Source organism: Arachis hypogaea, chromosome 6 (genome assembly GCF_003086295.3).
Source record: "Arachis hypogaea cultivar Tifrunner chromosome 6, arahy.Tifrunner.gnm2.J5K5, whole genome shotgun sequence".
NCBI classification, from domain to species: Eukaryota; Viridiplantae; Streptophyta; class Magnoliopsida; order Fabales; family Fabaceae; genus Arachis; species Arachis hypogaea.
The window spans coordinates 104,493,231-104,559,425 of NC_092041.1; the positions used below are offsets into that span (position 1 = coordinate 104,493,231).

The window sequence follows — 66,195 nt, forward strand, 5'->3', positions numbered from 1 at the left end:
TCATTGCTCTCACTTTGGATTTATGTCAATGATAGGCTCATATGGATCTATTCTGCGGTACAAGAGCATTGAATGTTTGAGGCTTATTGGAAAGCATTCACTTCTTGCTGCCAGTGGGAAAATAAGTGATTTTCAGGAGATTCTAAGCTACCTTGATGAACTTATGTAAGCATTTCTTTCCCCCAAAGTAAAAATTGTTATCGAGTATGCATTGGAGTTTCAAATTAGGAAGGGTATGCTTGATTAAATGATTTAGCTTTACTGACATAGACCTCTCTGCAATTCAGGCACCACCTGTGATAGTGTTCTCTTCTGCCTGTGCAGGACTCGCATGTAATTTACTTGATGGTTGTTTAGCATGATTTATATATTCTTACAGAGTCGTTTGGTATCGGTTCAAGGTTGATCCACGTTTGAGTTTTTAAGAAAAGTTTCAGATGAACACAAGAATATCTGTTCAAAAGTGAAGAAAGATCTCATTGTTGGTGATTTGAGTAATAATTTTTAACTAAAATACTTTTCATTGTTGTCTATAGATTTCATTCGAATCATTAAAAAGTAAGTATTACTTTTTTTTCAAACTATAATTATGGTGAATATTAGTTGGTTCTAATTTTCTTTTTGTTGATTAAATTTTCATAAAAATGTGTTAATCTTATTCTACTACAAGATTATATAAGAAAAATATTTAATTAGAAAGAGAGGAGAAGTTGAGAATAGAAAATGTCAGTTTTTTATTACTTGAACTCAAGATCATTAATTAAGTCCTATTAAAAAGACTTTTAATACTAAAATTATTAATAATAATCAATTTTTTTACATGTATCATATTTAAGAAGAAAGACCAAATATTTTATAAAAAATATATATTCGTAATTATTTTCTTATCTAATTTTCATAATTTGTATGTTAATGATTTTTATGTCACGTAAAATTTTGATCAATTATTTAGTTATTTATTTTTTTTAGCTTTTTGTGATTTTTTGTCATTTTTATGCTCGTTAACAATAGAAAAAAAATTAAAAAATGTGAACATTACTTAAACTTTAGGATAGATAAAATTTATTAATATAAAAAACTCAAAAATAAATAAAAAAAATAATTCATGATATATTTCTTTAAGATTTAGTTCTTCTTTTTAATTGTCATAAATACTAAAAAAAATAAATGCTTCTTAACAATTCGAATATTAAAAGTCTTTTTAATCATTAGTAATTAATTCTTCATAATGGTCCAGTGTAATTTAAAAAAATATGCAAATGTCTTTTATTTTTATGTTTCTTTAATTTTTACCTATATCTTTAAGAAGATCAGAAGTAAATAAGCAATCATCAACAAAAATAAAAAGCCAAACGTCACCACCCACTTTCTCCACCTTTCCCCCACAAAAAAAAAAAAGAAAGAAACATGACAAGAGAAAACCTACTGAACGTCCTTTGTCTCTCTCTGTGTCGTCTCACATCGCTCAACCCGCAAACCCGACCATCGAATTTTTCCAGATTCAAAACCCCATTTCCTCTTACAGCATACGAAGCTGTCGTCATCCGCGGTAGCTCCCAGCGATTCGAATTCGTCTGACAGACCAATCTTCCACAGTGACTCGGCGGATAGTTCTTTTTCTTGAGCTCTTGACAGATCGAGACAATATACTTCACCCAAGTAACAAATAACGTGTTGTTAAGGTAAATCCTCTGAAAACTGAAAACCCAAGAATCAATTTCAGCTTTTGTCCTAATGGTTGCACTGGTAACTAAGTTTTTTGTTTAGTATTTTTTCTTTTACTCTTCTTTTCAGTTTTGTTAGCTTTCTTTGCCTTTAAACTTTTTTTTTCGACATGCATGTATCATTCCATGAAAGCTTAGCTGCCAATTTAAAGGCAAAGAAAGAAACAGTTGATTTTCAGAATAAGACATGTCTCATACTTCCTTGAGCAAAACATCTCATTCTTATTAAGTTGTTTTTGTTTATGCTTTCTCTTACCATGATTTTAATTTTACATTTAAACTTTTTTTTCTTCTTTACAAGGATCAGTTATTTTGCAAAGTACTCCAACTATTAATCCCAATTTCATATTCTCAGATACGACTTTATTCTTTTAAGTTTTGTAATCTCTTCCTGAACTTAAAAAATATAGTCATTGTTTACATTATTTTATGGATTATTTTAAAGTATAAAAAAGTTTTTTTGAAATCAGTTTTATCATATTTATAATTTTTTAATATTCATTTTGGTCTTTTATATTTTATTATTGATTTAATTTTTGTATATTTTCTTTTTTTTTCATATCGTTTGTTATGCATATTCTAATTAACAAATTCATAATTCTTGATTGTTTGTTTAAATAATTATTAGTAGTAGTAGTTAGCTTTCTGAAACTTTTAAACATTTAGGATCAGTAGATATTCAATTTACTAGAATAAATAACGATATTTTTGTTCATCTATTTCTTCTTTTGTTTATCAACGGTTGCTGTTCTTTCTTTATGTTTCTTTTTTATGTTTCTGGATTCAATTTTATCAGTTGTTTTTCTTGAATTTGTTGAAATGTCCTATTAGGGTTTACTTTATTATAGTACTCTCTTTTGTAGTAAGAGACAAGATCTTTCGTTTGTTCTCGAATCTTTATACGAGGTCTCCCTATCTGATAAGGATGAATGGCGATGGATGCCAATAGAAAAGACCCAAACAGGTATGGTGCTGAGTATTGGAGATGTTTTCTTTGCTGCATTTTCAGTTTTATTGAAGTCTCATCTACTTTTCCATTCAATATATTTCAGATTAACTTGTGAAAATTTTAATGTCAATTAAATATCGATGTTATGCCATCTATAGTTTTTTTCAAATTCTTTCTCATATATTTTTCATGTTGTAATTTAATTTTATTGGTTTTCATTTATATGTATGCCACATTTCATAACTTGTTGTAATCTCTAAAATATGTTGTATAGTAGTTTTTCAAAGTGGTTTCTTGGGTATTTTTCATAAATATGCTTTTAATTTGTTACTTTTTTTTAGTATACTTAGTTAGTTGGTTTATTGGTTAAAAGTCTCAGTCTTAACCTCTAATGATACCGTTATGTGCTAATAGGAGATTTTTAGCAACCCAACGATATTGGCCCAACAGAAAAGAACGCATTTTCAGATTTTGCCTTTTCAGTAACCAGGTAAGCAAATATATTATGGAATATTATATCATGCATGTTAACCGATTAAAGAGGTGGGTTAAATCTTTAACTTCGAATGGTTTATTTTTAATTTATATTCAGTTAGTGGTCTTTTCTACTTTTCTCCTTTTGATAGTTTTTTTTGCCTATTAGACGAGTTTGTTTAGCTAACTCTGAGTTCCTGATCTTTCTAATCTGAAATGAGTATAGACTACAACAACTCTAAAAATATTAGTTTTGGTAAATTATCAATGTCCATTCAAAATAAATAATATAATGTTTACTAATCATACATATATTGATACTGACTTTAAAAATTCAGCATTTATTAATACGTAAAAAGATTATTCGAATTTTATGTACATGATTTGGTTTCAGAATCCATCAAGATAACATCAATTTCTTTTTCATTGTTTCTTTCAAAACTTCAGTATTTTTTCTGTACATTCAAAAATACCTGATATGTGTTGGTTACTTAGTTACCTATTTTTGTGATGCTCATTATAATGTCAATTCATTTACGTGATTATTGTTCTCTTGTGTTGCTCAGTTGGTAATAATAGTAGATTTAAAGGTATATATACCTCTCTTTGCTAAATAATTACGTAAAATTATGTGAAGCATTTTCAGCATGTTTTGTTAAACATGAATTAACTTTAGGAAGAAATTTGAATATAGGGTGAGAGAGCTCTTCCCCCAACTTTTGTTTCAACTCATGGCGAAGGATTAGGGCCAATATTCTATGTCATTGACGAGCTAGATAATTGTTTAGTGTTTGAGCTGATAAAAAAGAATGATCAGTTGCTCATAACTGACTACTCATTTGAACATATTAGAACTTTCTATTTTATCGATAGAGGGGCATCTGTTCAATTTAAGTATGTTGGTTTCGGAATTTTTTTTATTTCATTGTGGAATCACGACAACCAACCCATCCAAGTTCACCTTGATCCTGACTCATATGTGCCTGAGCTAATGGACTTAGAGACACTTAATAATGTATCAAGAGTGTTCTACATAAAGTATACCAGGATTAATGAGGACTCATCACCTGATGTGATGGTTCTATCTGGGTCTGAACCATCTAATGATCAGTTTTCATCAGATGGTGATGAAAACAATGATCAAGAGGGACACTGGTAGGGGATAATCCACATAATCCGATAGACTTGTCTAGTGGAAGCACTTTATCAATGGATGTCAACAAACAAAGTAACGAGACGAACAAATTGTCTGATCATAGGTAATGCTAAATGTAACTTTTTTTCCCTTGTGTTTTGGATTTTAATTTCATGGGATAGCTTGTTATTTTTTAGTGTGGTGACTAACATATTTAAATTATCCTGAATTAGATATATTCCAAAAGTTTATTATGAAAAGACCATCACAGCTTCGGATTTGGGTCAATCTAGACTGATAAGTTGATCTCAAAAGAGTCTTTTCTTTTATTTTTTTTTCTTGCAAGCTTATTGAATATTCTTCCTAAATCTGTTATTCATTGTGTATGAAAATACTATGTTTATCTTAACTATGAATTATTCATTGCAGTATCTGGTTTCGAAATTTGCTGCATATCTTAAACTATTCGGAGATGGTTCGATTTGGACGATCACTAGTCCATGTTCCAATGTAGAGAAGAATGTGTTCTTTTTTCACTTACTGAAAAGTGGAGGAAGAGGTGGAGAATAGAAGTTTGGGGTCGGGTGGAATGAATGTTGTCGAGTATACAATTTAAAGGAGGGGGACAAGATTACCTTGAAACTCGACTCGCTACCTAACCGTCAGATAGAGTTGTCGATTCAACGATGTTAGGCCTCCTATGTATAACTCTGTTTGATAGATATTTTGAACTATATGTTAAATTGTTTTGGACATATTTTGTTTTTTGATTAATGAACAAATTTATATATGTTGTAAATATTTTGTTTTGGTATCAATAGATATATTGACATTCTGTGTTTTTAAGATTATACATAATAGTAAACTACATCTCTGTTGGACTTCTTTTTTCTATTTTTTTAGTGTTTAACAATTGTTATTATATTTTATTATCTTTTATTATCTTAGAGAACATGTTATACCATTTATTGACATATTGAATAATTGTTGTATTCTATTGTTTTATTTAATGTAGTGATAATTTTGTAATTATCCAAATTTAATACGATATATCTATTTTTATAGAATATATTTTAGTTATATTCTTAGTATTTTTCTTTTAAAAAACTTTAAATTACGTGAATTTCGTATATTGCACGGATTATCACGCTAGTATATATATTGTCAATAGCGTAATTATTCAAAAAAAACTCCTAATAAAAAGGGTAAATTACTGATTTTTTAATAAAAAAATTGACAAACTGATTTTTTATTCTTTAGAATATTAGATGAATTAATTTCTAACTTTAAAACCTTAGACAATTTAATCTCACCAATCATATTAAGTTTTATGAAAATTAGGGATTAATTTGTCTATTTTTTAAAAAATCTAAAGACTAATTGATTATTATTATTTTTTTTTGGTGACTAACTAATTGATTATTTTATTTTATCAAAAATTAATTGAGATAATATTCTAAAAATCAGGGAATAATTTGTCGAGAGATTTTATTAGAGACTAATTTCTTGGATACGATAATGATGAAGATTTTAACTATTTTTTTTATATCATATCTTCAATTAATTTTTTTTTTCAGCAATCTTCAATTTTGATAATTCGCCGTGGCCCTAGTCTTGGTCTTAACAAACCCTCCCCGTTCCTACAGCAATCGCCGCCGTTCCTCAAGCTTCGCCGTCTGTCGTGGAGCTTCACCGCCGTCCGCAAGTTCATTGTCTCGCCCTCCCGGTACTGTTTAATTACATTATTGTTGCTGCTGTTGTTGTTTAATTTCGTTAGTTCTTTAGGCGCAAATTAATTACCAATTTCTGATTGTTGTATTGTTTACCTAGAAGCTTCGAAAGAGGGATATGGCGACAGCTGAAGAGAGTGGAAAAGAGGAAGGGGCGAACCTTCTCGGGTCCCCGAGCTTCAGCGAGCTGGGAAATGGCCGTTTCAAGTGCGTAGAGACTGGTCACGAGGTCCTCTCCAAGGACATAGACTTTTACTCTCGCAGCAAAAAGTGCCGTTTGGGTCTCATCGATTTTGCATTGTCCAATCATAAACCACCTCTCAATATGTTCAACCAAGACCCTCTTTGCCGGTAATTAACCCCTTATATTTCTTACTTTTTTCGATCAACAGAATAAATAAACAATAATGCTATGTCTACACCAAATATTACTCGCTAAATCAACCACATGTACAGAGTATATGTTGAAATATAAAATACAAATTGAAAATAAATTAAACAACACATATATTTATACACAAATACATACTGACTTATTTTTGGTGTGCATATAGTATTTTTGATAAACAAATAAATAAATAAAACATGAACTGAATATGTAAGGCATAATTTACTATGGAATTTGGGGTTTCTCTTGCCTATGATTGTGTAACTAAAAAAAAATTGATAAATGTTCCTATTTTATATTGTGGTAGCTGTTTGACTCTGTTGATTGTTGACAATTTAACGGTAAATGATAACATAATGGCATAGCTTTTGCCTTTTTTTGTTCCAGTTCAAAGGTGATATGTAAGCTAACTGGAGACAAGGTGAATAAGTCAGAGAAACATATCTGGAAGCATATGACTGGGAAGAGGTTCCTCAATAAGTTGGGTTAGTTGTTGTGTCTTTTATCTCACTCGGTTTTTGGTTTGGATGATATGGAATGAGATCTAGTGTTTGTGCTAGTGTTTGCGGAATATACGATTTGGGAATGCATATTGGTTTTATAATATGCTATGTTAATTGATGCATTATTAGCTTATATGTAAACAGAACAAGAGGAAGAGCAGAAGTTGGCAGGTCATGGAATGGAAGGCGTGGAATGCTCGGAGGAGCCCCAAAGTGCAGATAGTGGGAAAAAAGATAAGAAGAATAAGAAGAAGAAAAAGAAGAAGAGTAAGGAGAAGGGGGTTGAAGAGATTATATCTGAAGTTAGGGATCCTTCTAATGAGGGCAGCTCCTGCGAAGAGGAAGATTTCTGGATGCCTCCTGTTGGTGAACGTTGGGACAATGACGATGGTGGAGATCGATGGGGCACAGATTCAGAGTCGGAGCAGGAAATTGAAGAGGGAGAAAGAGATATAACTGGTACGTGTACCCTTCAAATGATATTTAGTAACAAAAGAACTTCAACTTTGTTATTCAGTTTGAGGCCTGATGTTGAATTACTACTCATATTGATTAATGATAAATAATTCACTTTGGTCAAGAGCACACCCAAAATGCATAAAAAGAAGAAAGTAGAAATTGCATGAAAATCTTGATTAGAAACATTGACGATCTGTTGCAAGATATTACAAGGTCCTATTAGAACACTTGTTAAGGATATTCATAGTAGAATTTCTAAAGCTTTCTATAAAACATATGTGTTGCAAAATATAGCATTTTAGATTTTTCAGGAACTTTCTACGTTAGACAACTTAAGAAGTGCCCTTAGGGCAAGTGTTAGTTAAACATTATCTACTGTTAGGAATTATTATTATGACAAAACTAGAAGGATGATACTAAATCCTAAAATCTTTTTCCCCTGCTAAAGAGGAATATCATTCCAATCTCTCATGGCCTTTATAGGAGATAGAGGTTTAGCATCTAATTGTAGCCCATTAAACTTCTTGACCTGAAAATCTTATCGTTAAGGGTGCATACATTGCTCTTGAACCAATTATTCCAGTCATGGTGTATGATGCACAATGCCACAAATTTGCCTCTTTACTGGTCCCCAAAACAAACAAACCTAGTCAGCAAAAACTGATCTAAGGATACAGGCATACCCAACACTCAGTTAATTGTTATTGTATTAATCATTCCTTACTATAAATTATAATGAGTGTTGGCATCTCTTAAGTTACTAATTGCGTTGACGAATTTTTTAATAGATGGTTTTCCTGATGATGAGGGTTGCAGAGAGTCAGAAGAGTTATCATCAAGGTATTTTGCTTCCCTATGAATTTAAACAAAATAAGATCATTTCTGGTGTTTAGGACAAGTCAGTAACAAACAATAGTTCCAACTTTTCATCTTGTCCTAAGTATGTTGTTGATTTCTGCTTCCCTACCTGTAGGACAAAAAGAATGTCCATAGAAGTTGGACCAAGCAGCTTTGCTTCAAGAAAGAAGAAAAGTAAGAAAAGCCATGAAACATAATATATTTTGTTAAGTTTAGTTTAGTTGGAGAGAAACTAGAGCAAGATAGAACTTAAACAGCCAAAACCATCTTGTATCAAGATATTTACTTCAGCAGATGCGTGTGGCATTTTCTGAATTTTATGATTTTGATTTCAAGTAAGCAAGCATTTGTTTTATGAGGTTGCCATTCTTGTTATGTTATTCCTTTAAATCAGTTATATCAGCTGCAACTATGTTGAGGAGGCTGAATTCTTAATATACTCCTAGTTAATAAACCGTACATTTTATTTAATTTAATTATAATTAGCCTTTTCTATTACACTATTGTAGCTATAATCTCTGATGAGATGAAGGGAGATTTTGTTTGATTTTCAAACAAATAAGCTTACAACTTGTTTTTCATAAATATTTGAAGGGAAAAAAAACTGAAAATTTATAATGTTCTGAAATTTTGATTATTTTATAAAATTTGTACAAATATATGAGAATTTTTGTTAAGCTACTAGAAGTTTAGTAGTGACTAGTTTGGGTAGTATGCTTAAAGTCTTTAAATTTTCAAACCTCATTGAAGGCACCCTATTTTGTACATTCATCAAGATTGTACTATATGTAGGGGCAAAGTGATTCTCTCTGGTCTTGTTACAGCAAATGGTGTCTGAATTGTTGTGGTGAATTACAGATTGTCGTGTTACACGCAATATTCTTAAAGTATACTTGATATTTAAGTTTATGATATTCGGTAGTTTTATAAACTATGACATTGATTTCTCATAAACGTAATACTTGTTTTTTGTGTATAATAATGACATTGTTCAATGTTGTTGTTTTAGCTTGTTTCCACGTTTGACCAGTTGATTGAACAATAACCAAACAACGCAGATGAAAGAACCATAGTTTGGTGGCGATTACATCAAAGCCTAACAATATGTAAAGCCAACAGAATCACTTTATTGATGATCTTTCGTGTGGCTATTAATTTTGTCATCTTCTAGCATGTTATTAAAAATTGCAACATGCAAGTCACAGAAAACTTGCTTGCCATCCACTTTTATTACTCCACGTATCGTAAAACTTACACTGCTAAATTGCTAATCTTAAACGAGAAGCAAGAGTTGCCTATGATCGTAATTCGTACTATGGTTTTGTGTTTGCCTATTTGGGAATTTATTTCCCCAATCTAATTTTAGTTAACAACCTAAAGTCTAACCTCTTAACATAAATTCCTAAGTTGGACCATCATAAAACAAATTATATGGTGAGTATAATAAGAAGCTAAGCAAAGTATTCCATGAGATTCAATTCTCAACGAGGTGGGACTTGTACAGCTCTTTGTGCCCACAACTGGACAGAGACTTCCAGCATCTTGTGTAGGATGGTCTAGTAACAAGTCTTAATCGGGATGTCATATAAAAATTAAATTGGCCAAACTGGTCTAAAAGCTACCTTAAGATATTAGAGTAGTCTCACACGTGTAAAAGTTATCAAGTTTTAAAAACTATTTTTTTTTTATTTTTAGACATTAATAAATTAATAATGAATAATTACAATTGACCATGTGAATTGGACAATAAAATTGAAATGAAGGAAGTAATCATGTGAATCTAATTAAATCAGTGCTGCTATATGTAAAAGTGAACCCCAAAATTGCGCACCCTCTTTGCTTTTTTTTTTCTTTTTTAAATTATTATTTTACTTCTCAATTTATTCATCTTTTTCGCTTCCTTTTCTTTAATTGAAGTAAAATATGTAAATTTGAGTGAATTGAAATAAATAAACTAAAACAATTTATTAAATTTGTTATACGACCACACAAGAAATTTCTCTATAATTAATTATTTAAAAGTCTTGCGAACACATATTTTAAAGATATTAGTTAAAGTGTTCAAATGAAAAAGCTTTATTGAAAAAAACCAAATAATTAGAATTCTTGATGTATTTATAATATTTTTATTAAAAAAAATTGTATTAGTAGTAATCTTATACACTAACTTTAAGACACGTATTAAAAAAATTAAAAACCTTAATTTAATTCAATGACTACTCTAACAAAATTCTCTCAATAGCAGCAGTAGTGCTTGATTGAAAGCTTCGTTTAGATTCATTGGATAAGTACAAACATGAACAAATTTGGAAGTGGGAAAATTCATTACTTAACGAAAAATATGAATAGCCTCAACAACTTTCACTCCTTCATTTATTTCACTCCAACAACTTGTACAATCTCAATTCATCTAAACCCTTTTCTTTCGAAGATAGAAGCCATCGACCCTTCCCTTTCCCCCTCTGTCCTGTCACCTTTTAATTACATTGTTAGAAAGCCAACCACTCAGAAAACAATATATTCTCTCAATCTCAACAAGTTCCGATTGAAAAAATAAAATAAAATAAAATAAAGTGAAGCCTAGCATGTCTTCCATCCAAATGGTTTCTACGAGCAAATTCCGTTACAAAAGGCTGAAACCTGAAACTGGGTTAGTTGAGGAGGAAAGAGAGAGAGTGAATCTGAGGCCAGCAAGGAGCAGCTGGTTCAGATTCAGAAGGAGACATTTTAGAAGAAGGTTTAGGGTGAAAGTTCCAAGCTTGAGAAGACTATGGAGGAAGAAAGCAAGGGTTGTTTCTGTTGGGAATAAGACACAATTCCCCCTTGAGAAAACACCTTTGACAGAGAAATAAAATAGACACAATCACAACACAAGAATTTAACGTGGAAACTCCAATTACCGGAGAAAAAAACCACGGCCGTTGTCAAATGACAACCAGAGAATATCACTATGTGAAAATTGTTACAACACATAGACTTCTTTCTCTCACCGGCACCCCAGTACACCCACACTCTTTCAAAGCAAATATCTAACTACACCTCACAACACTCTCTAATCAAAGAGTACAGAGGAAAAGAAAAATCAGATACAAGCTTAAAGTGTTTCTGACTGGTGCAAAAACAAATGGAGAACTTAGCCTCATATTTATAGCCTAGGCCACCCACTCCATTTGCTATCCTAAGCAATGTGGGACTAATTCAACCAAATCCTAACAATCTCCACCTTGATTGAAATAGTCACACATCTTCAGCTTCCATTGTCAACACCGACAATTCTTTGCTGCCATTGTCTATACCGACAATCATAGTTCAGAGAACTATCATACTCCACCATGAAAGTATACTCACTTGGAATTAGACCACTCCAAGCATTTCGCCTTGGTACAGATCGAAACCTTGCTGAAAATTCATGGTGCAACTTCCAAATTGGCTTTTCCTGGAAGTTCTTCAGCCATCGACCTAACTCCGCCACACACCTTGCATCTCAACGCCAACCAATGCCCGTGTGCAATTGTGGACCTGATTGCCACAACTCATCCTTATCCATGGCAGTGCGGTAATACCATGAGGATACTTCTTGTCTTCTAGAGAACATCATCTTCTCTCATAGAGAGAGCAACCAGAGATCTTCTCCTTCAACGCCTTGTGCAAACCTGATTGTATCAACACATCCTTGACTTGTATTTGCCACAAGCCAAAATTGATTCTTCCATCAAAATTTTCTATTTCAAGCTTCACAGCACTTGAATATCCTGACATTGTTGCAACCGTATACTGGAATAGTATAACTCAACTGTAGACCGTGCACTAGGAAGGGTCCCCAGGAAAGAGAGGTGGGTCACAATGGACACACTTAAATACCAAGTCTTTCCTTAGCCAGAACCTTTTCCAAACTGCACTCTCACAGAGTCACACTGCCTTCCAGCAACAACAACAGCAACCAAAGATCAACCTCAAGCCACAGGACAAAATTCTTTTCTGATGTGGAAGGTCAGACTAGGCTGCAACCACAGAGCATACTAAGAATAAATCCCACCGAACCGAAGCTCTGATACCACTTGTTGGGAATAAGACACAATTCCCCCTTGAGAAAACACCTTTGACAGAGAAATAAAATAGACACAATCACAACACAAGAATTTAACGTGGAAACTCCAATTACCGGAGAAAAAAACCACGGCCGTTGTCAAATGACAACCAGAGAATATCACTATGTGAAAATTGTTACAACACATAGACTTCTTTCTCTCACCGGCACCCCAGTACACCCACACTCTTTCAAAGCAAATATCTAACTACACCTCACAACACTCTCTAATCAAAGAGTACAGAGGAAAAGAAAAATCAGATACAAGCTTAAAGTGTTTCTGACTGGTGCAAAAACAAATGGAGAACTTAGCCTCATATTTATAGCCTAGGCCACCCACTCCATTTGCTATCCTAAGCAATGTGGGACTAATTCAACCAAATCCTAACAGTTTCAGCCATGAAAGTTTCATATGCTAAGGTTCTGAAAAGGTTCAAGGATGGGCAAGTTCATTTGGGTGATCTCTTTGCTGGCAACTACTTGTTCATGCAAGTCAATCCTGCATCTTTGAAGTATCTTGAAAAAGAGTTCTCCACTCTTTCTAATAATAAAGTTGCTAAGTCTTTTTAATTTTATATTATTTCTTTCTTATGCTAAAGTTTCATATTTCATACAATTAATGTGCAACTGTAACTGCAGAGCATAGGGCCTGTAATATATATATATATTATCTTAAATTTCATTGCTTTTTAATGCACAAGCTAAGCTTTTTGCTGAGAAAGTTTTGTTTTGTGTGCTCCTTCTTCCCCTTTCCAAATATAATAATAATAACAATCATACTAGGTATATAATTAAGCCTCCATACTAGGTTGGGTTTTTGTTCATGGAAAATTCCTTTACTTTCTAAATTCATTTACCAATTGCTTCTGGATTTTTTTTCCCTACCAAAAGTTGCCCACTAATTAAATAATTTAGTCTTTTCATTTTAAAAATAGATAAAACATGACACAAAAACAATAAACAAATAAAAACATGACACAAAAACAATAAACAAATGACAGAAACATAAGAATTAATATTATTATATTTTATTTTTTTAAACTAGTATTTAATTTTAGTGAACCTAAAAAATAGTTATTTTAAGAAGAAAAATGTATTTATTAAATAAATAAAAATAAAAATTTATAATGTATTTAATATATTAAAAATGTGGTGCAAATATTAGAATTACTTTAAATAATTAGTAGGATAGTAGGATGCAAAATTTTGTTGACCGGACCTGAAAATTAAAAAGTGTTACCTGGATGCAGCGAACTTAATTAATCATTGTTGACATAAGCTGCTGCTCTTCTTTAAATCTATTGCTACATCTATATTTATAGGGTATTTAATGAGAATATAGAAATAGTTCATGCTAACTTTCTTTTTTTTTTAAAATATTTTTGCTATATATAATTTATAAAATATATTTTTTATTATTTTTAAAACTTAAACTCGAAATTTATTATTTAAATAATTTATTATTCCAATTAATTTTATGTTTATCATTTTAAACATATTTAATAAATAAAAAACTAATAGTAATACACTAATATACTTTATCGTGCCATTATTGTGTTTGAGGTATTGGCCATTATTGGGTCTCACCTTATTCGAGATTCTATTCATTAGTCCCATCATGATGATGTTACTAGAAATGACAATGGATAGGGTACAGTGAGATTTGGAGTTAATCCTAAATTTATTTATAGAATAAATTTTTTATATAAATTCAATTCTATTTTATTCGCAGGTTGAGAATATGTCAATCTTAACTCTACTTGTTCTTAATTCGCGGATATTCGATTCTACCTGCGAATTATAAAAAAGATGTAATATTATTATATAACTTAATGATAATTTAAAATAAAACTGATTTTTATGTAAAAAAAAAAATAAATTATTAATTAATAATATTTTTTTAATGGTTAAGGATCTTTTATATTTAGTGAGAGGTCTTTAGTTTAACATCCACTTAAAATATATTTTATATAAGTATATAACATATACATATATAGGGTGCGGATTAGGGATGGCAATACCACCCGAACTCGCGGTACCCATCCCGCCCCTATCTGCTCTGGGCGGGTAATTACCCACCCCGCATCGGGACAGATTTTTAGCGGGACGGGTTCTTGGGAGGGGCGGGGCGGGGCGGGACGGGGTCGGGTTTAGGTAATACCTGCCCAAACCCGCCCCGCTATATATATAATATATATAATTTTAATATATAATATGTATAATATATGTAAAATAATTAGTACATGATTAATAATATTGTATCATATTTAAATTTTTATTTTAATTTATATTATGTATGTGATGATAGCTATATAAATTTTAAAATTTAATTTTATTTATTAGATTTTAATAATTATAGGGGCGGATAGGGGCAGAGCGGGTTAGGGTTCAATGTTTTATTACTCGCAGATAGAAGCGGGGACGAATTCTATGAAGGTTGTTGTACTGCGGGGCGGGGTCAGGTTGAGCAAAAATTCGCCCCTACCCGCCCCGTTGCCACTCCTACTACGAATTAGTCGGGTAGGATTGAGGCTAGGGGTGGCAAATGGGCCTAAACTCGTTGGACCAGCACGCGTAACTCACCAAACAGGCGGACCGGATTGGAAAATTGAGAAGGCAACACTTTGAAAGCCCGCCTAACCGCACGGCTTAAACTGCGAGTTTTGGCGGGGCGGGCCTCTCTGATGGGCCTAGCGCTTTTTGGCAGGTTTGGCCCACCAACCCACCGTTAGGTAGGGTGGGGTGAGATTTTCAGGACCACCTCATTAGGCAGGGCGAGACGGGCTTGCCTGCCAGATGACGGATTTTTGGCGGGACAGACTTCTCCGTTTGCTATTCGTAATTGAAGCTCAACCTGCATCCTATCCGATCTGCACGAGAACCCTATCCATACCTTATCCTGCAACCCTATCCGACCGGATGAGATCGAGTACCCACGAATAGAATGCATGTTGCCACCCCTACCCATATAACCTTTCTGTGCTCTTGCCAAAAGAATCAACAGGAAAATAACATCATCCATAAATTTTTCGGTAAAAAACCTTTTAAAATAAAAAAATTATAAAATAAAAAAATAAAAAATAATTACTATTAAATTTACAATTTTTATTATTCATATTTGAACTTACAAAATATAAGCTCAGCTGACAAGTTACGTTTGAAATTGGGTCACGTAAAATTGGCGCAATTATGTCTAATCCAATTCATGTGGCTTAATCTGTATGAGCCAGATAAATTTAGAATTCATATCTGATTCAATTTGGAGAATAAATTAGACATCTCCTCTATTATTTTGGTTATCACCATTCAAGTGGTAACCAGTCTAAAATATGAGATTAATTTTTTATTTTGTAAAGAGATAATTATCTATGATCTTCAGAAATTATTTTTAGAAAATGACTAAATTTTGTATTATTAATTTGTTTTTTAAAGTTAAAATTTAAATTTAAAAGATATAAATTCTATCTCAAAATATCTTTTATATATAAACTTTATCATCTTAATTTAGACTCTCACTTCCTTACTTCCTTATTTTACCGAATTCTTCTATTTGATCCAATTCCCATATAATAAACGGTAACCATTTGAAGTTTGCATTGTTAGATGATATCATAAAATTGTTGCATTTGGATACGCATAATAGATCGAAGGCAGCACTAATTTTATTAGATAACATTGTTGCATTTGCTAAATATAAAGAGTGTGTTTGGGATCTAAACGTAACATTAAAACATCTCACTAATATTGGGAAAACAAGACTTGAAGACTACCGAATCGTTCACCAAGGTTTAACCCTGTTTTTTTATTTATTTGAAGCATATTTTGTCAACATAAAAAAATATAGTTTAACTAATGTTTGTTTAAATTAAGGCAGATATGTAAAACTTATTAATTTTTTTATAAAAATATAATTTTTTAATGTATTTATTAAAAAGATAAAAATTTACTAATAATAACATTAATATGCACCATTATTTGTCCTAATAGTATATATTAAAAATTATCAACTAAATTTTTTATTTAAAATATATAAAAATTTAAAGTTTTTAAAACATTTATTATTATTTATTTAAAAAATAACTTCTTATTGATAATAACCTTATTAACATACTTGTATCCTTAGCAAATATGTTTGTTAAACCTTAAATTATAATGAGAAGAATATTAGAGGATTATTAAAATTTATTATTTTTATTTATCAGTTAATTATCAATATTTAAAAGTATAGGTAAAGTATGTTATTTAATTATTAAAGTAAAAGAATTGAATTAATAATTAAAAATGATAATAAAAATAATAAATTTTGATCTCTTTTATAATAAATTAATAATACTATTTATCTTTTAAAATTTATCCTTTAATCGATCTTTAAATGTAATTACTTTATTATATAAAAATTTTAATTTTATTTAATCATAGTTCCTAAATTTTAGAAATCACTAACACTTTTATTTAATTTAAATTTTAAAAATACAAATGCTTAACACGTACTTTTCTATGTTTCATGTTTTTCAAAAAGTCAATCATTCAAGTTACTCCATTCATGTTATTTTATTTTTATGTGTGACTAATAGTATTTGTCATTATGTTTTAGTTTTTCATTATTACGTAATTTATGATTGTAATTTTTTATTCTTTTGACAAGGTAAATAATCATTCATTTGCAACTTTAATTTTTTCGTTCATTTACTATTTTAGTTTTTTTTTTCATTTTTTATTATTCATGAAATTTGACATTTCGTATTCATAAAAGCTACCACTTCAATTTTTTTATTCCTTAATTTCATGAAAAACGTGTATTATCATAGACATTAGTAAAAATTGATATTCCATATTATATTAACATTTCAAAATGTTGATGGTAATCATGGTATGACTGACGTGATTATTTTGTTTGTATTTTTTTATTATTTTATATAGAGTTAAATATAATTTTAATTTTTAAGATATAAGCCAAAAAAATTTTTGTTCTTAACTTTTTTTTGTCTACAAAATTTTTTTGTCTATATCTTAAGAACCAAAATCATACTTAACCCTTATTGAACTATTAATGCTTAAAAGTATAGGTTAAAGTATGTTATTTAATTACTAAAGTAAAAGAATTAGATTAACAGAAAAGCTCTACATCTATGTAATTTTTTCATCCAAGTTATCCAAGTAACTTCAATCAGACGCACCTCTCCAACTCCCTTACGCGTTTGTTATACACGCGCCTCATATAACGTAAACTTTGTTCTTTTCTCGCGTTTTCATTCTTCAACCTAATAAAATTTGTCATTCTCCTCTGTTCGCGTTTTTCTTCTCTGCTCGCATTCTTCATTATTAATCTGCATTGAATTCAACGTAATAAGCTTTGTCGTTCTTCTTTTTCTTCATTTTCTTCTTCGATTTACACTTCTGAATGGAAACAATGAATGATTCAACTTCAAATAAGTTGAATGAGGTTATTACGTTGAGACAGCTAGGAAATGATTGCTGCATGCTATCACAATAATCTTAAACATTGAACAAAGTAAAAGGAGGCCACCGAACCGAACAACATTCATTTGGTGAATCAAAATCACAAAGGCTACCGAACCGAACAATGTTCATGTGGTGAATAAATGGTGATCAACTTTCAATTAACAAGAATAGTATTTCTCCTCCTCTTCCTCCTCATCCTTCTTCTTTCAAATTCGTGCACGTACTTCTTCTTCTCCTTCTCCTTCTCATTTCGTTATAATTATCATCTTCTTTTCCTTCTCCTTCTCCTTCTTCTTTCGTTATAATCATCACCAACAACACCAACATTTTGCTCGGTTAAGTGGAGTTGCTCATTTTGACTCACTTGATTGTTAATATATTTAGTTGAGTCCTTGTGCATGCAGAAATATTTTTCTTACTGATTGAATGTTTATCACGTTTTATTCAGCACATGATTATTGTTCGATTCAGTGGTGTTGGTCATTTCAATTCACCTGATTGTTATGTGTTCAGTTGACTTCTTTTGCATGAGAAAATGCTATTCTTGATGATTGAATGTTTATGACATTTTATTCAGCAGATGAATGTTGCTCGGTTCAGTGGAGTTGTTCATTTTGATTTACTTGATTGTTAGTGTGTTCAATTGAGTCCTTGTGCATGTAGAAATATTTTTCTTGATGATTAAATTTTTATGACGTTTTATTCAGCACATGAATGATGTTCGGTTCAGTGGAGTTGGTCATTTCGGTTCATTTCTATTTTGCACAATTTAAAACTCTTCATCCTCACTTTCTACTGCTTCTTCACCAGGGAGAGAAGGAGGAAAAGAAAAAATAATACAGCAGCAATAACAACAAAAGAATGAAGATAAAGAGAAAACACGCGAAGAAGAAGGAACGCGAAAAAGAAGGAGGAGAATGAGGAGGAAGGCGAATCTCTGTTGCTGTTTTTGTTCGTTTCTAGTTGTTCCTTGTCAAATTTTCTCGCGATTCTTCTTCAGTAGTGGTTTTCGCAGAGAATGTGACCGAAATTTGAGTGATTTTGAGAGAGATTCGAAGAGAATGAGCGGTTTCGTGTTGAGGAAGAAGTAACGTTTTTTCATAATGAGCACGAAGTAACGAAGGGTTTTCGAGTGCGTGTTTTCACTCTTCATTAATGCGCGTGACTCTATTTGAACTTGAGCCAATTTGATTACACGAATGTGTAGCGCATTCAATAGATTAATAGTTAAAAAATGATGACAAAAATAATAAATTTTGATATCCCTTATAATAAATATCTGATAAATTGTGTAGAAACTTCCACCAAATAGAGAAGAGAAGGAAATTATTCATACCAAAAAAAAAAGAAAAGAAAAGAGGAAATCCGATCCCTTTTGAATCTCACTAAACTCTAAATGCTCTCCCAACCGTGGAACAGTTATCCACAATAATATATTGTATGATATATTCCAGATAAAACAATAAACAAAAAACAAAAACACGTATACGTGTAGTTAACCATAAAAAAGGTTACTGTTCGATTTTGATTGATTCAAGTTGATACCCACTTTTCATGACCTACACAAAAAATCATGGCTTCAACAATGCGCACCAGTAGCATACAACCTATCTCATCATCACCTCTTATCAAAACCAAGAACACTTCAACCAAAATCGTAAGCACATTGAGCAATGAGCCAAGCTCAACAGGCAAAATCAAACGCCTTGTTCTGACCCAAGAGGGTAGAACGAAACTCAATCCATACTCAGATAGAGAGTTCTATGCATACCCACGCCTTGTGAAACACGTCGATGATGCCTTCATTTCCACACTCACCAATCTCTACAGAGAGAGGTTGAAGCCTCAGACAGAGATTCTTGATCTCATGAGCTCTTGGATCAGCCACTTGCCCCATGATGTCAACTACAAAAGAGTGGTGGGTCATGGATTGAATGCACAAGAGCTTGCCAAAAATCCAAGGCTCGATTACTTTGTTGTCAAGGATCTAAACGAGGAACAAGAGTTTGGGTTTACGAATTGCAGTTTTGATGCAGTGTTGTGCACAGTTAGTGTCCAATATCTACAACAGCCAGAGAAGGTTTGATATTCCATCATTGTTTCGGGTTTCTAATTAATTGTATATATAATTTTGATACACGATAATGTAAGATATTTTTGTTAATGTGATATTATGTGATTAAATTGTTTTTTCTTGACCGTATATCAAAATTAAACAAAATTTAGTTCTTCTTTGTGATTCAAAAAACCCACCCTATTGATATGAAGCGTCAAAGAAATTTTATGTTGTTGAGACTTTGAACAAGTTGGTTTTAAAAATTTTAAATGGTTGTATTGTTATAGTACAGGAAGAGTTTTAGGTATACTAAAAATATCGATATTCCAGTTGTTTTAACTGTTGATCTGAATTATAAAAAATATATATAACATATATTAATTAAAATCAACGGTTAAAACAACTGAAATACTGGTATATCCGATACATCTGATAACTTTTTTATAGTATAATTGATTATTTTTTATCAGTAGTTTTAGTTATTAATCTAATTTTTTAATTTAATAATTCAACAATATAATATTTTTAAATGTTACTGACAAAAAAAATTTACTAGTCCTTTATCATTTCTCGTTTAGATATTATCATGGAACAAAATAAAAAAAATGGTGACACAAAGATATAAAAGAAAATTGCCTTTATATTCAGTTTTATAATAATTTAATATATGTGCAATATTGAAAAATGCAGAATTTATCAAGATGATAACTACTTTGGTCAATTAATCATTACAATTATTAGCAATTTATAATATTTAAAGATAAAAAAGGATAGCATCGACTATCTCCTATGCATGTTGTTTATTACAGGTATTTGCTGAGGTATTCCGGGTACTAAAGCCAGGGGGCGTGTTCATGGTGAGTTTCAGCAACAGAATGTTTTATGAGAAAGCCATTAGTGCCTGGAGAGATGGCAGTGGCTATAGTAGGGTACAACTTGTGGTTCAGTACTTCCAATGTGTTGAAGGTTTCACAGAGCCTGAGGTGGTTCGAAAGTTACCAGCTACTACTAATTCTTCTCAACAGAACAAGTCACCAATTGATTGGATTATGGGACTTTTTGGATTCATGTCAGGGTTAGACCCCTTTTATGCCGTGATTGCATATAGAAATTTTAAACCCATAGAATGATTATTGTAATTTGTAATGGCTGCTCAATGTGACAGAGGGTGTTGATGAATAGAAATGACCTAATAATAACAAATGTAAATCCAAATAAATATGTTGTGCTATCGTGATATTTTTTGTCATTTTCGATGTGTATGTTCATAAGCTTTTTTATACTTTAGCATCCTATTTAAACTTGATTTAGTAAAATTTTTATGTTTCAAAAAAAGTTTATAAAATTAATTTTTAAAAGATTATTTTTAAAAATTATAATATTTATGTCAGTAAATTAAATTAAAAATAACTTTTAATAAGTACAAATAATAATAATTATGTTTAGTAAAATAGTTTTTAAAATTTAAAAATACTATAATAGATATAAATGTAAGGGATAAATTTAAAAAATTAATTAATATATAAAGTTATATTAAAATTTTTTAATTTTAATAAGTACAAATCAACTTTAAAAAATTTTATTTTAAGTGTTTTTAAAAGGTACAAACACAAACACATGTTTTTTTTTTATTTACCAAATACGAAATAAGAAATTTATGCTTTTGACAAATACCTCTTCAAAAAAATGTTATTAAACCAAGCCTTAGTCTATCTCAAAAATAGAATAACTTTAATTTTATGGGTATAGATGTGAGAATAAATGATATGTGCTTCAAAATGTTTATATCATGTTTATGATATAAAAAGTTCAAACATTATTTAATAGTTATTTTAATATTTTTAAAGATTAGAATGTTTAATTTAGTTTTATTTATTTTAATTTTATTTATTTAGTTAGTAGATTGAGTTTTATATTAGTGAGTTTAAAATTTTTTTTATTCTAACTTAATATAAGATTATAAATATCTCGTAAACGGTTGTAGTGATTATAGAGTATTAAAGGTGAAAAAAATTATTTTTGGTTTCGTGATAAAACCATAGTATGAACAAATGAGATTGAGTGAGTCTCACTCTTATTGCATAAAAAATTTGAATAAAAAATTTAAGTAATTTTCTTCAATTTATTTCCTAAACAATGGTGAACAAATTAGATTGAATGAGTCTCTTTTTTGTTGCATTAAAAAATTAAATTAAAAAAAGTTTATTAGTAATTTTTTTATATTTAATTTTAATCTATATCTATATTTTTTATTCAATTTTAATCCATTATTTTTTGTTTATCAATAGTTTTTTTCTTTGAAAAATAATTATTATATATTTGTATATATTTATACGTATTGTTTTATATTTTAATTATGAAAAATATTAGGAGACCATCATAATTTATTATTTTTTACTATCATTAATCATCAATGTTTAAAAATATGAAATAAAGTATGTTACTGAATTACTAAAATAAAAAAATTAAACTAAAAAAATTGAATTGATAGTTAAATAATGGCCAAATATAATAAACTCTGATATCCATATCATTTTCCTCTCATTATAAGCGAGCGATTTCTAAAAGAATCAATTTTTTGTTATAGGGGAATATTCAAAATGTTTAGAGTAGAATAATAACATGTTCTCGTTGCAGTGAAATCAAACTCTAGTGACTAGTGATTTGTGAATGAACATAAAACTGTAACGATGATGAGTGTGACTCTCGTGGCCTGATGAATTGTGTGTTATTTGAAAAAGTAAGAAAGAAAGGAATCAAATCTTTCAGTTGTCGTTTATAACTTTTGATTGAAGGAATTAGATGACCGATGTTGCAAGCAAATAAAAGAATTCCAAAGCAAAAGAAGAATTTCATGCCAACGGCCTTCGATACTTTCCCTGCTTGCCACCAAGAATAGAATATTGTTGCGCCTTATTTGGTAAACACTGATCCTCAATCAAAGCCAACATTGTTTTTCGACTAAATTCTTAAAGCGGTCTCTGAAATTCACGTTTTGTACCGATTTAATTTCTGAGATTCTAGTCGCATTATTGTCATTTTTAAAATTGAGCTAAAAAAAATTATAATGATTCTCGACCTCTTTCTAATAGTGACTCAGCAAATGGAGCGATGAGTTGGCATTCTCTTGTTATGTTGGACAATAAAAAATAGATGACATTATTCTACTATTGTTCAGCGAAATAAGGTAGTGTCAGACTTCCGACTCATTATTCTAGTTGTTGAGTCATTATCGGAAGAGGTTCGAGAAACTATTAGTATCCGAAACTCAATCTCAACGACGATAATAGTACAATTGGAACCTCAAAACTAAATTGATGCATACCGTAAATCTCAAATATCACCACGGGATTTAGCCATTGGTTTCCCTATAGCTGTAGATATTGTCCTTTGAGACCATTGGTCCATTTGTAAAAGCTACTGTATGCTACTAAAGTGTAGTATTGCCACTGCATGTGTCATTAACTTGGTACATACTAAAGTGAGTGAAGCGCAAGGACACAAGACTGAAGAAGCTAAAGCCTTTCTTCTTCTTAACGTTCCAACACCTTAAACTATGGTGAAAGAAAAGAAGTGGATTCATGTTTGCTTTATTCCTTTCTGGGTATTATATATTGGCCTATCAACATGGCAGCTAAAACCACAAGCCTTGTTTTTTGTTCTCTGCCTCCTATCTAGCGTCTTTGTTTTTCTATAGCACAAGATGGATAACATTGGCAAATTGGCTGCTATGAAACAACAGCTGAGAGGCGAAAGGCCCATGCCGGTGAATGCATTGTCTGATGACAGCATTCTGGTGAAGAAAATAGTGGCTGAGCATAAACCTGATGGTCTAGAATATGATGCCAAGCCACTTCTCCATATTGTTGAGGATATTCTTAGACGTGCCACCTTGAGCACTGAAGGTGTTTCCTCGGTATGATGCTAATTCTAATAATAGTTTGAAACCTTAGTTGCTTATGAAATTTCCAAGAAAATGTTGCAGCTGCAAACATGCAATTCTATTGTTTTTTCTTGTTTATCTATCTTCTAAGTGACTCTGCTTTCTTTCAGGGTGCGCTTGCGCATGTTGACCAGGTCGAAGATGTGACCCATCACCCTGGCTACACCAACATGCTGGAGGCACTTTCTTTCAAGATTGATCGAATTGCTTGTGAGGTGATTCAAGAATAACCTATACAATCTATACAAATACAATGATCTTGTATTAAATTTGACACTTGATAACATTGCTTGAAATTTTTAGGATATATCATTATTTTAACAATGTGAAAGGTACAATAAAATTTCAGATTTCGTACAAGTCTCTTGCGGGTGTAGATGCACACTCTACAGCACTTGCAATATTTGATATGCTTCAAACATATGAGTGGGATGTGAAGTTGGTGCTGTCTTTGGCTGCTTTTGCTCTGACATATGGTGAATTCTGGCTTCTTGCACACATGCATTTAACAAACCAGCTTGCAAGATCCATGGCCATTCTGAAGCAAGTTCCAAACATCATGGAGCATGTAAGCATGCTGCGACCCCGGTTCGAAGCCCTGAATGAACTAGTTAAGGTCATATTGGAGGTGGCAAGGTGTGTCATTGAGTTCAATGGTCTGCCAAGACACTACATTGCTCAAGACACAACAGCATACAACATTGCCTCTAACCATATCCCAATTGCCACCTATTGGAGCGTCAGGGGTATCGTCGCCTGCGCAACTCAGATTACAAGCCTAACCACACTTGGATTTGAGTATGTTTTCCCTTTCAGTTCTCCATTTGTTTTTTTTTTTTTTTTTTTTGTATTTGTTTCATCATTTTAAGTAAACATTGTTCCAGGTTCATGCAATCAACTACTGAGGCATGGGAGCTATCTACATTGGCTCACAAGCTTAAGAACATACTTGAACATCTAAGGAAGAATCTGGATAGCTGCTACAGACAGATTGGTCTAATTAATTTAGTTTCAATTGGTTACATTTAGTGAAATTCTTTGGATCATGGCTGCTAATTTTAAGTTTAACATTCAATGCAGAGAAAAGAATGGACTCTGAAGCTTATGAAATGTTGCGCGAATTATTCACGACACCCCACATTGACAACATGAAGGTTCTCAAGGCTTTGATTTCTGCGAAGGACGATACTCTACCTCTATACGATGGTGCAACCAAGAAAAGGGTTACATTTTTTCCAACATTGTAATTGCATATATGATGATGCACTAGTATTTTGAGAAGTTTGTGAAACTAATATTGGTGTAATTTAATTGAAACCAAACAGGTTAGCCTGGAACCCCTGAGAAGGAAGAATGTGTTACTTCTAATTTCAGGGTTGGAGTTCTCCCATGATGAGCTTCTGATCCTTGAACAAATCTATAATGAATCAAGGGCACACACATCATCAAGGCTTGATAATAGATATGAAAATAGATATGAGCTTGTATGGATCCCAATTCTGGACCTGAATGAAGCTGAATCAACACAGAGAAAGCAAAGGCAGTTTGAGGAGCTGCAATTAACCATGCCATGGTTCTCTGTTTATCATCCTTCGGCGATAAGCAAGCCGGTGATCTGGTTCATCCAGAGGGAATGGAAGTACAAGAATAAGCCAATTCTTGTGGTTCTTGATCCTCAAGGGAGGGTGGCTTGTCCTAATGCTATTCACATGATGTGGATTTGGGGAAGTGCTGCATTTCCATTCACAAGCGCTAGAGAAGAAGCTCTGTGGAAGGAAGAGACCTGGAGACTTGAACTGCTTGTGGATGGCATTGACTCTGAAATATTGAACTGGGTGAGCATAACATAAATAAAACCCTTTCTTGACTTTGTTGTTTTTTTATAATCATGATTAATTTTGATATTTGGACAGATCAAGGATGATAAATTCATCTTCTTATATGGAGGGAATGACCCTGATTGGGTTAGAAAATTCGTGAGGGAAGCTCGCAGGGTTGCGGCGGCATCACCAATAAACTTAGAGATGGTGTATGTGGGGAAGAGCAACAAAAGCGAGCAAGTGCAGAAAGTGCTAGACACCATAACTCGTGAGAAGCTTCCAACTCATAGCTGGCAAGAACACAGCATGATATGGTTCTTCTGGACTCGCCTGGAGAGCATGCTGTTCTCCAAGATCCAGCTGAAGCAAGCGGACGACGACTCTGACCTGGTGATGCAGGAAGTGAAGAGGCTTCTGAGCTATGACAAGATGGGCGGCTGGATTGTTCTCGCAAGAGGATCTCGCATCATAGTGAATGGACATGCCACCACAGGATTGCAGACTCTGATGGAGTATGAGGACATTTGGAGGGTGCATGCTGAGAGGGATGGGTTTGAGCCAGGTTTTCGCGATCACTATGGGAAGCTCCATGCAGTGGATAACCCTTGTTGTAGGTTTGAATTCTCCCACGCAATGGGGAGGATCCCGGAGAAGCTCCGCTGCCCTGAGTGCCGCCGCTACATGCACATGCTCACCACGTTCCAGTGCTGCCATGATGAAACTGTCGACGAGGCGTTTCTTGTCAGTGCTCTAGCCCCTCCTACCATTTGAGATTCAAATTTCGCAATATTATTCCTTTTGTGTTTCACTTTTGTTGATGTAATAAGATTTCCCTACCTATACCTATGCAGGGAGATAAGACTTCAATTTTATTATGTCATTGTGTTACAAGTTGCCTCTTGCTATGCCATTGGTATCAACATGAGACCTTAAACCCACCAAGTATTTTGTACTATTCAATAAAATTTCATTTCAGTTAATTCATCAATTTTTTTTTATTTTCTCTTCACATACATTATTCAATCATTTTCTCGTGGAATGTGTAATATGAGTTAAACCCCAAAATTGTCTTTGATATTGGCGTTTTGCACTGAAATCGTCCATGAGATTCCAATTACATCAATTACGTCCCTGAGATTGAAAAAAATGCACCATAGTAGTCCCTGACCCATTTTCTATTAACGATGTGATGACATGGCATGATGACGTGGACTGTAAGTGACACGTGTCACTTCATGATTTTGGCCACGTGTAATGATAGGATGATGTGGTGACCAGTGACACGTGGCATACTGACGTGGATAGTTGTACCACGTGTCACAATGTTATTTAGTCACGTGTCCCGTTGTGCCACGTGTCGCAACAGTATTCGTCCACGTGTCATCCATTATGCCATCGTTGTATATGCACCAAATTAGTCTCTCACTTTACATTAAGTGACTCATTTTAGTCCCTGAAATTGAATGTCGTGCACCAAACTAGTCCCTTCACCAATTTTTTTTTTTTTAAATTTAAAATTTTAATATCTTGGATACACTAATTTCAATTCTATTTTTTCATATATCGTTTAAATACAAGTGTTTTTATAAAAAATTTTAAGATTTTAGTTTTAATTATATAATTTTTTAATAATTTAATATTGATAAATTTTGTAATATATAAGTATGTTATTATAAAAAAATAATTATATGATTGATTAGACACATTTTTTTCATAAAAAATATGTGTTTTTAACAAGAAATTAATAATTAAAATAAATATTTTTTTCTTATGAAATACACGTTTTCGTTATGTATAAATGAGCTAGATTGAAGGCACTTCAACCACCCTCACTACCACTTTTGATCTCTGCAGTCTAGACGAAAGAGGTCGGAGATGATAATGAGGGAAGCTTAAAATGCCTTCACGTCAACTCCAAGACGGCGATTATTAGAGGTATCCGCAAGAAAAAAATATTTTATAAAAGTACTGAAAGAGGTTGGAGATGGTAGTGAAGGTGCTTGAAAAGCCTTCACGTTAACTCCAAGTCGGCGAATAGGGTATTCGCAAGAGAAAAAATATTTTATAAAAATATTTTTATTTGAAGAACATGTGAAAAAATATAATTGAAATTAATGTATTAAAAAATATTGAGAAATTTGAATTTATAGAAAAAATGATAAAAAATTGATGAAGGGACTAATTTGGTGCACGACATTCAATTTCAGGGACTAAAATGAGTCACTTAATGCAAAATGAGGGACTAATTTGGTGCATATACAACGATGACATAATGGATGACACGTGGACGAATACTGTTGCGACACGTGGCACAACTGGACACGTGGCCAAATAACATTGTGACACGTGGCACAATTATTACGTCAGCATGCCACGTGTCACTGGTCACCACATCATCCTACCATTACACGTGACCAAATCATGAAGTGATACGTGTCACTTACAGTCCACGTCATCATGTCATGTCATCAAGTCGTTAATAGAAAATGGGTCAGGGACTACTATGGTGTATTTTTTTCAATCTCAGGAATGTAATTGGTGCAATTAGAATCTCAGGGACAATTTCAGTGCAAAACGCAAATCTCAGAAACCATTTTGAGGTTTAACTCTGTATAATATGCATGTGCAAAGCTTTATGGGTCACGCTTGTAGGAGCGTAGCATGTATTTGTAGAGATAATACTATTACCATGTGTTTTAGTGTTAGTTATAGGTATGGCCGCATGGATACTATAAATTTCTTAATATGGGTATAAAAAAGTATATAGAACCAACTCTTAATCAGTTAAGAATGGAACAACTTAATTAATGATAATATTATTAATTAGTTTTACAACAATACTAAAAAATCAAGATGGTTTCAACAAAAAATCTGTCAATTCTTGTTGGGCCGAAAACATGAAACCCACTCCACTTCAGCAAGATTCCAAATTAACCTAGGTAAACATAATTAACCTAACTGAACCCTCTCTTCTCCTTTCACCTTTTTACTGTATCGGACCTCCAAAACCATTTACGGCAGTGCCACACCACCAGCCTCATCGCGTGGCATTCTCCTCCGCCTTCGACGGCCGCCTCGCTTCGGTCCACATCGTGTAGGCAACATCAATCCTTTATAGCTAGCTTTAGAACGCCGTAAAGCTTCTCTCCCGCCGACTTGGCCACTGGCGCGTCAGTCGGAGTCACGCTCATCTCCGCCGTAACGACGTCGTGCCACCCAGTTGCGAGGAACAAGGCAGTTCTGCTTGTCGCCAAGAGTGCGCCACTGCTGCTGCATGTCGGTGTTGGCGGCGCCATTGAAGCATCTCTGCCCTGCTACCACGAACGCGAGAGAACATCCTCTGCCCAGCCTCAAAACATCCCCTGCGAGAACTAATTGGTGAGTGTTCAGTATTTGGAGTTGATTGATATCTGTTTTTGAATACCACGGTTTACAAGTTGTGGGATGTTGCCTTTGATTTGGTTATAAATATGGCTTTGTTAGATATTGCTGTTGATTGTATCAGGCAGTTTTGTTAGAGATTTTGGTTATGGTGTTTCATTTTGCTAGATATTCTTTTCTACTATATTTGGGAATTAGTACTGAGATCATGGCTTTTGAATGAGATTCAAATTGTGGTATTTCATATCCCAAAACATGAACTTGAGCTATGTTTGGGTCCCACTAAACTCAGCCCCTGTTGGCTATGAATAACAATATGAACTTGAGATGTTTGTGTGTGTAGCCATTGTGTGATCCTAGCTTACTTGTTTAATTAATATTTTTTTTTCTGTTCTAAATATGATAAATATGTCCAATTAACTCTTAGGCAATTGTTTAGGGGAATATTGTAATTGATTATATTGTGCGCATATGAATGTTTGTTGATTTCAGTAGTTGAGAGAAAGTGGCAATTTACATAGCATGACTACTATTTTGATTCATTTGAACATTCACTTATGTAAGAATTTATATTAGATTTGCATTCTTTAGGTAGAGAGTGTTGAATGTATACAATAAGAGATTGGAGGAATAAAAAGCTTCTCTCCACTTAGATATTGAGCGTTTTATAAATGAAAAGATTATACATGATAGAAAATGATATTGTTACATGCACATAAATTAGGAAAATATACACAGATTATAGGAAAAATTTTGCTTCGGAAGTGGGTGGAGAAAGATCTTAACTGTACATACACTTTTTTTTAATTATTAAACATTGGATGATTTTTCCATTCATGCAACATGTCTCTGGCACTCAAAAAAGTTTATACTTTTGGTCTTTTATTTGAATAACTGATTTTTGTTTGCACTTTTTTAAAAATGCAGTTTTGGGAGTTAGGTAACAAAAAGGATTAGAGTTGGTTTAATTTTGTTTACTTATCTATGCTAAGGTTAAGGAAGTGTGGTTGTAGTCGATGTGCTTACCCTTGTTAAATTGTTAGATGTTGTTAAATTGCTGTAACTAAAGATTGGATGTTACTGAAATTAGGGACCGAAAGATGATGTTATTAGGAGTTGGATTTTGCTGAATTTCATGTGGTTTGGGATTTTCGAAAAAGAGGAATTTAGTTATAAGTTAGTTTATTTCTTTTTTTTCAACTTTAAATTTGGTCTGAATGTGATTATTTAAAATTGCAGTATCAAAACGTAATTTTTTTTGGACAGATTTGATGGAGGTTTAACTACATCTATTGGTATCTATGATTTGATTATCTTGTTGGACAACTGTATGCTTTTTGTATTATAGATTGGAGGCTTTTGTTTTTATCATGGATTGGATGATTTATTCATTTATGCAACATGGCCATCGCATTCCAAAAAGTTTGTACTTTTGGTATTTTGTTTGAATAGCATGAATTCTGTTTGCGCTTTATTTTTTATTTTTTATTTTTTAGCGGTTTGGGAGTTAGGTAATAAAAGACCATACTTGGTTTAATTTTGTTTTCTTATCTATGCTAAGGTTCAGGAATTTTGGTCGTAATCATGGTCAAATTCAGTCTGTTTTTTCTTCATGTTGAGCATATGCTCTAATTGATTCAAAATGAACATCTCGCCATTTGATAGATGTTGCTTCTAATTTGGGGTTTATATGGTAATAATTGATATGGAATTTGTATAGCTTCTAATTTGTATAGCTTCTGATTTGCATACTGTATAGTCGATGTGGTTTACCTTTGCTAAGTTGTTGGATGTTGTTGAATCGCTGTAACTAGAGAATGGATGATTCTGAAATTAGAGAGCGAAAGTTGTTATTGGGAGTTGGATTTTGCTGAATTGCATGTGATTAGAGATTGATTGTTGCTGTTCTCTTAATAGTGGTTTAGAATTTGGATGATGAAATTATATTAAATTTAGTCTAATTTTGGTCGAACTTAATTTTGGTCCTTACTCATGGTCCAAAGTCAATTTATTTGGAACTATGAAATCGTTTCTACTACCCTTCTTGTAGCTTACTACTTGTTAAATCATGTTTCTTATATGCAAATTTTCCTATTTGCTTTCCAACCCTTTATACCCCGGAATCCACACTTGATGCAATGTGTGTAACTTAAGAACCTCTTCAAGCGGTTTTTTATTCATGTTGAACATCTACTCTAATTTTGCATGTGTTTAAAAAATGGACCTCGTGCAATTTGATATATACTGCTTCTAATGTTGGTTTAATATGGTATTAATTGATATAGATTTCGTAGAGCATCATCAACAATGTTTAATTGAGAACTCTTTTGATGTTGCCTCTGATCTTTGTATACAGTTTCCATTAAAGGATTCGGGGTTGTTTCTCGTGAAACCGCTGTCGGATTGTTTTGCAAAAAAGCCAACCAACATGGGAAAAAGGTAAAGACAAAATCTCTGGTGTAGATGGTGCTGTGGTTTCTACATGTGTAGACGTGGCGTGGTCACTAGCAGCTTGTGACACGCGTGTAAATTAGGGGACAAATGTGACATGTTGCAGCATTGGTCCCTTTTATATTTAACTCTGCTGCTAATATGATGTGATATAAACATGTTGTTAGCTTCTGTAATTACTAATTACATTAACGGTAGCCTTTTTTTTTGCCATAACATTAACGGTAGTTAATTCATGTGAGATGAAGTTGGGCCTAGTTTTGTTGCAATTTTTTCATTTTTAGAATGATTAGAGAAAACTAGTGGGCTCAATTTGCTATGGTAGTGAAATATTGGAATAAAGAAACATGACAAGTTTATTAACGGATTAAACATTAGTAAACTTAAAAATATAATTTAAAAAAATTAATCTAAAAATAAAAAAAGGCAAGTTTAGACTTTTGCTTTTAAATAAAAAAACATATAAATACATACCCAAAAAAATATTTTGTAACATTAATTACTGTGCAATAAAATTTTAATTTATTAAAAAATTTATATACATATTTATTTTAATTTTAAAATATAAAATACTTAAATTATAAAAATAATTACAAAATATTATTATGCATTCCTCTGTCATTTAGTATAATAATATAATAATAATGATGGTTCCTAAATCCAAATTAAATTCTTATCATACCGAAAATTTAACTAATTCAATTTAATTGACTAAAATTTTTTTAGTCTATTTATTTTAATAAAAATATCATAAAATAATACATAGATATTAATAAAAAATGGGTCAAGGATTAACCATAGAGTGACACTTGTCACTAATAGTCTATGTCATTATGCCGTTAATAAAAAATGGGTCAAAGACTAACGTAGTGCACTTTTATCGATCTCAAGAATATAATTGACGCAATTGAAATCTCAAGAATGCTTTTAATGCACAACACCAATATTTATGGACTATTTTAGGGTTTAACTCGTTAGTATATAGAAAACGAAATGCGTGAATTATATAATTATATAAATTTTAGAAAGTATCAATAATATATTATAGGGTGTAGATGTTTCAAAAGTTATACATAAATCGCTATATATTATAGAAATGTATGAGAAAATTGATTATTATCATAATTTCCTATAATATGTAGATATTTATGTAAAAATTGAATATTATTATAAACTACTAGAAGATATAGTATTTTATGTGTTTTATTTTATCTTTTTTCGTTCCACTATCTTGTAATATCTCGTTGATTTAATATCTATGTATTATTTTATGATGTTTTTATTAAAATAAATAGACTAAAAAAACTTTAATAAGGTAAATTGAATTAGTTAAATTTTTGGTATGATAAGAATTTAATTTAGGTTTAGGAATCATCATTATTATTATTATATTATTTTACTAAATGATAGAAGAGTGCATAATAATATTTTGTAATTATTTTTATAATTTAAGTATTTTATATTTTAAAATTAAAATAAATATGTATATAAATTTTTTAATACACTAAAATTTTATTGCACAATAATTAATGTTACAAAATATTTTTTGGGTATGTATTTATATGTTTTTTATTTAAAAGCAAAAGTCTAAACTTGCTTTTTCTTTTAAATTTTAGATTAATTTTCTTAAATTATAATTTTAAGTTTACTAATGTTTAATCCGTTAATAAACTTGCCATGTTTCTTTATTCCAACGTTTCATTGCCATAGCAAATTGAGTCTCACTAGTTTTTTCTAGTCATTCCAAAAATTAAAAAATCCAACAAAACTAGGCCCAACTTCATCTCACATGAATTAACTACCGTTAATGTTATGGCAAAAAAAAGCTACCGATAATGTAATTAATAATTTCAGAAGCTAACAACATTTTTATATTACATCATATTAGCAGCAGACTTAAATATGAGAGGAGACCAATACTGTAATATGTCACATCTGTCTCCCAATTCACACGTGTCACAAATTGCTAGTGACCACGCCATGTAGAAAGCACATCACCTTCTACACCAGAGACTTCACCAAAGGTAAAATGATGTTTACCATTCTAATTTTAACATTTCACATGATCCTACGAGTGACTTACAGCTAGTGTTACAATTAACAGAAATTGTCGGAATCGCGATGCTAGCCCAGCTACATACATGACATGATGAGCACGCTATCTAAAAACAACTCCGTTGAGAAGCTTATTATGATTGATGAGATCGGATTCGGATTCTTGAGGCTTGTTCCGAATTGGTGGGTGAAGCAAGCCATCATGCTTCACCTGGCCGAGTCGTATCAAGTTAAGCCAAGAACTTTAATACTCGACATTGGCAACATCCGCCTCAATGCCGAGTTAATCGGGAGGGTTTTCGGCATTCCGTCTCGAGGTAAGTTCTACTATCTTAATTACCTAGTGTGGCGTAGGCGTATTAGCGCAAATATTTTTTGGGTATAGATATATCAACATGCACTAACACATGAACATGTTGTAGGAGATCCATTCGTAGCCCTGGATGACAATAATTTGTGCCACGTGGCCATCAAAAAGAAATTCTATAGACGGTGAACTCCGAGATTTAGTTTACAGCTGTCCAATGGCAACAGAATCAGATAGGATGGAGTTCAGGAGATATTTCCTACTGGTGGTAATGAAAATGTTCCTGTGCCCCACCACTCAACAGGTAATTTCGCCATGGCACATTTACCAGTCTGATCCACGAAGATTTAACTGGCCGTTGCAAACTCTGAAGTGTTCGACAAAGCAGTCGAGAAGTATAAGCTGAAAGGGAACAAAACTTGTGAAGGCTGCACGTTCGTTGGTAAGACGCAATACTATTACTAAATTCAGTATGCCATTTTTTGATGTAATACATAACTTGTAGAAAATTAATTTCCTATGAATTCGTCAGGCATTATTTGTATGAGATTCTACAAGTTAGGTACTACATAAAATAAATGGCATACTGAATTTACTAATAGTCATTGCGTCCTACCAGCATGACGAACATGCAGCCTTCACAAGTTTTGTTCCTTTTCAGCTTATACTTCTCGACTGCCTTGTGGAACCACTTCAGAGTTTATAACGGCTAGTTGAATCTTCGTGAATCAGAAACATCTAAGACGTGGTAAATGTGCCATGACAAAATTACCTGTTGATGAGTGGTGGGGCACACGAACATTTTCATTACCACCAGTAAAAAATATCTCCTGAACTACATCCTATCTGATTCTGTTGCCATTGAACAGCTGTAAACTAAATCTCGGAGTTCAGTTGTTGTCCGTCTATAGAACCTCTTTTTGATGGCCACGTGGCACGAATTATTGTCATCCAGGGCTACGAATGGATCTCTTACAACATGTTCATGTGTTAGTGCATGGTGATATATCTATACCCAAAAGATATTTGCGCCAATACGCCTACGCCACACTAGGTAATTAAGATAGCAGAACTTACCTCGAGACGGAATGCCGAAAACCCTCCCGATTAACTCGGCATTGAGGCGGATGTTGTCAATGCCGAGTATAAAAGTTCTTGGCTTAACTTGATACGACTCGGCCAGGTGAAGCATGATGGTTTGCTTCACCGACCAATTCGGAATAAGCCTCAAGAATTCGAATCCGATCTCATCAATCTCAACAAGCTTTTCAACAGAGTTGTTTTTAGATAACGTGCTCATCATGTCATGTATGTAGATGGGCGGGCATCACGACTCTAACAATTTCTGTTAATTGTAACACTAGCTGTAAGTCACACATCGGATCGTGGAATGTTAAAATGAGAATGGTAGACATCATTTTACCTTTTTTTCCATGTTGGTTGGCTTTTCTGCAAAACAATCCTGTTGCGGTTTCACGAGAAACAATTCCGAATCCTTTAATGAAAACTGTATACAAAGATCAGAGGCAACATCAAAAGAGTTCTCAATTAACCATTGTTGATGATGCTCTACAAAACCCATATCAATTAATACCATATTAAACCAACATTAGAAGCAGTATATATCAAATTGCACGAGGTCCATTTTTAAACACATGCAAAATTAGAGTAGATGTTCAACATGAATAGAAAACCGCCTGAAGAGGTTCATAAGTTACACAGATTGCATCAAGTGTGGGTTCCGGGGTATAAAGGGTTGGAAAGCAAACAGGTAAATTTGCATATAGGAAACATGATTTAACAAGTAGTAAGCTACAAGAAGGGTAGTAGAAACGATTTCATAGTTTCAAATAAGTTGACTCTTGGACCATGAGTAAGGACCAAAATTAAGTTCGACCAAAATTAGACTAAATTTAATATAATTTCATCATCCAAATTCCAAACCACTCTTAAGAGAACAGCAACAATCAATCTCTAATCACATGCAATTCAGCAAAATCCAACTCCCAATCACAACAACTTTCGCTCTCTAATTTCAGAATCATCCATTCTCTAGTTACAACGATTCAACAACATCCAACAACTTAGCAAAGGTAAACCACATCGACTATACAGTATGCAAATCAGAAGCTATACAAATTAGAAGCTATACAAATCCCATATCAATTATTACCATATAAAACCCAAATTAGAAGCAACATCTATCAAATGGCGAGATGTTCATTTTGAATCAATTAGAGCATATGCTCAACATGAAGAAAAAACAGACTGAATTTGACCATGATTACGACCAAAATTCCTGAACCTTAGATAAGCAAACAAAATTAAACCAAGTATGCTCTTTTTATTACCTAACTTCCAAACCGCAAAAAAAAAAAAAAATAAATAAAAAATAAAGCGCAAACAGAATTCATGTTATTCAAACAAAAGACCAAAAGTACAAACTTTTTTGAATGCAATGGCCATGTTGCATAAATGAATAAATCATCCAATCCATGATAAAAAAAAAAAGGCCTCCAATCTATAATACAAGAACCATACAGTTGTCCAACAAGATAATCAAATCATAGATACCAATAGATGTAGTTAAACCTTCATCAAATCTGTCCAAAAAAATCACGTTTTGATACTGCAATTTTAAATAATCACATTCAGACCAAATTTAAAGTTGAAAAAAAAAAAAAGAAATAAACTAACTTATAACTAAATTCCTCTTTTTCGAAAATCCCAAACCACATGCAATTCAGCAAAATCCAACTCCTAATAACATCATCTTTCGGTCCCTAATTTCAGTAACATCCAATCTCTAGTTACAGCAATTTAACAACATCCAACAATTTAGCAAGGGTAAGTCACATCAACTACAACCACATTTCCTTAACCTTAGAATAGATAAGTAAACAAAATTAAACCAACTCTAATCCTTTTTGTTACCTAACTCCCAAAACCGCATTAAAAAAAAAGTGCAAACAAAAATCAGTTATTCAAATAAAAGACCAAAAGTATAAACTTTTTTGAGTGCCAGGGACATGTTGCATGAATGGAAAAATCATCCAATGTTTAATAATTAAAAAAAAAGTGTATGTACAGTTAAGATCTTTCTCCACCCACTTCCGAAGCAAAATTTTTCCTATAATTTGTGTATATTTTCCTAATTTATGTGCATGTAACAATATCATTTCAACAGCCAATGACTATTCATAAGTAAGAAGAACATCACCATCTCTTATTTTTGTGACCGCACACTGAACTATCACCTTGTAAGCATGTATAATCTTTTCATTTATAAAACGCTCAATATCTGAGTGGAGAGAAGCTTTTTATTCCTCCAATCACTTACTGTATACATTCAACACTCTCTACCTAAAGAATGCAAATCTAATATAAATTCTTACATAAGTGAATGTTCAAATGAATCAAAATAGTAGTCATGCTATGTAAATTACCACTTTCCCTCAACTACTGAAATCAACAAACATTCATATGCGCACAATATAATCAATTACAATATTCCCTTAAACAATTGCCTAAGAGTTAATTGGACATATTTATCATCTTTAGAACAGGAAAAAAATATTAATTAAATAAGCAAGCTAGGATCACATAATGGCTACACACACAAACATCTCAAGTTCATATTGCTATTCATAGCCAACAAGGCTGAGTTTAGTGGTACCCAAACATAGCTCAAGTTCATATTTTGGGATATGAAATACCACAATTTGAATCTCATTCAAAAGCCATGATCTCAGTACTAATCCCGGCCCCAAATATAGTAGAAAAGAATAATCTAGCAAAATGAAACACCGTAACCAAAACCTCTAACAAAATTGTTTGATGCAATCAACAGCAACATCTAACAAAGCCATATTTATAACCAAATCAAAGGCAACATCCCACAACTTATAAACCGTGGTATTCAAAAACAGATATCAATCAACTCCAAATACTAAACACTCACCAATTAGTTCTCGTAGGGGATGTTTTGAGGCTGGGACAGAGGACGTTCTCTCGCGTTCGTGGTAGCAGGCAGAGATGCTTCAATGGCGCTGCCAACACCGACATGCAGCAGCAGCGGCGCACTCTTGGTGACAAACAGAACCGCCTTATTCCTCGCAACTGGGTAGCACGACGTCGTTGCGGCGGAGATGGGCGTGACTCCGACTGACGCGCCAGTGACCAAGTCGACAGGAGAGAAGCTTTGCGGCATTCTGAAGCTAGCTATGGAGGATTGATGTTTCCCGCACGATGTGGACCGAGGCGAGACGGCCGTCGAGGGCGGAGGAGAACGCCACGCGATGAGGCTGGTGGTGTGGCACTGCCGTAGATAGTTTTGAAGGTCTGAAACGGCGAAAGAAGAAGAGAGGGTTCAGTTAGATTAATTATGTTTACCTAGGTTAATTTGGGATGTTGCTGAAGTGGACTGGGTTTCATGTTCTCAGCCCAACAAGAGTTGGCAGGTTTTTTTACTAAAACCATTTTGATTTCCTAGCATTGTTGTTACCTACAGCCTCACACAGCTATATTAATAAATCCATCTCTGTTAGGGTAACGGGGTCTTTTTCACTTAAGTATACCTGAATAATAACATGAGATATAATTTATCTTCATGCTTCTTTTTACAGGTACAAACTTTTCCATGTTACTGTATTTGTTCTGATTATGGTGCGGTCTGTTTAAAATTTCTTCGCCTCTCTGGTGTTAGAAATTAATTAAAAACTCATGCAACGTAAAATAGAAATTTAACAGGGCTAATAGTCAAAATAATGTCTAAAAGATCACAAATTCATTAATTTAGTTTTTAAAATATTAAATATCTCAAATTATGAAATTAATACCTAAAAAATAAAATATAATAATAAGTCAAATTAATCTTTTCATAATAATCTGTTACAAAATAATTATATGATATATCATCATTTAATTAATAAAAAATCCATCTAATTTTCTATTCAAATATTTGAGACACTCAATCTTGCGAAGATTAAAGAAGAAGATTAAAGAAAAATGTTAAAAAAATCATTAAAATTTATTATTTTTAGCTATTAACTTAATTTTTTTAATATAGTATATTTATTAATCTAATAACATATTTTATCATATTATTTTAAATATTAATAACTAACTGATAACTAAAAATAATAAATTTTAATAACCCTCTAATATTACTCATGATTAAATTGACATGTGCAAACTGCTTTTGACTCTTATCCAAAATTTAAAATCTTTAGAAAAGCTACTTCATTAAAGATTATAAAGCTTTCACCAACTATATTTTGGATATTTTCATTGCAATAGCAGCACAAATAAAATACAATTCATTCTTCTCGATCAAATTCTTCTGAAGTGAAGTTGGTAAAGTAAAAGAATTAAATATATTATCACTCTTAAATTAAAATAATAAAACTCATATAATAAAATTTACAAATTCAATAGTAATTAATTAAATTACTCATTTTATCACTTTACAATCTCCTCACTTAAGAAAATCTTTTTCCCATCCAAACATAATATTAGTCAGTGATCATTACACAAAAATGAGAATATAACAAATCATATTACACAACCAGCACGTAAAGCAACAACGCCATTCCTACTTTATACACAAACTATAAGGGTTGTTCATAAGTTTGGGTTTGGAGTTCGGAGCATTTAGTCTAAAATTTACATTACAAACCTTTCATTTCCTCCCTTTTTAACCCAACTCACAAACCAACCCTAAATTGCTTAAATTCATTGGCGATGGCCCTCTGGCAGAGCAACCACCTTGTGGAAGGGAACCGTCCTTTGAGGCAAAGACCCATCTTCTTCATCATCATCAAATTCCAACACATAGCTGCCAAACACGGCAGAAGTTAACAACCATAACATAGTGACAACACAATAGTCAATAGTGCAGTTGAGGAGTGAATACTTCAACAAATCAATAATATTTCAATACTAAATATTGTACTATTTCAATATTAATAAATCATTGCAAACTTGAAGTCAACAAATCATATTTCAAATTTTCAATGCTAATAACTATGTCTAATTAATTTAGCACATTTTCTTTCTTTTCATTTTACATAAAAGGTGAAGATGATGAGTACATGTAAGATTAAGAATAACTTAGAAAGTATTGTACTCTCTCAATTTTGGTCATTTATAAAAGTGTAAAATAATCAATAATATAAATTATAAGAGTACAAAAGAAAAATGAGTAAAATCTTATATCAATTATAATTGGAAATAAAAATAATAAAATAATAAATTTGGTATGAACTTATACTTAAATAGTTAGAACAAATACAACTTCGATAACATTATATTATGCAGTAAAATACCAAAGACTACACATATAGTATTCTTGTCAAGGAAAAAAAAAGAAAAAAGATATATATATATATAAATGGTGTTGAAATTTGAACCAGCCTCATGCTATCAAATGCTGTTTTCTTCTTATTCTTGTCTTTTTCCTATCTTATTTTACACACAAAATGAACTCTCAGATGCATGTCCATTGTTTATAGTTACCCACCCCACTAAAGGGGGATAATAAATATGAATGCTTGCCAAGATATAGTGCCAAATGATTTCCTACCAAAATTTATATTTACTATTTAGAACTAAAGAATTACATATTCCATAAAGTCTATACTTACTCGTCTGTCTTCCTCTGCACAAGTGTGAAATGAAAAAGATTGCCCCAGAACATGCACAATATTGCTGGTTAGTACTCAGTAGCATGTCAGCATCAACAGAATTCTATCTAGAAAGGAATTATAGACACTACAACTCACTGGAAGTTAGACGAAAAAACAAGAAATAATCCCTTTGACATGGAAACAAAGAAACCATTACCTTGCGATGGCCATGTACAACTGTTGCTTTGTAAAGTGCAGTAGTTCCTGGATAGACCGCCAAAACATGTGAGCCTGGCGGAAAATCCGGAGCACCTGAAGGATCATTGCTCTTTGGGAAAGGAATTATATTTCCCATGGGAAGCTTGTATTGTCTGAATGGAGCAGAAAAGAACCCATGTTAAGGTTAAAAGCAACACAAACAGGAAACTATCAGAACACTATCAAAACCAATGTATTTCTTCTAAAAATTGGAAAAATCATATGTTGATGGATTTTATTAAAAGGTTTAAACTTCGGAATTTTTCTGTATACTTTTTGAAAACAAAATAAGATGAAAAAAAAAGCAAATAAGGACCTAAATCACAAAAGAAATAAGAGAAGGGATCACGGTGAGCATTGGAAAAAGAGAGCAAAAAATAAGTACAAAAGACTGAAAAAAGAAAGAGGCATCGTGCCTCAAGAAAAAAAAAATGAAAATTGCTGCAGAATTCTTTTTTCTATATTTATATTTTGATGCAATCTTTTTCTAATTGGTGCAGAATATTTTTTATTTTCTTATGCAATCTAGTCCTTATTGATGCAAATATATATTATATTAGTTATTAGATATGTTAAGACAAAAATATGGTATTCACACGATTTAAAAACAAAACAAAACAGTTTCTCTTAGGTTACCTTTGGCCGCTTCCCTCTTCATCATCACCAGGTTCTTCATCTAGAACTTCAACTCTGTAAAATCATGTTGCGAAAGATTCAGCAAACAACAAAATGATGGTGATAAGGGCAATTACAAAAAGATTGAATGTCCCATTGGTACTATTCTCTGCATCAACAATTTGAAACCAGACAGACACAAGAAATAGCAACTAACGCCGAGAAATGTAACGTCTTCCAACAACTTAAAGATGGTCAAATAACAACTCATTCAATTAAGTACAGCCAAGCAGACTCAAGTTAACATCAAGCTCATGATTGACCTTTGTACTGTAATCAAAGGCTGAATCTAGGCAAATTAGGGGCTCAGCAAGCATATCAGAGAATAAAATAACAGAATCACCAAGCCCGATATTAACAGGGTTGTACTAACATAACACCTTAATATTAGTTACTCCTTGGCAGATACTCAGAAAGTTGGGAGATTTTTTGACAAGATATAGTACATTATCCTCCTGGGGAAACAATATGCCATAATTTATTGTAGGATCAACGAATTTATCTACTATAACAAAAACTCAGAGATAGGAATAAACACAATAAAAATACAAGGAACCTTGTTTATATGTTCATTTGATAGTAGAACTATGCTAAGCATATAAAATTATAAATCTAATAATCTGTAATAACTCAATTTGTCATTAAACAATATTCTTTCACTGGCTAGAATAAGCTCAATATGCATTTGTTAGAGCTTAATTCATGATATATAGTATCCTAAACTATATAGCATATCATATCAAAGCCATCTGGCAATATATTTTCAAATTTTAATATTATGCAAGCTGAATGTGAATTGATTTTTTATAGCTTGAACATAATACTTGACAACTTAGGTAAAGAATGTACACTTACTCTTTTGATTCCTTATCAAAATGGATCACTTTAACAACAAACCATTCATCCTTATCAGCATTACGTGGTGTGACCCTAGCTGCTACCTAAGAAGTGAGAAGCAAGAACAAATTAACCTAGTGAAACACAACATTCAGATGAATCATACTAGAAAAATAAATTTTATCAACAAATAAAACAGAAATTGATGTTCAATGATTTATATCAGTTAAACTCCATGGAAATTCTTCATACCTGCTCACCCTTAAGATTGCTCATCCTAGAAATATCTGACTCGGTCTTCACTCGTTTCCTTTTCTGCTCATTACCTTCTGTAACATAGTAACGGTAAGCACAAAAATTTTAAAAAAGAAATGACATCTCATTGAAACTTAAGTCATAATAATGCAATTTATGTTTGTAATTAAAGACAAAAATAGGTGCAAAAAAAAAAAAAATATATATATATATATATATATATATATATATATATATATATAACATCAACTGAAGTATTTCATGAACCCTTTTACATCTTAACAAATTTTGATTCTCATGCTTGCAAAGCTCCATACTATAACTGAATGCCATTAAAAGCCATTAGCACAATGTTGGGGAAGCAATACATCAATCATGAATTATCCAGGGTTAACAAGAGGATGCAAAAGCATTCTGCTTAATGAGTTAAAAGTTGTCTAAGCATCAATGCTAAATCATTGATCACTGTAGATGAACCCTACGTAGCTTTCCAAACCATTCTCCGTCCACCATATATTTAGAAAAGGAATAGATTAAAAATTGGATCAGTTAACACACTATCTTCAACTTTTAATTTAAAGTTACAGGTTAACATTCCCTCCCTGCCCCTTTCCTCCCTTCTTGTAGCTTTGACTATATGAGATTCATGAAAATGGCAGCAGAGACGTCAACTATATTGATGAGTATCCAAAGCAGTCGACTTTTACCTTTTCCTGGAAAAGAAAAAGGAAACAAAAGAAAAAAGAAAATCTTATACAATCAGAATCTGCAACTTCTTTGAACAAATCTAGGGAAATTTGACATATAATAAGCCACAAAGATTGGTTGATTGAAAGACATATTATCACTCTACTCATTTTATTTTTTCATACTTTCCTTTCCATGGAAAAGCTATGGTCTCACGCTTTAGATACTTGCCATGGTTCTATAATATTGGCCAATCATTCATTTATCCTGTGCCTATATATATATATATATATATATATATATATATATATATATATATATTGAAGCATCTATTTCTAATTATGGTGAATTATAATGTATAAGACTATAAGCTTAAATCAACGGACAAACATTTTATATGTCAAAAATACCAAAAAGAAGATAACATAAGCAACATTTTCAATAAAAAAATCGATGTGTCAATAACTTGAGACACACCTATTCTTCTTCGCGGTTGACCTTGTCCTGAAGGCAGTAGTGTATCAAGTTGGTTTATCAGTAAAGAGGAAATTCTGAAACCAAAAACCAAATCAACAATCAACAACAATAAATTAATTTGAAAAAGAAAAAGATGCATTTGAAACAATCAATTATGGCATGGAAATGTTTAAGCTGGAACTGCTCAGTATAGTTGAGTCAATCCAGTTTTAGAAAATACATACTTGTGATTACAATGAATCAGTGAACAGAAAAGAAAATGCCATTTACATAAAATGCTTCAGAGCCATATACAATAAACATACTGTGCTTCACTATCTGAAAGATCTTTTGCTTGAGTATACAAAATTTTAAGCCTGGCTAATGAATTATCCCCAGGCTTCTCAACTACTTCAGGAGCTGCATCAAAATTAGAAGAAACTATCAACAATTGTACCCGAAAACTAATGATTAATTTTTAATTTAAAATTTATAGCATATTTAACTACAATTTCTCAGCAGAAATGATCGCTCCCAATATCTGAATGTCTCTCTATATTAGTATCACAGTATCAATATCAAAACACACATTTCCATCCAAGAATCATTGTTGACTGAGCCACCAGTAAAGGGGTTCAAAGATTAAAACATTCAAGAAATTAATGATATATATATATATATATATATATATAGAAAGGCAAGCACACCTGACATTTAAGCTTATGCCTTAAAGTGGAAATTTTATTTAGAAATAAAATTTGCAATTACTAGAATTGCAAAAAGAAGCAATGACTGATTTCGACATTTATTGAATCGCAGAATGGATCAAGACACATCACCTAAAAAAACAAAGAAAGAAAATGATTGACTGACCTGTTTGAAGCTTCTTGTGGAGCCTGTTGATCTCAAGCAGAATATCCTCCTGCTCTTTCCTTAACCGATCAAGCTCCTTTGAGTTATCCAAGATTCCAGTAATGTCCGAAGACGACATCATTCTGATTGGAAAGAAAAACAAAATAAAACAAAACAAAAAATACAAAGAAATAATATAGCAGAATCAACTAAGGAAATTAGTAGCTTCATGGATGAGTTAGATGTGCCATGGATAGGGAGAAAGAGGAAGAGGGGAAGGAGTCGAGGCTCAAGAGACCTTTGTTTTTTCTTTGATTATTTTTAAAAAAAATTATATTATAAGTAGTTCTGATGTGACAATAGAAAAGTGGAAATCTTCCTTCTCCTTAGAAGAACAACCATAGGTGCGGAAATTTGGCTGATGTGGTATGTTTTCAACAACTTTGGGCATGCTTGGTTTAGAAACACCTACATGAGTTTCCCTCCTACAGCCACCAATCTCTCCAAGAAACCTTGCCATGTTTTTACAGTTTACTATTGTCATGGCATGTGTCATTGACCACTGGCTACTGTGGTTGAAAATCAAAGCCAATATATCTACAGCCATAGTTGAAATGTTCTCACCACTCACCTACATCCATTCAACAAGACCATGTCCCGTAACAATAGCAAATAAAGGATAAGTATTGGGCTATATAAAGGGAGTTGAGCAACACTCATAATTTTCTCTTCCAAATATACTAATTATTTCAATTCCTTTCATTATAGCCAGCTTGAAGGGAAGGAGAGTGCAAAGGTATAACATTCTTTCTCAGCCACTAACATTACCGATAACAAGGGTATAACATTTTTTCAAGTATGCAAATTCCTATAAAAGGAAGTCCTTCAAGCTCAAAAAGAGAAATTATTGTTTCAAGAGTTCATATTGTGTAATCTTTATTGGAAGTGTGTGAGAAATTCAAATAGTTTTCTGTTGTATCATTGCTAGAAAGTCAAGTAAGAAATTTGGTATAGAATCAGATGCAACAATTGCAAATCAAGGTTCGGAAGCAAAAATGAGAAATAACAGTTGAATTCAGGATCACATGACCGAATCAGCAACACCACATCACTCAGCAATAGAAACAGCAAATCACAAAACAATAGCAAATCAAGTACCAAACTGATCCGTCCATATTGCTCTTACTAATTATGTTTATGTAGATTGAAATTTCTTCAAATGACGAGAGTTCCGATTATTTTTACAGCAGAAGGAAAGCAAGCAATTTCAGGGGAAATGGCCTATCAAGATGCAGCAAATCCTATTATACAGCGCACATGACAAGCACAACAGAACCAAATTAAGGCCTTCCTCCTTCCATTTGTCTTTAATTAACCGCAAATGACAAGCAAAATAGAAGCAAATTAAGCCTCCGGAATGTTAATTAGTTTATTCTTTCATAAAAGTAACAAGGTATAATTCACACGCAAGCAAATTAAGGCTCTATTTGGGCAGAACTAAGCACAAAGAGTAAAGAGCTCCCGCTAAATTTAATCAGGTTTAATGAAACACTGAATTTTCATCTCATAAAGAGCAAAACTAGAACTAATCTAATAAAATAGCCTGATGAACAAAGAAATTTAAAAATTGAACTAATCCATATATGTTACCACATAACTCATCAATATTCAATAATTCATGATCAAGTAATCAGAAAAACAATATCTCGAGAGAGGCACAGAAGACTAGAAAAGGACTAGCAGACAGCAGATCGGAGGAGAGATCTGACCGGCGGCGAGCGAGTACGAGGAAGCGACGGAGATTGCGCAAGCAGAAAGAACAGCAGAGACAGCGATCTGAACGGCTGTGAGAGAATATTTGCAGCGAAAATAGAGCAGCGGCGTAGGCACAGAAATCTACAAGAGAGCAGACAGGTTGAGATAATTGACCGGCGGCGACAGAGAGCACAGCAGCAACGGCAAGAGCAGAGCTGCCGCGATATCTAATCGGCGGCCAGAGCAAATTTGCAGCAAAAACAGAGCAGCGGCGGAGAGAGGCACAGAAGAATAGAAGAGAGCAGATCGGCGACGAGCTCAGAGGTTGCAGCAGGTGGAGAGAGATTACAGAGCAACAGCGACGTTGAAGAGAGAAGAGTGACGGTGAAGAAAGAAGGGCAACAAAAGGATCAAAAGGGGCTTAGGGTTCGAACGAATCATCCTCGTCTTACAAGAAAAATGGAGTATAAGATCGAATATGAGGATGGAGATGATGACGGATCGAATCAGGTGAAGTGTGGAGACCTGTGACAATTAAAATTTCCAACCAAACCAGAAACGATTCAACGAAGATCGTCGAACAGAGGCATTGCAACTTGAAATACACACGTATCAATTTAGAAAATCAGTCTTCAGATGCAGGAAAACACGTTAAAAATCAGTTAAACACTTAACTACACATAATCGTAAACAAATAGATTTGAATTCTCTAAAATTTGAATTTTACTTTAGAGAAAGAAATATGATTTTTCACTATTTATTTTAGAAGTAGAACCAACAATGAATTTAAATTCTCTAAAATTTGAATTTTATTTTAGAAAGTAAAGTATGATTTCTTACCATTTATTTTATAGGTGGGACCAATAATAAATATGAGAGAAATCATTCAAAAGTAGAAGATCACACTTTATTCTCTAAAGTACAAATTTAAAATTTAGAGGATCCAAATTCACCAAAGATTTGGATTCTCTAGAGTTTGAATTTTACTTTAGAGAGTAAAGTGTGATCTCTCACTATTTATTTTAGAAGTGGAACCAAAAATAAATTTGAATTCTCTAAAGTTTGAATTTTATTTCAGAGAGTAAAGTATGATTTCTCACCATTTATTTTATAGGTGGGACCAAAAATAAATATGAGAGAGAAACTATTCAAAGGTAGAAGATTACACTTTACTCTTTAAAGTACAAATTTAAAATTTAGAGGATCCAAATTCACCAAAAATAAATATGAGGGAGAGACCATTCAAGGATAGAAAATCACACTTTGGCCCAGTTTGGGTAACCAACTTAATTAAGCTCCTTTTGATAAAATAACTTAAATAATAAATGACTCTGTTAAAAGTAACTTATAAATAAGTTATTTTGTATTTGGATTTTTAACTCTAAAAGTGTTTATTTTATAGAAATGTGATGAAAAGTAGAAGTATTATGAGAGAAATCATTTTTTCAACTTTTCTATAAACTCATAAATAACTTTTTAGAAAGTTGCAATTTGGTTTTAAAATTTGCATCAGACATTAATACTACTACTTTTCATAAGTCAAAAGTTAAAAAAAGTTACTTTTAAAATTTTTCAAATGGACTCTTTATCCTCTAAAGTACAAATTTAAAATTTAGAGGATTCAAATTCATACACAAATATATAATAATTAATTTTAATATATAAATAATTTTTTATTTAACAAAAAAGGTAACTAACAGCTAATTTTAAGATTTAAGCTTATTATTTAAAATTAAAATTAAAAATATTAACATAAATAAAATAATTTGAAAAATAATTAATATTAGTTAAAAAATATTAATTTTTTAATATTACTCTTCGTTTTGTTTTATTTTATTTTTGTAAAATTTGCTTGCAATTTAGGCTTTTTTTTGTATTTTATCTTTTGTGTTTAACACTTTAACTACTTACAAGAAAACTTAACCAATAATAACCGGTTAATTACTTCTACCTATCTAACTTGACTGTTCGAGTCCATTCCGTATTCCTGTTTAGAAAAGTATAGGTGAACAATAATTCTAGTGAACAATATGAACAATGGGGTTACAAATGTAATTTACTCTTAAGTTTATTTAATGATGTAATTAATTTAATTAGAATAATAACCATTTATTAAAATTTAAAAAGTCATCTTTTTGGATAAAGAACAATTACACCTATACCAATAATAAAGCCACTCTTCCCTGGTCACTTACTGACGACGCTGCCTCCCCCTATTCTGACCTTTGGTCAGCCCCCAAGCGGTTTTCTTTTTTTTTTCACCACACTCCACAACCAGCGCACCGTGCAGCCCGCCCCAGGTCTCCGTGAAGACGCACTGTGCAGCCCCTGCAGCCCAAGTCCTCTACCATTGCAGAGGTAGTCACCGACTAATCCGATGTAATACACGAGAGAGTTGCGGCTCCCGTTTCATAAGTATGTGACCTCTCATAGCCAATTTAATGGAGGAGAATTCCGTTGAACCGAGTTGTCTCGTGCCAGATTCTTTCACTGATGATATTACTACACATTTGATCGACAACATGCTCAATTCGTTCAACGGGAAAAGTGAACATTTGGATAACGTAAACAATGTATCTTGTTTATAACGTATGTTTATTTTCATATAAATTAGATGGTTATTAAAAGATCAACATTGTTAATCCATTTTGTAAGAAAATATGGATGAAAAAATGAGACATGATCTACATCATTTAGGTAACAATTTCTGATATTGCAAATCATTGGAGCCTAACAAGATGGTTATATTAGGACTTCTTTTGGTGACTTACGTGATTAGAACTTTAATTTTTAACAGCTATGCTTCCAAGAACCTTGTTTAACTTGATATTTTTTTAAACTGCCTATGTACTCTTACTGCAAACGACTGTGGGTGTTATGCTGTTGATTTTCATATGTTTTTTTTTAATTACAGCATGGATAGTAATATCACATGGTTCATGGATCCTTGGATTAAAGCAAACATGTTTGAAACTTGATGGAGCCTGAACTTGATATTTTAGTATTATCTTCCTTATCTGTTTCTGGTTCATTTGATTGACCTTTAATTGCTAAAAATTACGGATGTTCAATTTTGTAAGAAAATATGGATGCAAAAATGTGACATGATCTACATCATTTAGGTAGCAATTTCTGATGTTGCAAATCATTGGAGCCTAGCAAGCTGGTTATATTAGGACTTCTTTTGGTGACTTATGTGATTAGAACTTCAATTTTTAACACTTATGCTTCCAAGGACCTTGTTTAACTTGATTTTTTTTTAAACTGCCTATGTATTCTTACTGCAAACGACTGTGGGTGTTATGCTGTTAATTTTCATATTTTTTTAATTACAGCATGGATAGTAATATCACATGGTTCATGGATCCTTGGATTAAAGCAAACATGATTGAAATTTGATGGAGCGTTGGCTTGATATTTTAGTATTCTTTTCCTTATCTGTTTCTGGTTCATTTGATTTACCTTTAATTGCTATAAATTACGGATGTTCAATTTTGTAAGAAAATATGGATGTAAAAATATGACATGATCTACATCATTTAGGTAGCAATTTCTGATGTTGCAAATCATTGGAACATAGCAAGATGGTTATATTAGGACTTCTTTTGGTGACTTACGTGATTAGAACTTCAATTTTTAACACCTATGCTTCCAAGGACCTTGTTTAACTTGATTTTTTTTTTAAACTGCCTATGTATTCTTACTACAAACGACTGTGGGTGTTATGCTGTTGATTTTCATATATTTTTTTTAATTACATCATGGATAGTAATATCACATGGTTCATGGATCCTTGGATTAAAGCAAACATGATTGAAATTTGATAGAGCGTGGGCTTGATATTTTAGTATTCTTTTTCTTATCTGTTTCTGGTTCATTTAATTGACCTTTAATTGCTATAAATTACAGATGTTCAATTTTGTAAGAAAATATGGATGCAAAAATGTGACATGATCTACATCATTTAGGTAGCAATTTTTGATGTTGCAAATCATTGGAGCCTAGCAAGCTGGTTATGTTAGGACTTCTTTTGGTGATTTACGTGATTAAAAGTTCAATTTTTAACACCTATGCTTCCAAGGACCTTGTTTAACTTGATTTTCATAAAGATAAATATGGAAGAAAATTATAGGAGCTAATAACGAGACTTTTTACATGATAGTAGAAGACTCTATTTTAGTTTGTGTAGTGATACTTGATATGTGGTGTATTTATGCATTCTCTATATAAATAATTAATGCAATGCTATCTGGTTAGGTGTCACTTTGTATGAGTATAATTTCATTGCTCTGAATTCGTTTAATTCATGCATATTAATAAATGTTAATATCATATTTTTTAATATAGTATTAATAAAATCTAATTAGTTGATATTTTATTATAGTATCTATTTATGTTGTGTATGTTTCATTGTAGGCCATAGAATGTACGAAAATTACTCAGTTGGGATGTGATGACACAGAACTTGTTGATGAGGTTCGGACTCTATTTTATTGTTGTTTTTCATTAACCGCATGTTTGAATAGACCATTAATCGTCGTGCGCCTCAAATGATCTCTATTTTGGACTAATTTGCAGTTACCAGACCATAGTTGCATTGCTGACGATGAAATACCTAGTGTTGGGATGCGGTTTGAGAATTTGAAGTTGGCCCAGGATTTTTATGCGACCTATGCAAAAAAAAGTTGGTTTCATAAGTAAGATACGGGCCACAAATTTTGACAGGATGATAAAGCAACCGATCAACCAATCTATCCATTGCAATCGGGAGGGTTTCCGGGGGTCTCATGTCAAGGCACCCATACGAAAGAACATAATGGCAGGTGTGGGATGCAGAGCAAGAATATATGCAAAGTTCCACAGGAAAAAGCATGATTGGGTCTTGTTGAAGGTTGAACTAAATCACTCGCACCCGTGTTCAACTAAGAAGGCGTTGCACTACCATGAGAACAGGAAGTTAACAATGCATGCAAAGTGTATCATTGAGGTTAATGATGAGGCGGGCATTCGACCCAACAAGACCTTTCTTGCATTAGCCAATGAAGTTGGTGGGCCTTCGAACTTGGGCTTCTCAGAGAAGGACGTCAGGAATTACATTTCATCAACACTCCTATCCACAAATGTCAGCGCAGATGTCAAGGAGATGCTGAATTACTACATGCGAATGAAGGAGTTGAATCCGAACTACTTTTACGCAGTGAATTTAAACGAGGATAACAAGTTTATGAGTGCAGTTTGGGTTGATGTAAGGTGTAGGGCATCTTATGAATACTATGGAGATGTGGTCTCATTTGATACCACAGAAAGCACAAACCGGTAAAATGTATTTAAATTCACGTTGTTTAATTATTTAATTATTTTTTATTAGTTTCATGTTTTTAAATATAGTTGTTTGTCCTTTAGGCATGGATTGCCGTTTGCTGCTTTTATAGGTGTGAACTACCATGGTAAGTCTACTTTGCTAGGATGCGCTCTGGTGGCAGTAAGGAGATCCCGAGTTTTGAGTAGGTGTTCACACAATGGCTGGAGTGCATGGGAACGGCACCGAAGGGCATCATCACAGACCAATGCAAGTCTATGTTTGGTGCAATTAAGAAGGTCCTGCCCAATACACGACACCGGTGGTGCATATGGCATATAACAAAAAAGATACACAACAAGCTTGGAGGTTATTCTAGGTTCAAAGAGTTGAATGCTGAGTTGAATCACATTATATGGAACTCTAATTAAGAAGGTCCTTTTTAGATCTGTTTGAGGACCGACACATGTGGGTGCCTATCTTTTTCAAGGGTCAATTATGGGCTTCCATGAGGAGTACGCAGAGGAGTGAGTGTATGCATTCATTCTTTGGTGGATACTTAAATTGTAAGACTAGTTTGGCCCAGTTCGTCCACGAGTTCAACAATGTCCTAGGAACGAAGGAGCAGAAGGAACTGGAGGACGATGCTGCAGACTCGAGAGGTCTAATCCCATGTTCAATTAGATCAGCCATCGAGAGACGATTTCAAAAAGAGTATACCAACGAGATGTTTAGGGATGTCTAAACGGAGTTTGGCAAGAAGGCTGATTGCACTATTCGTGCCGTGGATGAACAGGGCGACTCAGCTAGGGTAAAAGTGGAAGAGGAAATACTAGTCTATGAGACGACCCGATATGTTATGTTTGACGTCCATTTTGACCGTTCGACTCACGAGATTCGATGTAATTGCAACTTGTTCGAGAGTGCAGGTATATTATGTTGCCACTGTCTTGTAGTACTTTCATCTTACAAAGTTAATGAGGTGCCTTCCTGCTATGTTTTACCTCGTTGGAGTAAGAACATAAAGCGTAAGCACACCTACATTAAGAGTAGCCACGACGTTAGACGTTCAAATGAAAGTCACAACATATTCAGAGGCTTGTGCGCACATTTCTACAACGTTGCGCAGGAATTCGTAGACTGCGATGATGAGGCAGATATGCTGCATAATGTTCTGGAGGATGCAAGGGCCAAGCTAGCAGATTATCATGGCAGGATGCGAAATAACACTGTCGCTACCGAACACAATAGCATTGTCACAGACCCTTCAATCGTTTTCGGCACAGAGGACATTCAGACCCCATCAAAGGTAACCATTAAGGGTCATCCAAAAGGCAAAAAAGCTAGGATATGAGTTGGATAAATCAATCAGAAAATCCATGCAGAGAAAGCGGAAGAGTTTACGCAAGGTATGTATAGGAATTAAAGTTAAACTTCACTTTTACAACGGTTTTAATTATGTCGATAGTGATTTGGTTTTGATTGAGCTTGTTTGTTTCAAGATAATCATGTAGAATCTGCTGCAAATCAAGATTCAGAGGCTTCCGCTCAGGAGATTGCTAAGCAAGAACTTGGTGGATTCATGTCGCTGTTAAACTCCTTTGATAATACCTAGATTGTTTATGATACTGCATCCATTATGTCATATTAGAGGTCTCTTTTGTTAGGTCTTACAACTCAATATGTATGTTTCATGGTCATTTTCTTTGTTTAGGTTTTCTATGCTAAGAAAATTATGAAATTGGTATTTCCATAGCCTTATCTTGATGCTACTCACGTGTCCGGCGTGTTTATATTTTTCTGGACGTCGTTTGACTGGTTGTAGAATACTGTCTACATAAATACATGTCGTATAATCTGTATTTTAACCATTTAATAAATTTGGGATGTTGTGTGCGTTTAACTTCGAGTGGCATGTCCAGGATGTTTGCTTTACTACGGATATTGATTGTTATTTTTCTAGTGTTTGGATGGTTACTTCTTATCGGATTAGCAATTTGTCTTTGATTATTTAAATGTCATATAATATGGATGTTCGATTCCTTAGGTTTGTGGATGGTTATTTTTTTTATATCCAGAAGGTTATTTCTAGTGTGGATTACGACGACTGTGTTAGTAACCAAAAGAAAAATAATACGGATGTTCGATTTATTAGGTTTCGGATGGTTATTTCTATTTGTTTCCGGATGGTTATTTAGTGTGTATTACAAATAGCATGTTATTAGTTAGGAGTTATAATGTGGATATTCGCTTCAATAGATTACTAGATGGTTACTTTTAGTGTAGGTTATTTTTTTATAATGTGCATCATTGAATGCGTAACGCGTCCATTGAATGATCTGCGGTGCAAGATTGAAAATTATGAAATAAAGTGTACGAAAAATGCAATAAGTGAAGCTAAAACATCGAGATTAAGCACTTACGTTGCTGTTAACCCAACCACGTGCTTTCAATGTTAATAGATCCTTCCTCAACAGCCGAAGATATGGCCTACCTTCGTAGGTTGCCAACAGCTCCTCTTCATCGAGGGAAGAGTTCACAATCTATTCTCAGATCATGTCTTCCTTATCCTCTCCTAACTTAACATCCTTAAGACTTGGATGTACTGCTATGATTGGGGGTGTGATCGGTGGCTTCTCAAGCTGTGTCAAGCCCAGTGAAAAGCTAGGCCTTTCGGGACTCGGGGTCTGGCACTGTGACTTATTCGGCATCACGGTATTTAGGGGTCCCATTTCCAAAGGCTTGCTGTATTTCTTCCATTCAACTTTTACCAATATCTCCTCGACTTCTGGACACCGCACGAAGTTCAAATCAAACTCTCTGCATCGAAATCAACAAAGTAAGGCAAGTTAGTTATCATTCGGATGTAAGTCACACGTAAATCAAGATACCTCCATTACATATCTACAACAGATGTAAACTGATAGAGTTTACTTGTTAAAATCATATTTAGTTACTTGCCCTAGTGCTATGGAAGGTGTAATTGGATCAAATTGCGACCCATCAAAGTGTTCGGCATCCTGATTTAGGTGATCACCTGTCAAGTTTAAGCTGTGATCAAATAAATGGCACTATAGACGAACATGTGGCACGTGGTCGTCGTCGTCGGAGTCAGAAACAACTGCACTCCTCTCCTTGCGCGTCTCGGCAACACGTGCTGTACGGCTACCTTTACCGAATTTGGGTCTGACGACGGGTAGCTTTCTTCGGGTGCCTATCTTGCTTTCCTGAATATGGAATATACACCAAATTATCATGCTTTTAGAAAGAAACAGCTATGTTATATACTTGCATACAAATCCATGACCACAATAGAAAATTCAATTCGTAAAAAGGCTATGTTGATTCCTATAACAACCTAAATCTCACTAGATCACCACCCAAGCCAAATAAAATTACACATAAACATCGAACACATCTAACATAGCGCAAACCCATAATCGACATCAAACCCCAACAACATCAATAGTAGATAAGAGTAATTAATTCATGATGCCAACACATGTAGACACTAAGATGAACTCACCCTTGGTGGCGCTGTAGGGCTTCCAAGAAGTTTTGATTCACATGTCCTTGATGGTGTTTCAGCTGGTTTTATATAGTCCATATTTTTTACAGATGCCTCCTTGCATTCCTGTGTACATTAAACGACAATTTCATATACCAACTTTAATTAGTTTGACATACAAGTACACTGATGTGGAACCTATAAAACATCCAAATTCTATAGAAGCATGACTCCAGTTGTGCAATTAAAAATAAATACCAGAAGTTATAATCTAATCTAACAGCCTATGACTTTAATGTTGCACGTTCTTTAAATTGCAAAAGACACATTACCTTTTGAGCCGCTTTACTCCTGCATTCTCTCTTTCTGCTCTTTTTTTAGCTGCCTATTCTCCCCCTTCTTCCTGGTTCGCAATTTTGGATCCTCTCGAAATTTTGCCCTCTTTCCGATGGGACCCTAACATCAAAGGGTCAACTGAGCTTACGAAACACTCATCTGAAAGCCCAAGGTAGAAAATTATAAATGTCTTAGGTGGATTATATTATAATAGAGAATATATCATCCATCCTAGTACCTCATCAATTACATTGTTTGGCTTTTTTTCAAGTTTTGATGTAGTTCATGCTATCAACCATGGCTCTGGTTCTCGATAGCGCTCTAGTGGACCATGCCTTAACCGCTGAAAGTACAAGAGCTGGATGGAAAGATTGTATGGTTTCTTAGTTCAGCACTACCGCAAGTGGGCTAAATAAGTAAATAAACAATTAAACTTACCATTAGGGCAAACATGCAGCCGCCACAAGTTTCAAGTTTCTTATTTTGGTGTGTTTCAATCGCCTTCCCGAGCCACTTGAATGTCTTATGTGCCTAGTTAAATTTGCTTGGATCTGAGACATCCAAAATTAGAGGAATGTGTCATGGAGAAATTGTTTGTTGGCTGGTTGGACATAGGAACATCTTTAAGACCACCAATATGAAGTACCTTCTAAAATTTATCCTATCCGCTTCTGTCTCCATAGGGTAGGCATAAACGAAGTCACGTAGCTGAGTGGTTGTCTTCTTTTTAAATTGCTTTTTGATTTCCCGGTGAGCCGGATTCTTTTTTTCTATTTTCGGAATGTCAACCCCTCCATTTCATATTGAAACAAGCAAATGAAATAAATTTAACCATACCTAAGAGCAAAATCCACAGCAAAATATATGACAACAAATTCACAATTAAAATAAGGAGCTGACTATTGGAGGGTATCCCTAACGCCCTTCCTATTAACTCAGCACTTACTGGGATGTCGCCGACATCCACTAAAAGTGTGTCTGTCTCCACATCATAAGCCCTGGCCAGTTAAATCATTATCGTCTGCTTGACTGCCCAGCGAGGAATCTGCTTCACAAAGCCAATCCCAATAGAATCAATCTCAGCTAGCTTCGCATCGGCATTAATTTCTTGCAAGTGGGTTATCATACCGTTGATGTAGCATGGAGAACATCGCGTCTCTACTAATTTCTGTTAAGCGACACAATACAAGTTATTAGAAATAAAAAGAATAAAAAATTTGTTAACCCAAAACACTGCTTACCTTTTTCCCCATTAAAATGCTGTTCAGCAAGTGAAAATCAAAGCAGTTTCTTGCCTATCAAAAAACATTCAACCATAAGTCTTGATACAAAACACACATGATCATTTGACTATAATTGCAAAAATAGCCAACAATCCGAAGCTCTGGACACACACAACATCGTGTTCCAAGTAGGATTAAAAAAAAAACATTGCCATCGATAACCAAACTGCCGTTGCAATGACTCCCATATTAATAAAGTTTTCTATTAACCACTAGAAAAAAGCCTACTTCATTAAGGTATGAAGTTTTCTAACAAAATTGAACATGCATAGTGTATAGAGTACAGATTCAACCACATTAACCACAAAAAAAACAGCATAAATAAAAAAAATCAATCTGCAAAATGCAACATATTTGGTATGATTCGCTTTAATCCAAGCATCGGTGCACCATGTGATATTACTAACCCCGTTATAATTTGAGAAACAAGAAAAAAAAAGAAATAATTAGCAGCCCAACAAAATGTCCTGCGCAATTCAAGTAAACAGCAAAGAACCTGACATTGGTCATAACATGCTCCATATAAAATAATGAGTTAAGAAATTGGCCTTCCGATTACAAAATGAAGCAACGCAATTTCTTATAACAATTAGTTATTATTATTAACACTAGAAATTATTAACAGAAAAAAATCCTTCATAACTGCTGTAGGTCAGCTCAAAAACGTAAATTATTTTACCTTCATATATTATATTAGTCCTCTCGCATTATTTAGCAAAATTTTGAATGGAAACAAAATTTGTTTCTATATAACCATGTATTATTATTTAAATTTTAAAACGAGTCTCTACAACAATCCAAGATCGATAATTATATATTCATACATACGTAGACATGAAACATGATGCAACTATAGTATTTACAACAAATCTTACTCATATCTACTTAAGCCACCGCTAAAAGTCATCTTATTTTTGCATCCATCTTTTCTTAAAAATTAAAATCCGTAATTTATAGAAATTAAAAGTCAATCAAATGAACCAAAAAGGGATAAAGAAAAGAATACTAAAATATCAAGCTCAGGCCCCATCAAATTTCACACATGTTTGCTTTATTCCAAGGATCCATGAACCACGTGATATTACTATCCATGCTGTAATTAAAAAAACAACATATGAAAATCAACAGCATAATACCCACAGTCGTATGCAGTAAGAGTACATAGGCAGTTTAAAAAAAATCAAGTTAAACAACGTCCTTGTAAGCATAGCTGTTAAAAATTGAACTTCTACTCACGTAATTCACCAAAAGAAGTCCCAACATAACCAGCTTGCTAGGCTCCAATGATTTGCAACATCAAAAATTGCTACCTAAATGATGTAGATCATGTTACATTTTTGCATCCATATTTTCTTACAAAATCGAACATCTGTAATTTATAGAAATTAAAGGTCAATCAAATTAACCAGAAACAGATAAGAAAAAGAATACTAAAATATCAAGCCTAGGCTCCATCAAATTTCGAACATGTTTACTTTATTCCAAAGATCCATGAACCATGTGGTATTACTATCCATGCTGTAATTAAAAAAAATATGAAAATCAACATCATAACACCCACAACCGTGTGCAGTAAGAGTACATAGGCAGTTTAAAAAAAATCAAGTTAAACAAGGACCTTGAAAGCGTAGCTGTTAAAAATTGAAATTCTAATCACGTAACTCACCAAAACAAGTCCTAATATAACCAGCTTGTTAGGCTCCAATGATTTGCAACATCAGAAATTGCTACCTAAATGATGTAGATCATGTCTCATTTTTTCATCCATATTTTCTTAAAGAATTGAACATTTGTTATTTAACCAATCAATTGAACCAGAAATAGACAAACAAAACAATACTGAAATATCAAGCCCAGGTTACATCAAATTTCAAACATCTTTGCCTTAATCCAACGATCCATGAAACATGTAACATTACTATCCGTACTGTAATTAAAAAAAACACATATGAAAATCAACAGCATAACACCCACAGTCGTGTGCAGTAAGAGTACATAGGCAGTTTTAAAAAAATCAAGTTAAACAAGGTCCTTGGAAGCGTAGCTGCTAAAAAATTGAAATTCTAATTACCTAAGTCACCAAAACAAGTCCTAATATAACCAGCTTGCTAGGCTCCAGTAATTCGCAACATCAGAAATTACTACCTAAATGATGTAAATCATGTCACATTTTTTCATCCATCATTTCTTACAAAATTGAACATCCATAATTTATAGAAATTAACGGTCAATCAAATGAACCAGAAACATACAAAGAAAACAATACTAAAATATCAAGCCAGGCTCCATCAAATTTCAAACATCTTTGCCTTAATCCAAGGATCCATGAACCATGTGATATTACTATCCATGCTGTAATTTAAAAAAAAATACCATATGAAAATCAACAGCATAACACCCCACAGTCGTGTGCAGTAAGGGTACATAGGCAGTTTAAAAAAAATCAAGTTAAACAAGATCCTTGGAAGCATAGCTGTTAAAAATTGAACTTGTAATTACGTAAGACACCAAAACAAGTCCTAATATTGATTGCGATGGTTATCAAATATGCTGATCAACATGTAAATAGAGTCTTTGCACGGTTAGACTCAATGCCAAAACTACTTTCACTTATATCCTTTCCAATCAAATGGATCAAATGCAAGTGGACATGTGAGGATGCAGTAAAATACACTTTCAGCTAAGACTAGAAAAATGTAAATTGATCCCAAATTATACTTACAATATTTTCATAAAATAAACAAACAGGATTCCAAACCAAACCTATCTCTTCAATATCAAATATACATAATCAGAGTATTTAACAGTTTTTCAATTGTGACAGGCTTTTAGGTTAGGTTTTGGAATGACCTGTGAAAAATATTCAACCATCTGATCATCAATAAAATGACCATCCAATTTAGATTTATTAAACAAATCACAAAGCAACATATTCCTAGCACGTGCTGCACACGAATTGCTGACTTACTAATACCCAGAGGCAAAACAAAGCCAAATATAGTAAATCATTAAAAAACAAGACGCGAAAATCGGATGCTCATAAACATGTACGTGTCATTATTCCTTTCAACTTTTTTATGTTCACAAACAATTGGATAAGTCAAACAGACCCAAGAATTTCCGCAAGCAGCAAAACCCTTCTAAGTAACCAGAACATAAAAGTTACTATGAACATCTAAACCTTCAATAAATGGTTATCGGTTTACTGACCTCTAATCTGGGAACGAAAACACACCCCACGACTTCTCTTGTTGTACCCGGTAATGACTCCAAGCGACGCGAACATGCAACGGCTACAACCTAGGGAGATTGCAATTAAAGGGCAACGCCGGTGGTTTCTAGGCAACTTCCATGCGACGGGGCCAGGGATTCTCGTCTGCTGCTAGTCGTCTTCACAATTGAGGTGCCGGCGGATGGTCGATTCGGCAATTGGCAGGATGAATGACGGGTTACAGTGAAAAAGAAGCGGCTAATGGAGGAAAGTCCTCCTTCGTCAATGCCATTTCAAATGGCGGTGAGGAAAGGCTAATGTTTCCTGAATGGTGTTCGAAAGGTAGGGAAGGGGAAAGGTTTTGACTGTTGGGTCAAAGAAGGGGGGAGTGGATGAGATGATTATGATGGTATTAATTAAGATAATCAAAATTAGGATTTAAGGAAGGGGGTGTTTACGAGTGTTCCTATGTTAGTAATCTAATTGGGCTAATTACTAAGGCCCGTTGTTCATATTGTTCACCAAAGTCATTGTCCCCCTAGCATCTCTCTATATGCACATCTTTAATTCTTTATATATATAATTGTTAATTGATATTCAACATGAATTATTCTCCTCATATAAACGTTTTTTTATACAGGTCTTTACAAGTCATTTATATTCATGTGCTTCGTACTGAACATTCTTCTTCTTCGTTCTTCTTCTTTATTATCATCGTCATCAACACCACTTCTTCCTCCTCCTCATCTTTTTTCTTCTTTTTTTATTGGAATTTTTTCTCCTCCATCATCAGTTATCTTGTTGTTGAAGATAATAAATAATTCAGATTATCAATTGAACCAGAACAAAATTGATTATTGTTTTAAATCCAATCAAGTGGTTAAAGTGTGGTTCAATTTAGAAGAAAAAATGTAGCATTAGAGGAGACATTTTTCTGCATTTTTAGCAAATTTGGGTGTAACATGAAGATATTTGGGTGTAACACGAAAATGTTTGGATGTCTTTTTATTCTGATAAGTTCTGCATAATTTAAAACTCTTCCTCTTCCTCCTTCTCATTGTCTGCTGCTTTTTTTTATTTATCTTTTTCTTTTTGTTTTACCTTTTTAAGTTTCTTCTTATTTTACTCACTTGACAAAAATAAAAACAAAAAAATCAAACAAAGAAGAAGAAGAAATACATAATGCTGCAAAATTACTTGAAAGAGGATGAACTTACATTCATTTAACTAAAAGAAAGAAAGAAATAAGGAAAAAAAGAAGAAAAAATACAGCACTAGAAGAAACATTTTTCTGTGTTTACAGCGAATTTGGGTGTAACACAAAGATATTTGAGTGTAACACAAAGATATTTGGGTTTATTTTAAGAATTTTGGGCGTATTTTTATTCTGATAAGTTATGCATAATTTAAAAATCTTCCTCTTTCTCCTCTTCATCTTCTATTGCTTCTTCTTTTTTTTTCTCTTATTCATCTTTTCTTTTTTGTTTTACTTTCTCAAGTTTCTTCTTGTTTACTCTCTTAACAAAAATAAAAACAAAAAAAAGAAGAAACATATAATGCTGCAATATTACTTGGAAGATGATGAATTTATATTCATTTAACTAAAAGAAAGAAAGAAATAAGGAAAAAAAGAAGAAAAAATGCAGCATTAGAAGAAACATTTTTCTGTATTTGCAGCAAATTTAGGTGTAACACAAAGATATTTGGGTGTACTTTTATTCTTATGCATAATTCAAAACTCTTCCTCTTCCTCCTTCTCATCCTCTGCTGCTTCTTCTTCTTCTTCTTCTTATTTCATATTCTCATCATTCTTCTTGGGAGAAAAAAATCAAACAAAAAAAACATAATGTTGCAAAATTAATAGAAAGAGAATGAGGGAAAAAAATACAACAACAACAACAATAATAAAAAACGACGATGAAGATGAAACACGTGAAGAAAAAAATGAGAAATGTAAAAAAGAAGGAAGAGGAGGAGGAGGAACGCGAAGAGCTATGAAAACCATTGAGTAGTGCGTGTGTTGACACGCTCATATAGGTGAACGCTCTTTTTATTGGGTTTGGCCCAACTTATATAATTTGTAAATCAAAATGACTTATATGTGTAGTACTTCTCTATCTTCTTCTACTTCTTCGACATGAAATAATTGATTTTCGCTCATTCTTCTTGATCTCAGGTGATGATATGAAGGGATAAAGTAGGATAGATTTGGGGGCGGGGGTTGAGGTGGTGGCTTCTAGTGAGTGTGGTGATGGTGAAAAACTGTGAATTAAAAATTTGATAATTTTAAATAATTTTTTAAAAATTAGATCATTTTATTTATAAAATTTTATTTTTTATGGATATAAAGTTTAATTTTATTTTTTTATTGATAGACATAGTAATTTATTTTTTATTTTTTATTACTTACAAATCCAAAACCTTGATATAATTTCTGAGATTATATTTATTTATTTTTAAATAAAAAACATGCTTCAAGACTTCAAGCTCTCTTTGTAAATTTTTAGTCATTTTAAAAGTTTACTTCAAATGGATAAGAATAGTAAAAAATATATATTTTTTAATTGAACGTCACTTGAAAGTTTATGATAAAATCTATGAAATATGGTTATTTTTTATTGTTTTGTTTGTGACATATTTTAGACACGATATTTATTGATATTCGTCTGAGATATATATTTTTTGTATCCAATCGTATCTTAAAAAATAAAAAAAAAATTCAGACACGTTTAGACACACTTAAGTACCATCACGTGTCAAACCATATTCTTAACATATATTCTTGAAATGAGTTAGAAATAATATATATTATTAATTATTAAAAATATTTTAAATATTTTATATAATTGAAAAAAGACATTAAAAATTATTTGTATTTTAATATCAATAAAATACCGAAATATTATTATAATTTATTTAAAAAATACTTTATATTTTATATACGACGTGTCCCTGAATCTTATAAAAATTTTAAATTCGCGTGTTTATGTGTCATATGTTGTGTCATGTCAGTCCGTACACCATAAGATAAAATTAATAATAAAATGATAAAATTGTTTACTAGAAATTGAGATTAATTTTCCTAATTTATTTTATCTAATTCATTAATATTAATTAATTAATTATGATAATCTATTCAAATCCAACCATTAATACTATTTAATATTTTATGTAAACGTAAAGTATGTCTTTTATCTTTTATAATTTATATATGTCCAATCAAACAGATATTTCCTCAGTTTTGAGTATTTTGCATAGGAAATGACTCTTTTTAAAAAACTTTTCTCAAGTGAAGTTGTAAAATATAATTTCTCGTCGTACATTCATTAAGTGAAATTTAAAAAAATATAAAAAAAAATGTTGAATAGTAAAAATTACACTTGACATACTTAATTGAAAGAAAAAATTAAAAAGATCTATTCTCATTCTATATATTTTCATCCTTTTTTATTTGTTTCACTCCTAATTCTTCTTTATCGTCTTCTTTTTCTTTTGCCCCTTTTCCTTCTTTTCTTGTTTTTAATTGTCCTCCTCCTCCTTCTTCTATGTCTCTAATTCATTATCTCTTTTTCTTTTCTCCTTTCTTTTTATATGTGTGTGTTGCGGCCTGCGTGTACGTGCATGCATGTGTCTATGTGTATTTTGATAAATGTTAGAGTTTGAGTATCATGCAACAACAAAAAAATAACAAAAGAAAACAAGAAAGCCAAATTCAAGTTATGAAGTGTTTAGCAGATAGGACTTAAACAATTCTTTTTAAGAATCATAACTTAAGTATCTCTTTCATACATGCATTAAATTTTTTTGAAAATATGGGTTTTTATAACATGTAAAATTGATTCATAAACAAAGGTTTTAAAAAGCACTAATCTAAACATTTTAAAAAAACATGGAGAATGCCAAAAAAAGGAAAATAATGGATTATTTAAAAAAAAAAATTGATTGTTAGTTGAACTAATTTATTGAAAATAAATACTTTTCGACTACAAGAATCGATTCTTTAACTTAAAAAAAACTGATGGAGAGAGAGAATAAAAGTGTGGTGACTCTTTTCTAGATAAATCAACTTTAAAAGTTTATTAAATTTAAGAATTTAATAGAAAATGAAATATGTGAAAAAATGTTCAAAAAATTTTGGTAAAGATATTTTAAAACTATTTGTGAGGTTAACATATATAAAACAATTTATGATATCTTAGTAGAACTCTTATCAATTGTAAAAACACTTATAAGGTATAGAAAAATCTTGAGAACCATTTTAAAATAACTTCTAAACAAAGCCTAGATGAAAATTTGAAAGTTAAGAGAGGCAAGATCTAGAAGATTTATACATACAAGTATATTAGATCAACTCAAAAAGCCTATGTCTAGCACTTAATTGAAAGGAAATTAGTTAGAAACTAATTGTTGTTAGTAAGGACAGATGTCAGTTATAACTAATAGTAATTAGTGTTATGACTGGTACAACAGGCAAACGAGATCCAACTATATAGATATACTTATGTAATTAATTCTTTGGCAATAAAATCATTATCTCACTCTCTAAATTCTGATATCTATTCTTTCTAGTCTTAAGCTCTCAAGTGTGGAGTCTGGTACCTTTTAGGGTATGAGAACTTTAGGGTTTTGAAAATGGCAAATCCAGAAAATTCAGCAGTAGTTCACGCATTCTCCACCTTGATCGGACTCAAGCTTGATGACAACAACTATCTGCCATGGAGAGACTAGGCGAAATCGACGATTGAAGGTTACGTGCAGATAGATCACATTTTTTACGTTAATATACCAGTCATGTTCAACTCTGAAGAAGATCGAAGAAATAAAAACCCCTTTGTAGAATATAAGATCTGAAAACGGCAGGTTGCATTGCTCAAATTTTGGCTCCTAGCTATGATGAGTGCATCGATCACTTCAAGAATGGTTGGCTGTACTTTTGTGTGTCAAGTGTGGAAAAGGTCAGAGACATTCCTTGATTCACAAATTAGAGCTAAAGAAAATCAATTAAGAAACAAACTGAATTGCACAAAGAAAGAGGGATCTATTGCTGATTACTTGTTAGATGTAAAGAAAACTATGGATGCATTGATTTCAATAGGTGTACCATTAGATGAAACTGCAAATGTTACAGCACTATGCATCATATGACGCCAGAGGCATATCAATTGGCAGAATATACACCTTATAGAGGAAATGAACAAGTGCAAGTTGGAAATGGTAATGCTCTGGTAATCTATAATATTGCTAACTCTTTGTTCAAACCATTTTCTTCTTCGCATACTTTTAAACTGCATAAACTGATGCATGTGCCTAATTTGAAAAAGAATTTATTAGTGTGTATAAATTTGTGACTGACAATAGAGTATGGATAGAATTTCATGCTGATGGCTATTATGTAAAATGCCAGGCTTCTAAGGAGACTCTTCTCCGAGGATCAGTTAATCGTGTACTTTATTATTTCGGTTCCAATAAAAGTCGAATCTCACCCACAACACATATCACTACTGTTGAGGATGATGCTACATTCAAGCTTTGGTACTTGAGATTAGGGCATCCTTCCAAAAATGTTTTATCTAGAATCTTGAAATCCTGTAACATTTCTTTCAAATACCCAAATTCTATTTGCAGTTCTTGTTGTTTAAGTAAATCAAAACAGCTTCCATTCCCTGATTCAATAACCAAGTTCACCAGTCCATTAGGCTGCGTTTGTTTACAGAGATAGGACACTGCGACAGGGATACAGAGACATAAAATTGTGTTTGACAGAGGAGACATGGACGGAGACAATGTGTCCAGAGACACTGAATTAGTGTATTTTGTGTCCATCCTGACAGGAAAGATACGGAGACACTAACAAGGGACACAACTTATTTTTCATTTTTTCTTTCATTATTCTTGTTAATTTTTCATAATTATATTTTTTGTTATTATATTTTTCATATCAAATTTTTTGAATGAAAAAAATGAGAATAAATTGGATTTTCATAATTTGTTCTAGTTTATCACCAAACAGAATACAAGAACACAAAATTTTGTATCTTTGTCCATCAGTATCTTGTCATGTCTTGTTCTCAGAAACAAACGCAGCATTAGAGCTTGTATACACTGATATTTGGGACCTAACCTCTATACCAACAATAAATGGTGCTCGCTACTACTTACATTTCATTGATGCTTACATTAGATTTACCTAGATTTACTTATTGCATCACAAATCAGAAGTGCACACTATTTTTATGCATTTTAAGGAAATGGTTGAGATCCAATTAGGTGTTAAAATTAAAGCAATTCAGTTAAACAATGCACAAGAATATGTTGCTTTAACAAAATATTTGAGTTGTAAAGGCATTCAGCACAGGTTTTCTTGCCCGTATGTT

General features: G+C 32.7%; 5 protein-coding genes and 2 long non-coding RNA genes across 10 annotated transcripts; 5 read left to right on the plus strand and 2 right to left on the minus strand.

Annotated features, from left to right (window-relative positions):
• The first annotated feature begins 5,699 nt into the window (after positions 1 to 5,699).
• On the plus strand, positions 5,700 to 8,674 carry LOC112697280 (uncharacterized). 2 transcript variants are annotated; one of them, XM_025750385.2, is made up of 6 exons: positions 5,700 to 6,008; positions 6,113 to 6,363; positions 6,788 to 6,885; positions 7,048 to 7,362; positions 8,151 to 8,202; positions 8,336 to 8,674. In XM_025750385.2, the coding sequence occupies exons 2-6, from the start codon at positions 6,131 to 6,133 to the stop codon at positions 8,415 to 8,417; spliced, it is 780 nt and encodes a 259-aa protein (XP_025606170.1). In that variant the 5' UTR covers positions 5,700 to 6,008; positions 6,113 to 6,130; the 3' UTR covers positions 8,418 to 8,674. The 2 variants fall into 2 exon arrangements, with proteins under 2 accessions (XP_025606170.1, XP_025606171.1); XM_025750386.3 differs by having other exon boundaries at positions 5,738 to 6,008; positions 6,116 to 6,363.
• Positions 8,675 to 10,656: 1,982 nt separating this feature from the next.
• Positions 10,657 to 12,989, plus strand: LOC112698271 (uncharacterized). Its single transcript, XM_025751588.3, has 3 exons — positions 10,657 to 11,018; position 11,321; positions 12,705 to 12,989. Exons 1-3 carry the CDS (start codon positions 10,806 to 10,808, stop codon positions 12,875 to 12,877), a joined length of 387 nt encoding a protein of 128 aa, XP_025607373.1. The 5' UTR covers positions 10,657 to 10,805; the 3' UTR covers positions 12,878 to 12,989.
• A 6,138-nt stretch (positions 12,990 to 19,127) lies between these two features.
• On the plus strand, positions 19,128 to 21,075 carry LOC112697281 (uncharacterized). Its single transcript, XM_025750387.3, has 2 exons — positions 19,128 to 19,850; positions 20,636 to 21,075. Exons 1-2 carry the CDS (start codon positions 19,344 to 19,346, stop codon positions 20,954 to 20,956), a joined length of 828 nt encoding a protein of 275 aa, XP_025606172.1. The 5' UTR covers positions 19,128 to 19,343; the 3' UTR covers positions 20,957 to 21,075.
• A 2,220-nt stretch (positions 21,076 to 23,295) lies between these two features.
• Positions 23,296 to 26,569, plus strand: LOC112697282 (protein SIEVE ELEMENT OCCLUSION B). Its single transcript, XM_025750389.3, has 7 exons — positions 23,296 to 23,742; positions 23,880 to 23,984; positions 24,119 to 24,567; positions 24,654 to 24,763; positions 24,850 to 24,992; positions 25,095 to 25,604; positions 25,683 to 26,569. The coding sequence occupies exons 1-7, from the start codon at positions 23,530 to 23,532 to the stop codon at positions 26,358 to 26,360; spliced, it is 2,208 nt and encodes a 735-aa protein (XP_025606174.1). The 5' UTR covers positions 23,296 to 23,529; the 3' UTR covers positions 26,361 to 26,569.
• Positions 26,570 to 28,516: 1,947 nt separating this feature from the next.
• Positions 28,517 to 31,678, plus strand: LOC112697283 (uncharacterized). Its single transcript, XR_003151182.2, has 2 exons — positions 28,517 to 28,967; positions 31,327 to 31,678. It is a non-coding gene; the product is annotated as an uncharacterized lncRNA (long non-coding RNA).
• A 2,575-nt stretch (positions 31,679 to 34,253) lies between these two features.
• On the minus strand, positions 34,254 to 38,226 carry LOC112697284 (uncharacterized). The gene is made up of 3 exons (XR_011862581.1): positions 37,745 to 38,226; positions 35,207 to 35,290; positions 34,254 to 35,128 (listed from the first exon to the last, which is right to left on the minus strand). It is a non-coding gene; the product is annotated as an uncharacterized lncRNA (long non-coding RNA).
• Positions 38,227 to 39,198: 972 nt separating this feature from the next.
• LOC112697285 (SAGA-associated factor 29 homolog A) lies at positions 39,199 to 46,832 on the minus strand. Of its 3 annotated transcripts, none has more exons than XR_011862583.1 (10): positions 46,199 to 46,832; positions 44,451 to 44,572; positions 43,904 to 43,997; positions 43,599 to 43,672; positions 42,432 to 42,508; positions 42,198 to 42,283; positions 41,304 to 41,357; positions 40,627 to 40,780; positions 40,428 to 40,534; positions 39,199 to 39,619 (listed from the first exon to the last, which is right to left on the minus strand). XR_011862583.1 is itself a non-coding variant. In XM_025750394.3 (10 exons), exons 2-10 carry the CDS (start codon positions 44,569 to 44,571, stop codon positions 39,517 to 39,519), a joined length of 777 nt encoding a protein of 258 aa, XP_025606179.1. In that variant the 5' UTR covers position 44,572; positions 46,199 to 46,832; the 3' UTR covers positions 39,199 to 39,516. The 3 variants fall into 3 exon arrangements, 2 of the variants coding, with proteins under 2 accessions (XP_025606179.1, XP_025606177.1); XM_025750394.3 differs by having other exon boundaries at positions 40,428 to 40,441; XM_025750392.3 differs by having other exon boundaries at positions 40,428 to 40,491.
• Between the last annotated feature and the right edge of the window lie 19,363 nt (positions 46,833 to 66,195).

Excerpts from the sequence above, each read along its gene's own strand:
- LOC112697280 (XM_025750385.2), top strand. The coding sequence starts at position 6,131 with ATGGCGACAGCTGAAGAGAGTGGAAAAGAGGAAGGGGCGAACCTTCTC. Across the intron at positions 6,364-6,787 it reads AACCAAGACCCTCTTTGCCG|TTCAAAGGTGATATGTAAGC; the intron begins GTAATTAACCCC and ends TTTTTGTTCCAG. Across the intron at positions 8,203-8,335 it reads TCAGAAGAGTTATCATCAAG|GACAAAAAGAATGTCCATAG; the intron begins GTATTTTGCTTC and ends CCCTACCTGTAG.
- LOC112698271 (XM_025751588.3), top strand. The coding sequence starts at position 10,806 with ATGTCTTCCATCCAAATGGTTTCTACGAGCAAATTCCGTTACAAAAGG.
- LOC112697281 (XM_025750387.3), top strand. The coding sequence starts at position 19,344 with ATGGCTTCAACAATGCGCACCAGTAGCATACAACCTATCTCATCATCA. Across the intron at positions 19,851-20,635 it reads ATCTACAACAGCCAGAGAAG|GTATTTGCTGAGGTATTCCG; the intron begins GTTTGATATTCC and ends TGTTTATTACAG.
- LOC112697282 (XM_025750389.3), top strand. The coding sequence starts at position 23,530 with ATGGATAACATTGGCAAATTGGCTGCTATGAAACAACAGCTGAGAGGC. Across the intron at positions 23,985-24,118 it reads TTGATCGAATTGCTTGTGAG|ATTTCGTACAAGTCTCTTGC; the intron begins GTGATTCAAGAA and ends ATAAAATTTCAG. Across the intron at positions 24,764-24,849 it reads TAGCTGCTACAGACAGATTG|AGAAAAGAATGGACTCTGAA; the intron begins GTCTAATTAATT and ends CATTCAATGCAG.
- LOC112697285 (XM_025750392.3), bottom strand. The coding sequence starts at position 44,571 with ATGATGTCGTCTTCGGACATTACTGGAATCTTGGATAACTCAAAGGAG. Across the intron at positions 42,284-42,431 it reads GCAATCTTAAGGGTGAGCAG|GTAGCAGCTAGGGTCACACC; the intron begins GTATGAAGAATT and ends CTCACTTCTTAG. Across the intron at positions 41,358-42,197 it reads TTTGATAAGGAATCAAAAGA|AGTTGAAGTTCTAGATGAAG; the intron begins GTAAGTGTACAT and ends ATGATTTTACAG.